Genomic DNA, 72,089 nt, shown 5'->3' on the forward strand with positions numbered 1-72,089 from the left:
GGCTCTTGCAGGCTGCAAAGAAACATTGATAGGATGCAGAGCTGGGCAGAAAAGTGGCAGATGGCGTTTAACCCTGATAAGTGTGAGGTGATTCATATTGGTAAGACAAACTTGAATGTGGAGTACACGGTCAACTGCAGGGTTCTAAGGAATGTGGAGGAACAGAGAGATCTTGGGGTTCATATCCACAGATCTCTGAGTGTTGCCACTCAAGTGGATAGAGCAGTGAAGAAGGCTTGTGTATTAGTGTTTATTGACAGGGGGTTTGAGTTTAAGAGCCATGCAGTTATGCTGCAACTATATTGGATGTTGGTGAGACCACATTTGGAATATTCTGTTCAGTTCTGGTCACCTCACTGTAAGAATAATGTGGAAGCATTGGAGAGAGCGCAGAGGAGATTTACCAGGATGCTGCCTAGTTTGGAGGGTAGGTCTTATGAGGAAAGGTTGAGGGAACTTGGGGCTTTTCTCTTTGGAGCGGAGGAGGATGAGAGGCGACTTAATAGAGATTTATAAGATGATGAGAGGGATTGATAGAGTGGATGTGCAGAGACTATTTCCTCAGGTGGATGTAGCTGTTACTAGGGGGCATAACTATAAGGTTCATGCTGGGAGATATAGGAGGGATGTCCATGGTAGATTCTTCACTCAGAGAGTGGTTGGGGTGTGAAATGCACTGATTGCTGTGATAGTGGAGTCGGACACTTTAGGAACTTTCAAGCGGTTATTGGATAGGCACATGGAGCATACCAGAATGATAGGGAGTGGGATAGCTTGATCTTGAGATTGGACGTAGCTCGGCACAACATTGAGGGCTGAAGGGCCTGTACTGTGCAATAATGTTCTGTGTTTCTAATTTTCTATCTAACAACTTGTTTTTTCATTGAAACCTTGTAAGTTTGCATAGCATATTCCTCTAACACATTTGAGGCTGGGTGATGATGAGGTGCTGACAGTTCAAAGGGTGACCCATATTTGTTCAATAAAGTCGGAATAGAAGAGATGAAGCTATGAAACAGAAAGTGGGCTTCCTTAGCTAAAGTGGAGATGCAATGCTTTGGTGCTTGCAAGAACAATGGCATTTCAGAGGGATATTATTGTTTCGGGAGTTAAAGTAAAATATTTTAAAGCCATCTGGTAAACACTGAAAGATTGTAAAACCCATTTACAACAAATCAAAGAAGCATTTCTAAATAAGCTATGATTAATCAGAAGGTCAGTTTGTAGAGCAGGCTACACCATCGTGGAGAAGGCTGGAGATTAGGGAAGTTCTTTCAGTCTATCAAGATGTTTGCTAAAAGGGTTGGTTCCAGCTTGAAACTGGAGAGTGCAGTTTTCAACTCACTGAGAGAAGATAGTCAAAATAAATGACAGATAGACTTGCACTGTAAGCAGAGTGAAACACTAACATCACCAATCAGTGTGTGGAATGTGTGTGACGCTATGGGTGGGATTTTCCAGCCACACTCACCTCAAAACCGGAAAATCTCACCTGAGGTCAATGGACCTTTCCATGGTCCACCCCTTGCCTGCTTCAATTCCCATGGTAATAGAATTGGAAAACTCATCCCTAAGTCTCAGTTTGAATCTCATGCGGGAAACAGAAGTTAAACTATTTCTCATTTGAAGCTACTGGGGGAATCTACAGGGGGCTACACAGAGTCTTATTACAAAAAAAGTATTCAGTTGAATTAACTTGAAAGTATTGAAAAAATAGCCAGAACAAGGATCTAGGCAAATCTTTAGGAAACAGAGGGTAAATTAAAATTTTACATCTGAGAATAGCTGGAGCTGAGGAGAATTCTCCAACAGTTACATAGGGTGGTCCCTATGTAATTAAATACCTTTTAAGATTGATGCATTTTATAACAGAATTCTTGGGGCCAGAAAGAAATAAACCTGAGTGTATAAATACATAGTTATAAGTGATAGTGTTAACCTCACTGTTGTTTAATTTGTTCTATGTACAATAAAGATTGTGTTTTGTCAATCAAAAGTGAAATCTTGCAGTGTAGTTCTATTGGTTATGACAAAGGACTCAGATTTCTATATAAATGTTAATGTTCTCTAAACAGATCTTAACAGTGGGATTAAGAATTATTTCGGCATTACATGAGTAACTTGAAAACCAGTAAAAATGACTAATCCCACAAAGATTGCAAATTTCCTAGACTGGTGAGTAGTCTAAGGATTAAGAAATTACTGTGCGTGGAACAGATGTATTTATTCATTCAGCTGTATGCAGAGTGAAGCCTCCTGAAACTGCTCTAATTTTGTCTATTGTCAAGCTTGATTGGAGCATGAGATCTGGCCTGCCATACAGATTAATAACATGTTGTCAATGTCTCAGTGAAGAGCATTAGCACTTTGTCTGAACCTAATGAAGAAAAGGTCAGGATCTTTTCTACGGGAGCTGAATTGTGAAGCTGAGATACTGCAATTAAAATAATAATGAAGGATTTCAATGTTCAGATCAGAATCAATGACAAGAAATAACTAAAAGTACAAGCAACTTCATGAAGTGAGTAATGCCTTGAATGCAGCAGAGAAACAGGATTGAAGAGTGAGTACTTCACTGGAAATATTCCTGGAATGTCCATGCAGTTTCTCAAGGGGATATCAGTTGAATTCTCAGGAAAGTGGCATTAGCAGCCATTTCAAATGTTGAAGTCCTTCAGTCAGGGATCCTGCCAATCTCCGGCAGGAGATTCAGAGATTTCAAAAGAAATTCAAGTCTCTAGTTTCCAAAAATCTAGTATGTTTGATGACTAAAGTTTTTGGTAATTTACACAAAATGGGCATTAGATGCCCAGCAAGTTCTCTGTTGCCACAATCGGCTGAGGGAAAATGAACTGACCCCCCCTTTAGCCCATTCGATTGGTCACAACAAAGATTTTTTAAAATGTTCTTTGTAGCCGTCTTTTCCAATCTAAATGTATTTACTTTTTAATAAGGAACTAATTTAGTTAGGTTTTCTTGAGTCAAAGAAAGACTAAACCTGCGAATATTTTTTTTAAATATAATGCTACACGCACAGGCATACAGACCTGCAATCCAGATAAAAGTTAAGAGAATATGCAATTAGGTCCTTTGCTTGTACTTGAAGTATAAATTGTTGAATATCAATTTGAAATTTTCTTTGTATTCATTCATGGGACATGGACATTGTTGGATGGACCAGCATTTATTGCCCATCCCTCATTACCCGATGACAGTTGAGAGTCAACCACATTGCTCTGGAGTGACACGTAGGCCAGACCAGGTAAGGACGGCAGATTTCCTTACTTAAAGGACATTAGTGAACCATTAGGATTTTTCCGATAATCGATAATGGTTCCATGGTCATCGGTAGATTCTTAATTTCAGATTTTTTTTATTGAATTCAAATTCCACAACCTGCTGTGGGGGAATTCAAACCGGAGTCTCCAGAACATTAGCTGAGTTTCTGGATTAATACTCAAGTGATAATATCACTAGGTCATCGCCTCCCCTATGGTTTCCTTTAAAACCCTGAAGTTGAATTGATGTTCAGATAGCTGTTCTTTGCTGGAGACAGTCTTAGCTTTGGATGGAGTGTGAGACAGAGAATCCTTACTGCTTCCTTCCGCAGATTTTACAGATTATTTTGGTGACTTCACCCTGCTTCTAGCTTGGCAAACCTAGTTCTTAAACTTCCTGTCCGTGTCTTCCATGAAATCAATTTGATTAACATATCTTGCAGTTATTGGTGTAGAACATATCATCACATTTTTGATCTTTCATCTCAGAAAAGTTTGGCACATTTCAAGAAAATAGAAGCCACCAGGAGTTGGGATTATTTTGTCCTCCACAGTGACTTTTGAGTGTCTGTTAAATGTATCTGACTGGTTCACAGTTCTCAATGGCTTTACTATTGATTGAAATTCAACACTTTGCATTTTTAATGCCTCTCTTTCAAGAGTCTCATTTTGAAGTAGACTTCACAGTCATTTAAAAATGGTGGGAGTGACCCAGATTTGGAACATATTCACTTTTTCCCAGAAGGGAGATGATATCTGAACTCAGCAGGGTCATTTGACATAGTGTTGAGTTCAAACAGTTTCAATGCCCTCACTGGCAGTGTGGGGGTCACAAAGTGATGAAATAGATGCTCTTGAAGGAAGATCTGTTAAAGTATCATTTAATTAAGTTCTTTAAATTTCTTTCTCTTTAAATATGTAAAAGAACAAGCTGACGCTGTCAAAGAGGGTTAAAAACAAAAGGTCTGATGGACTGCTTTGGTTGACAGGCCATCTGATGCAGGTTAGGACAAAAACTATCTATTTATGCAGTTTTAGTAGAGTTCTTTGTTAATGTCTGCCAACAGCTATTCCATTTCATTATGAATGTTCGATTGAGTTTCAAAACCTCACATTATCTCAGCAAGAGATTCTAAGTTCACAGTTTGACTGACAGTTTATAGAGGCTATTGAAGAATTAGCTGCCTCTGATGTGATGTCTAAATAGAAGTTTGTTTTTATATGAAATTAAACACGTGAATTCATTTAAGATCTTTGAATGGATTTCATGAATGTGAATTTTTTTATAGTATCAAGTGTAAATGAATAAGAGCTATGTTAGATTGTTAGAAGTTTTTTTTCATCTCTACATAGCTCCTGAGGTCTGCCCATGATGGGATACTTGGTAAGTGACTATGGAGATAGCATGGGGTATGAGGGGTCATGAGAACTGATAGAGGATGAGTTGCCATGGAGAGACCATGCAGGTATGGGGATGGGTGGGTAGAGGAATGAGCTGGTTGTGGGGACCATGAGGGTGGTTGTTTCTTTTTGCTGACGCTGATATTCCTATACCATGAGCTACAAATTTTGATAACCAGCTTTTTGTGATACTTTATAGTGTTTTGTCAACCATTTTCTTAAAATTCATTGCATTTCCTTCAGCAGCTTTCTCAGTTCCTCCATCAAAAATGTCAATTAGATTAGTGAGGCATGATTTGCCTTCTACAAGTTGATACTGGCTCTCCTTAATTCATGCAAAAACCTCTCCAACTATCTGTTCTATCTGTTATTGAATAAGGGTGCCATGCTCCAATCTTTTGGCATTTCTCCCACACCTAGGGAAGATTGGAAGTTTATGGAAGCACTTTCATTTTCTCCACTTGCAGTTCCTTCAGCAACCTGGGACCTGAATCAGGTGACTGCTCCACTCTAGCATAGCCTTTCTTTCCAGTTCCCGTTGTCTCTCAATTTGCGAACTGTCCACTAACTCTACCATTTCTACTTCTACTGATATATATTCAGCTTAATTTTCCTTAGTTAACACTGACACAAAGTACTCAAGTGTTTGAGACAGAAACACAGTTAACATTTCAAGTCATGGAACCTTCATGAAACTCCTTTCAGTTCCAATGAAGAGTCCATGACTTGAAACCCAGGGCCCAATTCTTCCATTGCAACCTGCAACATTATTGGCGGGTCAGGTCAGCTCGGGAGGCGCGTGTGTTGGCCATTTTGCAGGTTCCCCGCGAGCATTCACGACCCGTGCACATCTCCCAACCGGAAGAAAATGGAGCGCTGGGAACGCACAGAAGTCCAGCGGAAAGTGAGGTAAGTTATTTGAATATGTTTTAAATATATTTTAAATGTATTTTAAATGTGATTACCAGGCCCAGCATGGAATTTGCCGGGCCCAATAGCATCACCCACCTGGCCAGGATTACTTCATTCCGGCAGGGTTTAGAATAGCCACATTCGAGGATTTAGCAGGATATGTTTCATCGTAGTCTCTATTTCCCTCACCATCCAAGAAGTCATGGCTTTGGTTCCACAATTTTATATTCGTATTGGAATGTATTTGGCTTTTATATGAAATGACTTTTTAAAGATCATCCATTGTTCTATTAGAGTTTCTCATTAGCCTTTGGTTCCATTTACACTGGTTAGATCCCTCCTCATCCCATTTGAATTCTAATTTAAATGTCCTACATTAGATTGTTCCTTGTTCTTCTCCATTACTAATCGAAAGCTCAGGATACAATGGTGGCTCTTACCCAAGTGTTGCCTCAAAGACCACTTGGCCCACCTTATTTCCCAGTACATGTTGCAGCAGAACATCCTATTCTATAGGATTAATAATACACTGGTCAAGGGAATCCTCCTAAACACATTTCATAAATTTGTACCCTTTCTTACTTTTAACACTAGCTCTATACCAGTTGATGTTTGGGGAATTAAAATTATCCAACACCACCATTCTACAGTTTTTTGGCATTAAATCACTGGGAATGACCATTAAATCATATGACAGAGAAGAACAAAGAATAAAGAAAAGTACAGCACAGGAAGAGGTCCTTCAGCCCTCCATGAGACCATTAACTAAACAAAATAAAAATCTTTCTGCCCTTACTCGGACCATATCCCTCTATTACCTCCCTACTCATGTACCCATCCAGGTTCCTCTCAAATGTTGCTAATGTGCCTGCATCCACCACCTCCTCCGGCAGAACATTCCCAGCACCCAGCACTCTCTTTGTGAAAAACCTCCCCTGCATATCTCCCTTAAACTTTCCCCGTCTCACCTTGAACTTTTGTTCTCTTGCAATTGACATTTCCACCCTGGGAAAAAGCCTCTGGCTATCCACCCAATCTATGCCTCTCATAATCATATAGACCTCTATCAGGTCTCCCCTCAGCCTCAGTCTTCCCAGTGAAAACAATCCTAATTGATTCAACCTCTCCTCATAGTCAATGCCCTCGAGACCAGGCACATCTTGGTGAACCTTCTTTGCATTCTCTCCAAAGCTGCTACATCCTTCTGGTAGTGTGGCAACCAGAATGCACATGGTACTCCAAATGTGGCCTAACCAAGTTTTATGTAGCTGCAACATGATTTCCGAACTCTTGTACTCAATGCCCACTTTAGTCAGCATCCTATCTGATTGTGTGTCTTATCTCAAAGATCTATTTTAATATATGTCAAGAATATAGATTGATTAACAGAGTCTGTGCAAATGCAGTTTCATTTAGCAAAATATCAGGTAGTACACAAATGAGCAAAAGAATACACTTAATAATAGTCAAAATGGGGAAAAGAGTAGGAGAGGTGGTTAAGCGAAAGGATAGGGGCCACAGGGACATAAGCCACAAAAAAGCTGGCTCATAAATTAATGGAATGTTGGGATTTTTTTCTGACTTGCGACTTGTTCCTTGGTGTGTTCCTGACCTATTCAGCATAACTTTGCATATGTTACAAAGTGTGGTGCCTTCAAGTGTGACATTTTAATGTGATAGATATATGTTAGCTGCAAACAGTTCCTCGAGATACATAATGTATGACTATTAAAGCAGATTTGTACTTTAAAAGATAATGCTTGATAGAAATAATAAGGATGATTAGGAAATGGCAGATGTGTCAAATTAATTCTTCACATCACTCTTGACTAATAAAGACAGTGTGACAAGTACTAAATCCAGTCAAATTAGTACAGCTATGTGTAACAGAAATGTATGTGTTGACAAGTGACTCAAGTATTTACCTGCACATTGCAATATACTCTTGAATCTTCAAGAAAATAAGTGACAAATAGATGCCTAGTTTATACTGTTGGGAGTCATAAGGTCTGTATCATAGCATGAAGATAGGCAATATTATTCCAGTACCCAAGAAAGGGAATATGTTATGAAACTGTCAATTACAAAACAGTTAGCTGAACGCTGAAAAATAGTTCAAGAGCATTTGCCAGGAAATGGGTAATGCCCATTATAAGAGTACAGAGGCCATACGGCATCATCATGATCAATTTAAAAGCAATAGGTCATGCCTCTAAAATAAAATTAATTGCTGTGGTAACTAAATTAGTGGATGGGATTGTAATGTACTTGCATTTTCAGAAGACATTTGACAAAGCTGGCACAAGAGAATTTTAAAGGCAGTTAGGGTTTAATGGCAATAGGAAATAGACTAACTAAATTGAAAAGCAGCTTGGAAGAAGATTATGAAAAATGTGTTAAGTTTCCACCCCCTCCCAGAGGACAGTAGGCTCTGAAGTCCTACTCGCTTTTTCTTATGGGCTCTGTAATGTTGTTATTGATCGGACAAAGTGCCAGGGAGGATTCTTCCAGTGATAACATTTCTTAACAACTCCAAGCTTTGGCACTGAAGCCAAATTACTAGTGGAAAGAATTCAGATCCAATTATTTGTCCTTTCGTCATCAGAATCGAGTTAACGTACAACTGTTGCCAACAAGGCAACTGCTTGAATAGATCTCAACCTTATTTAACTTTAGGGTAAGTAAGTTATTTCAACTTATTGATAAGACCCCATTTGGAATACCAGGTCTTGTTTTCAGTGCCTGATCATCAAAGGACAGCAAAATAATAGACTGTTCAGAAAATACTGAAAAAGATAATGAAACTGGGCTCTCTATTTTGTATGAAGGAAGATTCAGCAAACTAAATTTGTTTCCATAGCATGGATAAAGATTAAAAGAAAAAGGATATGAATCACGTTTTAAATGTCAATGGGCAAAGATAGGGTAAGTGCAAACAAGATATTTAATTTGGATGATAACCACAGAACTAGAGTACATGACTGCGCAATTAATGAATCTCAAGCAAAAACCAAAGTGGGAAGATTTTTTTCAACGATGCAGTGGTTTCTGGCAAAGTACTTAATGCCAAGTCAATTAACACCAGCAAAAAAGGAACTTAATAAATGGCTGTTTAAGGATGGGATTAAATGGTGTAAGGATAAATATAGAGACAGATGGTCAAATAGCCTGAGTACAATGGTTCCTGCACTACTGGGATCACAAAGGCACCATCTGTGGAATGCAAGGTTGGATTGTGGCTATGGGCTGCTGTGATTGCTCTCAGGCATGGTTTGAAGGAAAATATCAGAGTTTAACTTCTTGGGTGTTTGATTGTGATTGATCACTTCCCTCAGGGCATGAGAATGATATAAATGTTGTAGCGCATAAGGAATTCATTCGGCTCATTGTGCCTGTGCCAGTTCTCTGAAAGAAAAATCCATTTAGTCTCACTTCCCTGCGTCTTCCCCAAACCTTTTAAATATTTCTTTTCAAATATTTATCCACTTAACTTTTTAAAAGCTATCATAAATTCTGCTTCTACCATTGTTTCTGTAAGGCATTGCACGCTCTTTCAACTCATTGTGTGAAAAAGTTCTCCTTTCATTAATTATAGAAAGAGATTGCCAGATACAATACATTATCGCATTTTAAGTACCTGCCATACCTCTTACTCCTTTAGGAGATGCTGCAATGAATATTTCAATATTAAACATGTCACAGAGTGCAGTATACACCAAGTACTATTTTATAAAGTATTACCCTGTGATTACACAATCTTGTCACCAGATTTGCAGAAATTGCCAAAAATGCATCCTGAAATTGCTTTCATGCCATTTTACTGAGAAAAGGCTAGATCATTAGCCTTTCTAATGATCTAAAACAGGTTTTAAATAAAAGGAAGAGAATCTGCCATTCTTACCCAGTTTGGTCTACATGTGATTCCAGACTCACAGCAGAACAGCTGACACTTAACTGCCCTGAAACAGCCCAGCAAGTCACTCAGCTTCAAGGGTACTTAGGGATGGGCAACAAATGATGGTCTTGCCAGTGATGCTCACATCCCTATGAATAAAGAAAGAAATTGAACACAAAAGGATTCCACAATCAGCGATGTGATACGACTAGGAGATCTGTTTTTGTGATGATTCTTGAGAGTGAAACATTGATCAGAATACTAGGAGAACTCACTTGATCTTCTTCAAAATACAGTTTGAGTTGAAAAAGTTTATTTATTAGTCATAAGTAAGGCTTACTGCAATGAAGTTATTGTGAAAGTCCCCTAGTTGCCACACTCCAGTACCTTTTCGGATCAATGCACCTAATCAACATGTCCTTCAGACTGTGGGAGGAAACTAGAACGAACGGAGGAAACCCATGCAGACAGGGGGCAAAAGTGCAGACTCCACACAGGCAGTGACCCAAGGCTGGAATTGAACCCAAGTCCCTGGTGCTGTGAGGCAGCGGTGCTAACCATTGTGCCACCATGCCGCCCATTACCGCTGATCCCCTCTATCCTTCCAGAGGCTTTTGAAATCAGTTGAGGTGTTACACATGTGAACCATGTTATCAGATAGGAAGAATCGTATTTTTACGTGAACATTGGACTAGTAGAAAGATTATACATTGAAATGGTAAGACATTGATTAATTCTGCCATTAGGATTAATCAGGCCACTGAACAGATTTCCTAAAGATTTGCCAAACAGGTAATAACCAGTTTCTTCTTTACTGATCACCATAACATAAGAACATAAGAAATAGGAGCAGGAGTAGGCCATCTAGCCCTTCGAGCCTGCCCCACCATTCAATAAGATCATGGCTGATCTGAAGTGGATCAGTTCCACTTTCCCGCTTTCTCCCCATAACCCTTAATTCCCTTGCCTACCAAAAACCTATCTACCCGTGTCTTAAATATATTTAGCAAGGTAGCCTCTACCACTTCAACGGGCAGAGAATTCCAGAGATTCACCACCCTTTGAATGAAGAAGTTCCTCCTCAACTCCGTTCTAAACTGCACCCCCCCTTATCTTGAGGCTGTGCCCTCTAGTCATGCTGTCCTTTCTGAGCGGGAAGAATCTCTCTACCTCTACCCTATCCATCCCCTTCATTATCTTATACGTCCCTATAAGATCCCCCCTCATCCTTCTAAACTCCAACGAGTACAAACCCAGTCTATTCAGCCTCTCTTCATAGTCCAACCCGCTCATCTCCGGTATCAGCCTAGTGAACCTCCTCTGCACTCCTTCCAAGGCCAAAATATCCTTGCCAAGTGCGGCGACCAAAACTGCACACAGTACTCCAGCTGCGGCCTCACTAGTCCCCTGTACAGTTGCAGCAAGACCTCTCTGCTTTTATATTCTATCCCCCTCGCTATAAAGGCCAGCATCCCATTCACCTCCTTGATCACTGCTGCACCTGCAGACTGGGTTTTTGCGGCTCATGCACAAGGACCCCCAGGTCCCTCTGCACCAGCTATTCATGATCCAAACATTTTAGCCTCAAGGTAATTATAAATACATTTTCCATTTGATCTTTTCTCTTTTTCCACACTTGAAGCATAATCAGACTGTTGATGATCTTTGTTTTTCAAAAATACAGTTTTCCAATACAAAGAACATAAACATTTACATTTTGGAATTTGTTTCTTGTTAATTGGGAAAATAGATGACAATGTTGAAAGACAAAGTAAGCCTTTGTGATTCCTGTTAATAAGAAATTCCTCTCAGCAGCCATAAACAGTCCATCGGCGTGAGTATTACTTTTTGCAGACAATGGTTGCAACTACAAAAGATAACGCCAAAAAATGCATGGATCGGGTACAGTCAACAACTATCCTTCGCACCTGGTTCTGTCCAGCCAAAGCTCACAAACGGTGAACTTGCGCACTCTCAGAGATGGTACTTGTGCAGTGCACGCTTTCTACATGTGAAGGAATTAGGAAAGGGTCGAACAGTTTAACACGAGAATCTGAATCATGAATGAATGAAACTTTGAGGTCACAAACTGTGATATGGTGTACATACATGTTTATGTAGGCAAACAAATTTTTGATAGATGGGTTTGCGAATGACTAAAGTTGACTGTACAAAATGATAGATCCCTTCTGATGTAGACTATTTTCACTATTCTGGATCAAAACCATTTAAGTCTTTAAGCTAGAAATTAAATAGTCCCGTTTTTTGGGTGTGCGGGTCATGATTTGCAACCTACTCACATCAGCATGTAAAATTTATGTAACCTCCTCATCACCATGCTTACCCACTCTCCATGCTACCGACATCCTCTATACAGCACAAGGGTATGAATAACATTTTGAGCCGATGCAGTTTTTCCTTTTTAAAAGCACTCATTCAGTGGGATTTTTGACCCCATTGATGGGATATTCTGCTCCAGCCAAAGCCGACCCTTGCTGTGGGTTCCTTGATGGAGTTACAGAAGGTCCATGCAAATTGCCGTTGACTTCAACGAGACCAGGAGATCCCACCAGCGAGCTGCCTCCATTGCAGGAAAAGCTGCAGTGGGGGCGCTTGAAAATTCCAGCTGACTGATTCTGCGAAAGGGGAACTGCAACATTGCAGTGCAGGATGCTTGATAATCACATAGTAATACCTAGGGGCACACCCCACAAAGTAAAGGTCCTCTCACTTCAGTGAAACCAGCCTACAGGGGACTAATCACACAGGTAGAACCCAGGAAAGAGACTATGTTCCTGCTGGGGGATGGGGAAGGGAAGCAGAGGGCCTTATTTAACCATTTTGATTCTAAGTGCTGGGCGGACTTGAAATTAGCAGTGTTTCAGATCCGACTTTTAGACCTGTTTGCCCGCGCCCTTGTGCACACTCTGACTGAGAAAATATCAGCGATTCTGAATCACGCTGCACAAGCCTGTGGGCAGGGTTTATCACACCCAAAACACTGCAGCTCCAATCAGTGCCTCCAACTGCGCATGTGCAGAAAAAAATGGAAAACCACTCCCTGCCACATTGCTCCAGGGCTAGATAATGCCTCCCCCCTGGTCCTGACAGACATTGCCCCACCTCCACAACATTACTGACCCCCTTATCCATCCACCACCCCCCCCTACCCAGACTGATCGTGACTCTCTGTCCCCATTTCCACCCCCATGGTTGCATGCAGAGTGGCAGCAGACCCTCCTTCCCCCCATCGATCACACACAAAGTGACAGTGGACCCCCCCACCCCCACCAATCACACGCAAAGTGGCAGCGGACGCCCCACACCCCTGCCATTGCCAGACAGTCATCGGACCCGCCTCCCCCCCCACCAGAGAGCCATCTGGCCCACCTCCCTCACCTCCCTACCACCGATCTGAGTCAGAGAGCTGCCGGAAGCTCTGAACTTACCTCTCAGAAGCTGGAGCGCCCAAATCTGACCTTTGTAGACCATGTCTGTTTCGTGCCGATTCTGGATGGGTGAATGCAGTGGTAAAGGGGGAAATGCTGTAAGTTTGGGCGTGAAGCCCATTAAGTCAATTTAAATGCATGTGGATTGCGCTACTCGCTTCATGCCTGACTTTATTGAGTTCTTGCACCCAAAAACAGGCACAACTTGATGATAAAATCGGGCACAGAGTTTCACATTGGAATAGGAGTAAGTGGTAAGGGCAGTTAGTGCCCAGAATGTCACAGCCAGTAGTGCCAGAAGATGTCTAAGGGCCTCACTCAAATGGTCAAGATGAGTGAATGCACAGCACAATTCAGACCCACTAAAACACCCACCTCTCACACTGCTCAGTGCACCACACCCACGTCACCCAACTAACAGTACTTCCAGGCATTCAGGACTTATGTTACATCTCAACCACACGCATCTTCCAATTGGCAGCACAAACCTCTGCAAATGACAACTATTTAGCTGTGGCAAGCACATCAACACTCATTTACTGGTATTCTATCCTCTCTCTTGCAGCAGGTGGGAAAGACTGAACACTGACTTCCCCTCAGTTCCCTCAAGGAGGTGGTCGAACAAATTGTTCGGATCAATGCCACTTTGTCAGTGGCACCTGGCACTGCAAAGCCATCGAGGGTAATGGTAGGATACTGAGTAGAAGAGCCTTTGCCACTCACCTCTCCCCACGTCTTGTAAGGTGAAATAAAACGGAAACTGCGATGACGTATGTGGAACTCCTGTTTTCACTGACATCCCAACTTTCCTCACCTACCTCACCCCCCCACCATTCTTTTATGCCTTTTTGTTTTCAAATAGTTAAGAGCTGCTTACTGCCACCTTGCAAAGAGCTAGGAAGTGAAAGCAGCAACCTCATGAGAGTGAAGAAGGATTACTGCTGTTGGAATTCCTTTTGTAGCTAAGGCATCGAAAGAGAAATTCTCTCACCTCCTTTCTTGTGGCGTTTCCCCTCTCTGCTACCTCCTTTTCATGTCCTGCTCACTTGCAAGAACAGGTGGCAATGTAACTATTGCCCCCATACAAATGCAAGACACTGGTCTATTCTCCCTTCCTATGGTCAGCAATAACCCGCTCCATGGTGTTGCCTCAACAGAAGTGAGAGAATTACACTTCAGCTGTCATTTAAATAACCCCAGGAGCAGGCCTAACTCCGTTCATAACACTTATTGTTTCAAGAATGATTAATGACAGCACAGCCTGTACGTACATATACCACAATTGGTATCCTGGTGATACATCAGCCCGTTCAGATCACTGATGCCATGATAAGGTCCATTCAAGGTCTTTGGGTACACACAGGGAATGCATCTGCCTGCCTCACTCCACTTTATTAATCTCTTATGGATAAGGGAAGTGACCAATGGGCTCTCTCACACATGGTAATCTCCGGCGCTACGCAATTGAATTTTGTGCCTTTGAATACTTTTAATTAAACAAAAACTTTACTGGACTGCAGACCAGAATAAGGAGAACGCTTTTTCTAAACAAACAGAATATTGGAAGTGTATTCAGTGTTTTACTGCGTAATAAATGGAAATAACCCATATGGCAGGCTCTTTAAATTCTACATGGCCCATCCTGTACAACTAAATGTTGTATAGAAAACATTCAGAGTGCATCCATAAGCAAAGTTATTTTTCCCCAGACAAACCAGTTTAATTAACTTTTCTTAATGAAATTGCTGGAGTAATAGATAAATTAGAAACACTAGGTTGGATTTGCAACTTATCATCCAGGCGTAAAACTGGCCTTAACAATTGGCTGCACAAGATATTCAATTATTTATAAGGAATGGCTAATCCACAATGCTAGTTTATTCACACTATAAACCAGGCAATGATCCATTATCATCAGCTATATGGACTTCAATTATTTATAATCTATATTAATGACTTGGATGAAGAGACCAACCGCGTGGTAGCCAATTTTGCTGGAGATACAAAAATAGGTAGGAAAGCAAGTTGTGAGGAGGATACTGTAAGGCATGTAGAGAGGTTAAATGAGTGAGCAAAAATTTGGCAGATGGAATATAATGTGGGAAAATATGAAGTTGTCCATTTCAGCAGAAATAATGGAAAAGCAGAATATTATTTAAATGTTACAATACAGAGGGCTCTGGGTTGTCCGTGTACTAGAATCACAAAATGTCAGCATGTCAGGAGAGCAAGTGATTGGGAAAACAAATGAAATGTTGGCCTTTGTTGCAAGGGGACTAAAGAATAAAAGTCAGCTGTACAGAACATTGGCCAGACCATACCTGATATACAGTTTGTCTTCTTACTTACTTGCATTGAACTCAGTTCAGAGAAGGTTCACTAGGTTGATTCCTGGGTTGAAAGAATTGTCTTACATGGAAAGGTTAAGCAGAATGGCTATTGGAATTTAGAAGAAGAATCTTATTGAAGCAAATTAGATACTGAAGGGTCTTGGTAGAATAGTGGACAGAGAATGGGGAAATGGGGGAATCTCATGGGGTAGTCTAGAACTATGGGGCACAGTTTAAAACTAAAGGACATCCCATTTAAGACAGAGGTGAGGAGGAATTTCTTCTTTTAGTTGTTAGTATTTAGAATTTTCTTCTCCAGAGAGCAGTAGAGTCATTGAATATTTTCAAAGCTGAGTTAGACAAATTTTGATTGACACTGGGTTAAAGAATTATAGATAACATGGAAAATGAAGTTAAGGCCATAACTAAATTAGCTTGATTGAATGGTGAACAGTTTGAGGGCCAAATGGCCTCAAGGCCTTACAGTCCTTATGATCTTTTGATCTCATGATTTTGGTTTCTGTAGCTGCAGGAACACTAGGTTAGCCCTTGCACCATGCTGGTGACGTACACTAAGCCACTAGTTGCTTCAGGCATGGCCCATGTAGAATAGTTTCTGAACATGCAGCAGTAAGTGGGCCCTATGCTACAATTATAGTTATGAGGTGACAGCACCAAATTTACATATTACCCACCTCCAATGGAACTGGACTGAATAGGTCAGAAGTCATGAGCACTGTGCCTTAGAAATAGGATAAACTACAGTTTAACCCTAATTGTCTTTCATTCACATTTCTAAATTGGTATATGCAGAGAGTCAAACAAAGAATCTTTAATATTTGTTACATTCTAGTGATTTTCTTTGTTAACTTTTGGTTCTAAATATTGTAAAATAAAGGAACTTAGTGGGAAGAGAGGTCTTTTATCTCAGTAATAACTAAAATCCTGCAGCAATCAAAGTTGGTTTTCTCGGCAGCATTGTGAGTATTATAAATAGATGGGAGCACAAATTACAATGAGATACTAATAGATTGTGTGAATGAGCAAAACTGTGGCAAATGGATATCAGTCTAGGGAAAAGTGAGGTAATTCACTTCAAACCTAAAAAGTATAGAACAGTGTATTTTCTAAATGATGAAAATGTAGAAAAGCTAAGGGTCCACACAGAACATAAGGCCCAGGTACAGAGATGACTGAAATGTCATGAACATGTACAGAACATAATCAAGAAGTCTCATGAAGTGCTGGTCTTTATATCTAGAGGACAAGGAAGTAGAAGTTTTGCTACAGCATTACAGAGCCTTGGTCAGATAACACCTGGAGATTACCATTTTTGAATACCAGATTTTTCACAGTGATCCTCCACCATCACAATCGTTGACTTCATTAAGAGTAGACAATACTAATTAATTGCATTATGATGGGAATATAATGTGGCAAAAGAAAGAACGTGCATTTATGTAAAGGTTTCCACAATAGTGGAGTATAGCAGTGATTCCCCAATCCAGCACTGCCAGAAGGGAGACCTGCGGGGTCATGGAATCTCCCTAATAAATGATATGGGTCACTTACTGAGTGTGCGTACCCAGTGGGGAGCTTCTTTCACCAGAGGGGCTGATTGGAAAGTTGGACACAGATGGCACAAGATTCTCAAACCCAGTTCATGCAGTGAGCACTTGAATTTTCAATGCACTCTCCAACTGAGCAAGACTTACTGCAGCTTGAAAAGTCAGAAAAATTATCTCTTCTTGTCACTTCACACACCAAGACAATACTTGAATTATAAAAAAGTCTGTTGTCTCAGACGGCTGGCAGTTTCTGTCTGTAAATTTATTTTGATCTGGTTGCTGTCTGCAAAATTCATTCCGATTCCTGTACAGTTAGTGACTGGTGAAATTCTCCAGCACTTTCAACCATTTTTTATAACAAGGAAAGTTTTGGGATCTAAGAATGGTTGAACAGATGGTTGGCTTGTTGTGTGGGTGGCAACAAAATCTGAGGTGACAGATGGCTGTTATTGGATGAGAGATATGACAAACATATCCAGTATCTCAAATAGTTTACATTTTTAGTTCAGAATATGGAATCAGTTAAACTCGTGCTAGCGTGAAAGTAGAACAGGGTGAAATTTTCTTTTCTGTTAAAGACAAAATACAGGGCAAAAATACATCAATGCATAATTGGGTTTTACCATTATTCATCAGATACTGATTTGGAAAGAGGGAATATCCCAATAAAAAGTAGGAATAATACATTGGGATTCTAATTGAGAGAATCTGACTAGAAGTGTCCCACAATGCTTTGTGTTGGGGCCTCAACTATTTATCATATTTATTAAAGGCATAGATGGGTTAGAAAAGCACATGTCCAAATTTGCAGCAAAGATAGGCTGCACTGTGAGCATTATACATAAATGTGAGCCTCAATTAAAAAGAGATACTAATAGATTGTGTGAATGGGCAAAATTGTGGCAAATGGTTATCAATCCAGGATAATGTGATGGCATTCACTTCAAACCTAAAAAGGATAGAACCTATATTTTCTACCTAGTGAAAATGTAGAAAAGCTAGGGGTCTACACAGACCACAAGGCCCAGATACAGAGATGATTGAAATGTCATGAACAGGTACAAAACATAATCAAAAAGTCTCATGAAGTGCTGGTCTTTATATTTAGAGGACAAGGAATAGAAGTTCTGCTACAGCATTACAAAATCTTGGTCAAGTCATAGTTAGAGATCACCATTTTTGAGAATCCCAAACTTCCATCATCCTTTGAATACTTTTTCAACTATGTCTCCTAGCCCTAAACTCCCCCAAGCAAAGAAAATGTTTGCTCCCTATCGATCCTATCTGTTCCCCTTAATAGCGCCATGCGTCCTAACCAAGACTTTATAATGCTGTCGTAACTTCTACATACTTGTGGGTGGCACTGTAGCATAATGGTTAGCACGGCTGCTTCACAGCGCCAGGGACCTGAGTTCGTTTCCTGGCTTGGGTCACTATCTATGTGGAGTTTACACATTCTCCCTGAATCTGTGTGGGTTTCCTCCAGCTGCTCTGGTTTACTCCCACATTCTGAAAGATGTCCTGGTTAGGTACGTTGGCCTAAACAAGTGCCAGATTGTGGCAACTAGGGGAATTTCACAGTAACTTCATTGCAGTGTTAATGTAAACCTTACTTGTGGCTGATAACGAACGTTTTTTTCCCCCCACTGGCTACAAAGACCAGCATTTCATTAGCCTTTTTGAATACTGATTAAGAGGAAGAGATAGGGTATGTAGATCATGGCCAGAATTCTCCAGCTATTCATGCTAGTGGGATTTTCTGGTCCTGCCAGCAACGTTTCCCTGCTCATGGGTTTCCCAGTGGCATGGAGTGGCTTCATTGGGAAATCCCATTGACAACAGCAGGACCAAAGAATCTCGCTGCCAGCAAATAGCACTCCGCTTCCCACCACTGAGAAACATGTGGTTCGGAGGCCGGAGAAACTTGCTCGTTGTATTTTCGAAGACAAAGTGGATTCAAGAATGAGCAGTTTATTTGAGGTATATAACTATTGATAGACAGTGATAGAAAAGCTGCCTTACTCCATTATACTTAACTCCAGGGAAAACCCATGCTCAGCCTCAGGATTCACGCGCTCTGCTTCAATTAGCTGTATGGATCACATGATCCTCTGAAACCCACCCCTTAAAGGGGCACTTTACCACAATTGAAAAGTATTTTCTTTTATCAGGGAGTTTAGGACTAGGAGGCATAGTCTAAAAAATAGAAGTAGACTTTTCAGGAGTGAATTTAGGAGGCACCTATACACACAAGGGATGATAGAAATTTGAGATACTCAAAAATGGTAATTGATTGCTAAATGGCTAGCTCCTATTCCATATTCTAACATTTAATCATGTCATATCAAACACTTCACTAATGTCCCTATATACTTTAGATTGGTTGCATTACCTTCAAGAGCAGTCCCAGTCATTCTGTAAGGAAACATGTTCTAATTTTCTTAAATCATTGTAATGTACTGGACTTGTCTCTTTGGCCTGGTCCCTGCCTTTAGTAATGGTGATTTTGTACACTACTGCAGTTCATTGCTTAACAGGCTGGTTTGCTTCACTTCTGGCATATATATAACAAGAGAAAAGACATATAATAATTTTCAGTGCTGGCTGACACAGAGAACAAGAGACACATTTTATAGCATTCAACATTCATTGCTAACTTCTCCTGAAGTTAATTACAGTTGTGGAATTTCCAACAGTGTAATACAGAAGCATATACTCTCTATCCTATGTATCACCCACAATGTAGAGTCTCCTCTATTTGTGTTCAAAGGCTTTTGCTGTATAGTAATTGGTTTTCTGTAAAGAGGAAACAAATACATATTAAATAGTGAATATCTTGTGCTATATATATATATCAGAATGCAGCATATTTTTAAGGCTATGTGTATAGATCATAGTGAAGGATGGTTAAGAATAATGAACATATTGCAGGAAGCATTATGAGTGAATAATTATAATCAGCCTTTAATGTTTCTCAATTCCATCTTGCTAAATTACCTTTTTTTGACCTTTGGCACCAGTTCTCAAACATCCTTTATTATTTGGCTTTGTGTTTCTATTTTGGCAGATTACTAAATCAATCAAGTTAACTATAATAAAGTACTCAAATAAACTCACCTAGTAACTGTAATCTCCTTTTGATTGGCATCAATTCTGTAAAGATATATGGCAGTTGCTAATTATTAGCAGTTGCTAGATTCTTCCCGCTAAGAAAGGATAGTAGGACTAGAGGGCACAGCCTCAAGACAAGGGGGGGCAGTTTAGATCGGAGTTGAGGAGGAACTTCTTCACTCAAAGGGTGGTGAATCTCTGGAATTCTCTGCCCGTTGAAGTGGTGGAGGCTACCTCGCTAAATATGTTTAAGTCATGGCTAGATAGGTTTTTGACAGACAAGGGAATTAAGGATTATGGAGAGAAAGCGGGAAAGTGGAACTGATCCACTTCAGATCAGCCATGATCTTATTGAATGGCGGGGCAGGCTCGAAGGGCTAGATGGCCTACTCCTGCTCCTATTTCTTATGTTTACGTTCTTATGTTCTTATTTTCTCATGATTATCCTCTTATCTCAAATGTCTAGAAATTATTTTGGGTTGTATTTGTTTATAGGCTTTCCAATTTAGCAGTGCAAAGTCCTGCACCAGGTGAATCATAGAACCGTAGAATCTCAGGAGTGCAGAAGGAGGCCATTCAGCCCATCCAGCCTGCACCAACTCTCTGACAGAACATCTTATCCAGGCCTTTTCCCTTAGACCTTTGTATTTCATAATTCAGCATTTGGAAGGCAGTGGTATAATCAGAAAAAGTCAGCATGGATTTACAAAAGGGAAATCATGCTTGAATATATTAGAATTTTTTGAGGATATAACTATTAGAGTTGATTGAGGAGAACCAGTGGATGTGGTTTACTTAGGCTTTCAGAAGACTTTTGACAAGGTCTCACATAACAGACTACTGTGTTAAGTTAAAGTGCAAGGTAATGTCTTGAGATAAATAGAAAGCTCGTTAGGGGAAAGGAAGCAAAGAGTTGGCATAAATGGGTCTTTTGCTGTTGGGCAGTCAGTGATTCTGCAAGGATCTGTGCCAAGACCCAACTGTCCACATTATATATTAATGATTTGGAACAGGGAACTGAATATTATATCCATTTTTGCAGATGATACGCAGTTGGGTGGGAGGGTGATCTGTGAGGAGGATGCAGAGATGCTTTAGCATGATTAGGATAGGCTGAGTATGTGGGCTGATGCAGTATAATAGGGATAATTGAAAGTTTACCCACTTTGGTAGCAATAATAGAAAGACAGATTACAATGTTAATTGGTGTAAATTGAGAGAAGTGGATATTCAGCAAGAGGTTGGTGTCCTTGTGCATCATTCACTGAAAGTAAGCATGCAGGTATAGCAGGCAGTAAAGATGGCAAATGGTATGTTGATCTTCATAGTGAGAGGATTTGAATATAGGGATAGGGATGTTTTTCTGCTATTGTGTAGAGCATTGGTGAGGCTGCACCTAGAGCATTGTGTGCAGTTCTGATGCTCTTATCTGAGAAAGCATGTCCTTGTTATAGAGGGAGTACAGCAAAGTTTACCAGGCTGATTCCTGGGATGGCAGGTCTGTAGTATAAGGAGAGACAAAATGGGTTAGGATTATATTTACTGGAGTTTAGAAATCTGAGAGAGGGTCTCATTGAAAATTATAAAATTCTGATGGTTGATTCAGAAAGAATGTTCTCAATGGTGGAGGAGTCCAGAACTAGAGGTCTTAGTTTGAGGATAAAGGGTAAACATTTTAGAACTGATGTGAGGAGAAATTCCTTCACTCAGTGAGAGAGTGAATGTATGGAATTCACTACCACAGAGTGTAGTTGAGGCCAAAACACTATTTGATTTCAGGAAGAAATTAGATATACAAGCTAAAGGGATCAAGGATATTGAATTCGATGATCAGCCATAACCAAATGGCCTACTCCCTTGTCTATGTTTCTATTTACCCTGCTAATCCCCCTAACCTATGCATTTTGGGTCACTAAGGGGCAATTTAGCATGGCCAATACGCCTAACCTGCACATCTTTGGACTGTGGGAAGAAACCGGAGCACCCGGAGGAAACCCATGCAAACTCCACACAGATAGACATCCAAAGCCTTATTCAAACCCAGGTCTGTGGCATTGTGAGGTGTAGTGCTAACCAGTGTGTCACGATGCCACCCATGAATGCCTGATTGCTAAATTTATAAGCAAAACAGGCATTAATCCTCTTGAATATGGAAATGAAGTACCTCAAATCTGTGAAGGATCTTCTATGGATTTGTCAGTGAGGCAGATATTGGAGCTCTGACTCATTCAAGAATCTTTAGTGGCTGCCAGATAAACTTTTTAAAATTTGAAATTAAAAATCAGTTGAAAAATATATTCCTGTGGAGTTTCCTTATTACCCTTGCCTCCCCCCCGCCACCACTCACCGACCCACCCCAACACACACACACACACACACACACACACACACACACACACACACACACACACACACACACCACCCCCTCCCCTGACCTGCTTTAACAACACCAGCCAGCCTACTTCAATCATCACCCTCCTCTTCCACTCCCACCCTCCACTGTGGCCAGCTCATCCGTTATCCCACCCTGCACCTGCTCCAACAAGCATCACCTCTCCACCCCCATGCCATGACTGGCACCCCAAGTCTGATCTAACCATTATCCCTCCACTAGGCTGCATATAATCCTCTGCCTCCAGTCCCAGAAATTGCATGGCCCATTCTAACACTCCCTCTTCACCATGGCTTGTTACCTCTTATTGTTCTCTCCAAACACCCTCTATCCCATGGTCTATTCCAATCTGTTCTCCCACCCACTTGACTTCCCAATTTACTCCTACCATCTCCCCATCGACAGTTCCAAACCACACTCCCCCATCTCCCCCCCTCCCCCACAGAACCAGCATGTGGACTACTGTTTGTAAGGGAGTTGGCCTTAAATTGGGGTCTACGCTCAAGTGAGCTGTCTCTGCAGATTGAGTCTAATCATAAAACCAGAGCATGAATTTTCATTGATCCTCATGTCCCTTGACTCAGGCACACTCTAATTCACAAAAATGAGTGCAGATTAATTTGTATCCTAGGTCTTTTCAAGTCAGACATCATCTCCCAGATACTCCTTCAAACTCTGTATGAACATTGGCTCCATTTTCACCCACACTAAACAATCAGCTCCCACACCCACCCATTTGGCCTTCATGATTATTTTTGGGGAGCAGTTCTCTTTGTCTGTGTAATAGCAACTGTGAGCTGCAGATTTCAAACTAGAAAGTTTGATTGATTTGGCCCATGTTACATTATCTAATTGGTCGATCTTTTTGTAAGAATGTAACTTCTTCCAGATTGGTTATTCCATTATGTATTTGTTTTTACAGAAATAATTGAGAATAAATAAATTAACAAAACTGGTAGAAAACAGGTGATGACTTTCAATCCATTATTTCTGCTACTTTTTTAACATGTGAACATCAATTATTGATTTAAGGATAACATTGGTACATAAGTGCTTACTTCCTTGAACTGCAAATTACTTTCCATTGTACAATTGACAAAGGCCCAGATTTTCACTCACAGTCCCAGTGCTCAGAGACAGGACAATGCCGAGTCCTTTGAATCTAACACCTAAAAATGCCATCCACAGTTCTGATTTTCACACTGGAGAAGCAGCTGGATTACAGATCAGGCTCCCACCCCTAAAGGGGTATGGAGTTGTTTGATGCAGAGGTGGACTGGATAGAAGGTCTGCCTCTGTGTTCTGATACTTGGTTGAATTAAAAAAAAGATTGAAGCAAAAAAAACTCAACCCTCACCTCCCGGCACACTCCTTATGTTCCTTTCATGCCAACCTATCCCACCTCATGCTCTTTATTCAAACCCATGCCAACCCATGCCCCTTTACCTACGCCTATGGCCTCATATATCCCCTATATCCTCCGCGTCCCCACCAGCCTTTATAGCCTCTTTGCCAACATAGTGGCAAATCATTTACCACTCCTTTTCCCTCAATACCAATTCCCCCGGTATCCTTTGACAGTTCTTTGACAGTTGAACAGCTCTTTGACAGCTTTCACAGTCTTTCACGGTCTTTACAGTTCTTTGACAGCTTGACAGTTCCAACAGTTTATGTATTTTTACCCACCTTCATGTTTACTTTTAACAATCCCACAATCCCAAAGGATGTCCTATATATCTAAAAGCGTGCCTTACTTGTCCAAAACAAGCAAAGAGTAACTGTACCTCTGCAAAAGGGTATTCTGGTTATCCAAATGAATCCACGAAGTTCAAACCACCTCTTACCTAGTTTAATTGCACACGCAAAGTGCCACACTTCTGGCCCTAACAAAATCCCACCATATTGCAGGCAACTAGTGATTAAAAAGGCGAGCTGGCTCTGTAAATTATACACGTGCAAAGCGCACCCCAACTCCATTCCTGCCCCCATGAAAATAGGAAGTGCTATATTTGAGAGCAAGATTTAGGGTTTCTGGGTTCATCTGTCTTTTTTGCTGCCACAGACAAATTCACCATCATTGAAAAGATCTGGCCTAAAATGTTGAAACATTTCATTATTACATTATATATTCTTAACACGTTAAAAAAAATTATGTAGCTTAATATAGAAGCAAAATAGGGCAGAATTGTACCGGTTTGCCACACCCATCATTGGGCAGAGTGAGCCAGTAAAATCACTTGAGAGCCAAGAAACGAGGTTTGTTCCAAAGGGCGTCACAATGGCACAGTGGGGTTAGCACTGCTGCCTCACAGTGCCAGGGACCCGGGTTTGATTCCCAGCTTGGATTACTGTCTGTGTGGAGTTTGCATGTTCTCCCCATGTCTGCGTGGGTTTCCTCCAGGTGCTCCAGTTTCCTCCCACTGCCCAAAGATGTGCAGGTTAGTTAGGTTGGCTGTGACAAATTGACCTTAGTTTTGGGGAAATTAGCAGGGTAAATAAGTGAGGTTACAGAAGTAGGGTGGGATTGTTGTCAGTGCAGGCTTGATGAGCTGAATGCCACCCCCAGCCCTGGCCCCGCCCCACCCCCCCCGCCCCCCACACCCTCCCCCCATGCCCTGCCCCCACACCCCGTGCCCCGCCCCCTCGCCCCCACACCCCGCTCCCTGCGCCCCACCCACCCGCACTCCCCCACCACCCCTGCCCCCTGCGCACCCCCACGCCCCCGCCCTGCCCCCCACCCCTGCCACCCCACCCGTAGGGTTTCTAAGATTCTATGATGATTCTTGATTCTCGAGTTCTTACCGGAACTAGATTTCCAGCGAGAGGCTGAATCATTTATTCAAATGTATGGAAATTCTAATTTACATCCGTCTAGCAAGCCTGGCGCTTAATTGTCTGAGCTCTCTTGCCTTTATGGCCTTGCTTGGAAAGAATTTCTCCAGAAAGGAAAACACCTGTTAACCCATGAACAGGTTGCCATTGCCAGGAGAACCAGCAACCAGTGAGTGGCCTCCAACGAGGCCAAGAGCAAGGGGTGGTGTCCCTTGGGCAGTGTTAGCCTGGCACTATCAGCCTGGCACCTTGGCACTGTCAGCTTGGCATCTTGGCAATGCACACTGGGAACCTTGGCATTGCCCACTGAGCAATTCCAGGGACCGGGCCCATGGGCTAGGGAATATGGGAGCATGACCTGGAGGGAGAAGGCCAAGGGCCAGGGAGCCCAACTGGGGAGGGAGGGGGGCTGATGCGCACTCTACATCATAATCAGCATGGGGGCAGTGGGGACCCACTATGCACTTTGCTTGCAGTTGGTATGGGGAAGGGGGTAGTGGGCATGCTGAGCACTCTGCAGCTGCAATTGGCATGGAGCGGAGGGAGGCAGCGGGACTACATTTTTGGGTGGCGTGAGGCTTGTGATCGGCCACAGGCTCCCACAATTGTGGGTGGGGGTTGGTTCAAGCTGGCTGCAGCAGCAGAGGCCTGACAGCTCTCTCTCAAATTGTCAGGCCTCTGCTGTTGGAATTGTCCATGTGGTCTGCACATGTATAATAGTTTCCTCTGCTGCTGCCTTCCTCACTGTCTGTAGCAGCTAGAGACAATCTAATCCATTTGTTCATGCACAAAGTAAACAAGATGGGTGTAAAAACTCATCTCAAAAATGGATCTGCAACTCTACCGCTTTCAGCCTAGCTGGACACTTAGAATTGTTCTTGTAAAGTTCTGCCCATAGTGTCTTTTAGAAATGTAATTAATAAATTAATTGTTATGAAATTTAGTTGGATTGATTGTAAGATATCTACCATATTTCGTGTTAAATTTTCAGACTTAAGATTTAACACTCATTAAGGATTCAAAGGAGATGTCTTATATTGGGTGAATTCTTAAGCTAATCAGATTTTTGAGCCTGTTGCAGCCAGTGCTTAACAAAATGTTCATGCAGTTGTATAAGTGGTGCCCACTGTCAGTTCTATTTCTAAAACTTGTACTTTTCAGTGTTTCTCAATTATAAATGAAGACAGGCAATACTGATCTTATAATACATGGTGTAGAATTAGAAGTTGCTATTCTCACAACTTTAAAATGCTCCAACTGTGATTCAGGTTGGTTTAATTGGAAATATAAAAATACATTTCTGATCACTGTGCAATATGAATTCTTACTGTTTCAATGTATCTCCTGGGATCATTCCGTCGAGTGGTTCTCAGATCCTTCCCCATTAAATGTAAGCTCATGGCATCTGCTGCGGTAGATTTCAATTATTATAGAACTATAAAATCTGCATCACTGCATCCATTGCATTTTCTCTGTTCAACAGCCGAAATGTATCTTGTTACCTATGTATTTACTTCAACTGGGAGAACATATTAATTTGCATTTGCCATGGTAAGTCAATTCTAAATAATTAAGAACTGGTTCAACTCTTGCCAGTATTGCACTAATACCAATTAAAGTTTATGGGTCAGTTCACTTGCATAATGATTAACAGATTCATTTAAAGAATTTGTTCAGGGAGCACGCTTGAAAATCGTACGTGGACGGAATCTTACTGGATGTGGACAAGGCAAAGGAAGCAGAGTCAAGCGAAGTGCTTCAGTATTAGAAAGGTTTCAGAAACCAACACAACCATGTGGCAACATTTGCTAAGTTCTCAGAGGGCTAATAGGTTACAAAGGAAATGACATACAGCTCAGCAGATAAAGAATAGAAGTAGTCTAATACATACCCATTTCTGAAGTAGAGGTGCTGCTGCAGGAGGTGACTACAAGGTATGTAACCCTGTTTGCCAATTCAGGGCACTAACCCCATAGGTCAGCAGAGCTGCATGCCTGGCAAGAAGTGAAGGCAGGTTGCAGGTCCCAGCTGGCCCTTGACTGTGTTAGCCTTGTTTTTTTTTTCATGTTAACAGCGTGTGTCCTTGCAGCAATGGCACAGCTCAGCTTCCAGCTCTCTGCTGACTCCGACTTCTGGGATAACAGCTTCTCAGTATTTTTGCAGAAAAGTGCAACATCTTTAAATTGTTGTCATTGGCCAATTTTTTTTGTCATTCACGTCTTCCAAACTCGACAATGGAAAAAATTGTACACGAACAGGATTTTGATTGGAAACTATTAAAAATGCTTTTAAGCATTGATTTGGTAACTCTTTTCTGTAAAAGAAAAGTGGGGCCCAATTCTCCCATTGTGACCTGCAACTTTTCTGGTGGGTCAGGTAGGAAGATGCACGTGTTGGCCATGTTGCAGATTCTCGGTGAGTGGATCTCCCGACTGGAAGAATATGGCGCTGCTGGGAACAGGCAGAAAACCAGCGGGAAGTGAGGCAAGACATTTGAATATGTTTTACATATATTTTAAATGTATAAAAGTTTATACATTTAAAAGTTTAAATGTTTATATATTTAAATGATCTGTGCTGGGCTCAATAGCATCTCCCACCCTGCCAGGAGCACTTCATTCTGGTGAGGTTTAGAGTAGCTCTCCACGTTCGGTGAACTAGTGGGAGATCCTGCCAGAGTGAAAGTGGGGGGGGCAATCAGGTGTCCCCAGGGGTTTGGGTGGCAGGGGTGGTGCCCTCAGGCATTGGCACCCTGGCAGTGCCAGCCTGTGCCCACTATCGCAGCCAAACCAAGCATTGGGCAATGCCAAGGGGGTGAGGCCTATTGTGGGTGTGGCCTAGGGGGCGATTGGTGGGGTTGTGGGGCCCTACTGCCATTCTGCATTGGGATTGGTCTGGGCTGAAGGGAGGCCAGCGATTGGGGCGGGCTGCAGTGGGGTTGTGGTGGTCTGCCAGGGAGGGCCTGCCTTCCAGGGGGAAGCCGACCCCGGGGGTATCAGTGTGGGGGGGGGGGGGGGGGGTTCTGCAGGGATGATGGAAATGGGGGTATCACTACTCTCTATGGGAGCGGGCTGGACATCGGGGCGCTCCAAGGCAGGGGGATCAGGGCTGGCCCGGGAATTGTTGTGGAGGCTGTGATCGGGCTGTGGGGGGTGCTGGAAGGGCAGCACTGTGGGTGTCCCAGGCTGGCCAGCGATTGGGTTGGCCGGCAAGTGGAGAGACTGACAGATCAGAGCCACTGCGCATGTGCAGAGTTCCAGAACTGTCAGACTCTGGTGCGAATAGGCCCCGCCCCCCCAGGTTTTTAATGAGATTCACGACTGGGATGTCTGCAGTGCACAGAGTGGGGATATTCAGGTCTGAAACTGCACTGAAGAAACAGACATGACCTAGAACAGCTTTCCCAACAATTTTTGGGAGAATTGCCTCTGTGATGTTCCCAGGAATCTGAGCGATACCTCATTGTGCAATAGGGCTCTTTTTTCTCCCATTCACAAATTGAGATTTTCTTTAGCAAATGCTTCCTCTATCCGTTATACTCACCTTGCAGTGATCAGTGGTGTGAGCTATTTTAAGATCAGATAATCCAAAAACCTTGGAGGCAAGAAATATTAGAGATAAAGAGGATACTTGCAACTGTAGGTAATATGAAAGAGAAAGATTGCTTAACATTCTAATGGAGCTTTTGATATTGGCTCCGAAGGGAAACATTAGCTTCTTTCTGATGTTGTGCATTTACACCATTTTCATTTTTATTTCAGATTATTTGCAGTTGGAAACAGCCTTTTTGTTTTTACTTCAGGCAGGAAAAGTAGTGAACAAGTGGTGCAGTAATTCATAGTTTGGGAAACATTAAGCAGTGGAGTTCTTTTACAGAGCTTTACTGTAGTATGTTCAAAAATTCCCCAGAGTTATGGTTTATGAGCATGCACTTTGGAAGAGTTACAGAATGGAAAAAAAGTCTGTTTTTTTAAAAATGATCATGGAACAGCAGGCTGTCTGAGCATCATACACCAAGAGACATTGAACAATAGCCTGAGTTCAAGCATGGCCTCTCCTGATGCCCCCCAACCAACTTCAGATATGGCACAAGGATAGTCCACAAACCCTATTAATGCCTCCATCCCACCAAAAGCCCAGTAACAAACAGTCCCATCAAACCATCTACAGGCCATTCAGTCCATCGAGTCTGCACCAACTACAATACCACCTAGGCCATATTCCTGTAATTCCACATATTTACCCTGCTAATCTCTCTGATACCAGGGTCAATCAACCTAACCTACACATCTTCGAGTGCAGGAGAAAACTGCTGCATCTGCAGGAAACTCACACAGACACGGGGAGAATGTGCAAACTCCACACAGACAGTGACCCAAGGTTGGAATTGAACACAGGTCCTTGGCACCGTGAGGCAGCAGTGTTAACTACTGTGCCACAGTGTCACTCTATAGCTTACATAGCTTATCCACAGCATCAGGACAGTGGGCCAAACAATCAACACCTAATCATCCCAAAAGCAGTTACCACATGGGTAAGATGGAGTTACATGGATATGGTGACTATAGAGGGATATGAGCCAAACACTGGCAATTGGACTAGCTTAGGCGTTTAAAAAGAATAGAGGGTATGGACATGTTGGGCCGAAAGGCCTGTTTTGATGCCATAAACCTTATGAATCTATTACTCTGAACTAATTCAAAATTGGGCACACAGATAAGCCATCCTAGCAGCTATAATGTATGTGGAAGAATACAAGAATTTAGTTTTGTTATTACGAAATGAAAGAGGTGCAGTCCAGTTCCAACAGTCTAGCAAGGCTCAAGCTTAGCTATCCAAGTGCATCAAGATCAAGCCTGAGAAACAAGGAGCTGACATCAGCAATGGAAACCTTACTAGAAAAACACAAACATCCCAACTGACCCGGAACACAGCCGAGAGCTTCAACAATGTCCAGGATATGGTACATCCAATCAGCAAAGCCAAGGGAGAACCAAAACGTATTTTGAAAGCATCTGTCCAAATCACGTTGGTGAACATAGATCCTGTCACCTCAATCCCCAATGTAGTCAGTCAGGAGAGGGAAGTGAGAGATTGGTGTTGGTTTTTGTTTGCTTATGGTATATTGTATTTGCATGTTTCCTTCTTTGTCTCTCAGCCAGTTTGTATTACTGTACTGTAACTTTGGTGACTTCATCTTGTTTGAAATAAACCTATTTTTGATCTCACATCAGAAGCCTTGCCTTCCTTTTTATTCATACTCTGCTAATAAGTCCCGAGTACAGAACCAGGGGTAAGAGTGCCTCAAAATGCTTGGGTATCCCACGGGCTAGGAATAAGCCATGGGAATGCAGACTGTCATGACAGAACCCTGACAAAACCAGAATTATATGCAAATTTCAGCTATGTACCTCTATTAAAAAGTTGGATCCCAATAATATTTCTTTATCCGAGACATGATCAGAAGTGTATGGTAAATCAAGTTATTTACAGCCTTTCTAATATGTAGTTTCACATTTTGAGAGGATGTATTTTTATTTGTCCTATTACATGTCATTATTATTCATTTGTTCTCTCAACTACCCAAGTGATCCTTAACAATACATTTTGTCTTTCCAATAACTCACAGATGAATACCATATCAGTGACATAAAGAAATATTTACAGGAATGTTCCTTTAATAATACTTATTGATCTGAATGGGTTGTCAAGTAGTAAATAATTTAGATTAATCAGGCTGTTAAGGCAAGTGAGCCTGGACGAATGCATGCCAAGCTCGCTAATAACATTTAAATCATTATTTAAATAGATTTAAGTATTATAATCTGTCCCATGCCCTTCCCAAGCATGAGACTGATCTCGCCAGAAATTCAGACTGGTAAGATGGCACGAACCTGATTTTTTTGCCTCTCACACAAACTTACTGGCTCACCCCATTCATTGACCAGCAGGATGAGCCAGTAAGATCACCGCTAATGACTTTGAAAGGGGAACTGATTTAAATTTGTAGGTGAAATGTGTGCAAGCGTTTAATAAAGAGCACCATGGTACCCATGTTGTTGATTCATAGTAACTTCATTGCAGCCTACTTGTGACACTAATACATAAACTTTAAAGTAGGTATTTGACAGAGCTGACATGGACAGGATGGACCAGATAGACCTCTATGCTCTATAATTCTTCATCCTAATGGTTTATTGCACAGCACTGAAAAATGTATCTGGTTCAATGTATTGTGGTCACAGCACACTATTTGGGTACATCTTATAACAGAGACAAAAAAATAATGATAGGTTTACACAGCTTCTACTAGAAGATCTGAAATCAGGCTATTGGTATCTGACTGACAAAAAAACTTCTGAAGGATATGCCTCAACCTTCACCTCTGTGTTAGAAGCCCCACAACACCGGTTAAAGCTTACATTCTTTTTATAATCCATCTGAGGGACATGGACATCACTGGTTGGCCAACATTTATTGCCCATCCCTAGTTGCCCAAGGACGGTTAAGAGTCAATCACATTGGTGTGGCTCTAGAGTAACATGTAAGTCAGACCAGGTAAGGACAGCAGATTTTCTTCCCTAACCAGATGGCTTTTTCCTGATAATTGACAACAGTCTCATGGTCTTTAACAGATTTTTAATTCCAGATTTTTTTTATTGAATACAAATTCCACCGTCTGCGCTGTCAGGATTTGAACCCTGGGCCCCAGATCATTAACAGAGTTTCTGGATTAATAGTCTAGCAATAATACCACCAGGCCATTGCATCCCTAGAGACATAATCTAGGGTGATGTATCAACATTATCACTGAGCGAGTGTTTAAGTTCATTTGGTTAAAATGCTAAAACCAGGTCATCTGTTTATTGGGTTGATTGCTGTTCCAAATATTATGCCACTATTCAAAGAATAATTCAATGCTCCAGTGCTGAGATAACAATTATCCTTCAATTAATATTGTCATTCATATCATTTGTCTCATTGCTATTTGTGAAATTGTGATGTACGCAATATGCCTGACATGTTGTGACATAACAACACCCACACAATCTAAAATAAGTCACCATTAGTGAGGCATTTTGAAACTTTTCGAAATCTTAGTGATATTAAAGTACAAGCCTTTCCAGACATACTAAGGGAAATAAAGGATTCACAGCTCTTGATCCTTTTAAAAAAGGCTTTTCTACATAAAACAAAATGGATATGGCATCAGGATTGTTTTGTCACCTGTGACCAAAAAAGCAAAATCAATGTTGGAAAGTTTGAAATATATACTTTGAAAGATTCTGCTTTAATATTACAATGGCAGGTGAAATGGGGTTTTCTAGTTGTGATGAATTTCTTTGGCCATCATGGAATCCCTACATTGCAGAAGTAGGCCATTTGGCCCATCGAGTCTGCACCAAACACAATCCCACCCAGGCCCTATACAGTGACCTGAGGCTGGAATTAAACCTGGGTCCCTGGCACTGTGAAGCAGTAGTGCTAACCACTGTGTCAGTGTGCTGCCCAGTGTTACAGCAATTCATCAAGAAAAATAATGGAACCAGTTTTCTTGAAGTGTGCCACCACTGCCAGAAAAATCACTCACTCACATTCTCTCTTTCTTCAGAACAAAATAGTACATGATGCAAAGTGGAGAGGAAAGACACCCGACATTATTGCCCTCATTCCAATAGATTGGGCCTAGGCAGAAACATGACCATCGCCATAGATAAGGATGACCACTTACCTGAATAGGATACTTCACATTACTAACACCCTTTGGTCAGATCAGTAAATATTCAACAAGCTTCACAACCTTAAAACTATGTTTTCAAGGCAATCAGCTGCAAGCTGAAATTGCTGGGCCTCTGGCGCAAATCTTTGTCTCTTCTTTGGACACAGGTGAGGTCCCAGAGGACTGGAGGGTAGCAAATGTGGTACCGCTGTTCAAAAAAGGTAGTAGGGATAACCCTGGAAATTATAGACCGGTGAGTTTGACATCGGCGGTAGGTAAATTAATGGAAAAAATATTTAGGGGTAGGATGTATGAGCATTTGGAGCGTTGCGATCTGATTAGGGATACGCAACATGGCTTTGTTAGAGGGAGGTCTTGCCTTACGAATCTGGTGGAATTCTTTGAGGAAGTGACAAAAACGGTTGACGATGGGAGAGCCGTTGATGTCATCTATATGGATTTCAGTAAGGCGTTTGACAAAGTCCCTCATGGTAGGCTGGTAGAAAAGGTTAAGGCGCATGGGATACGAGGCCAGGTAGCTAGGTGGATTGAGAACTGGCTGGGTAATAGGAGACAGAGGGTAGTTGTGGAGGGGACCTTGTCGGGCTGGAGGCCAGTGACCAGTGGTGTGCCACAGGGCTCAGTACTGGGACCTCTCCTCTTTGTAGTATACATAAATGACTTGGAAGAGAGAGTAGGTGGTGTGATCAGCAAGTTTGCTGATGACACCAAGATGGCAGGGTTGGCGGGTACTGAACTGGATTGTCAGGTGATACAACAGGATATAGATAGGTTGGTGCATTGGGCAGATAGGTGGCAGATGGAATTTAATCCTGACAAATGCGAGGTGATGCATTTTGGAAGGAATAATGCAGAGAGGAGCTATGTGATAAAAGGTAGACAGATTAGGAGTATAGACATACAGAGGGACCTGGGAGTGCAGGTTCACAAATCCATGAAGGTTGCGTCACAAGTTGAGAAGGTTGTTAGGAAGGCGTATGGAATGCTAGCCTTTATAGGAAGGGGTATAGAGTATAAAAGCTGCCGTCTAATGCTTCAGTTGTACAGAACGTTGGTTAGACTGCATTTGGAGTACTGCGTCCAGTTCTGGTCACCTTACTACCGGAAGGACGTGGAGTCTCTGGAAAGGGTGCAGAGGAGGTTTACCAGGATGTTGCCTGGCATGGAGGGGCTGGGTTACGAGGAAAGGTTGGAGAAACTGGGACTTTTCTCCTTGGAAAGATGGAGATTGAGGGGGGACATGATAGAGGTATATAAGATACTGAAGGGAATAGATAGAGTTAATAGTGAGGGACTACTCCCTAGACTGGGTACAAACACGAGAGGTCATGATTTAAGGGTGAGGGGGGAGAGGTATAATTTGGAAGTGAGAGGAAGGTTCTTTACACAGAGAGTTGTGGGGGTATGGAACACGCTACCGAGTAGGGTGGTGGAGGCAGGAACGTTGGACTCGTTTAAGGTTCAGTTAGATAGACACATGAGTAAAACAAGGATGGAGGGTTATGGTAGGGGCTATTAAATAAGGTTAGAACCTCGGGAGACACCGGAAAAGCAGGCTTGTAAGATTAACGTTTTTGTCTTTTTATTCCGCAGGTGGAGGTCCACCTCGTGTCAAACGAGGGGCATGCACACGGTGGGTCGTGCGTGGGCTGCTCTTGGAAGTTCCGGGAGTGGCCTAGTACTTCGTGTCGGTGTGTGTGCTTGATCCTGGACCGGTAGATGGGCACCGCAACAGCTCGGTGACTAGCACTGCTAGCTGTGCAGATACATGGATTTGGGCCTGTGTCTGTGGGAGTTTGTGCATTCTCCCTGTGGTTGCGTGGGTTTCCTCCGGGCGCTCCGGTTTCCTCCCACACCCCAAAGATGTGCTCTTAGGCTGATTGGTTTCACCAAATTGACACTATTCTCCCCTGTATCTGGCTAAGTTAGGGGTTCCATTCATAGACACACAGGGTAGAATAGGTGTAGGGTGATGCGCCAGCGGGGGCTCATTGGGCCAAAGGGCCTGTTTCCCGTGCTGGGTTGTTCTTTGTTCTTTGTTCTTTGTAAACGTCCAGCTACTCATTGCCATCTTAAATCTTAAATGGTTGGGGCACATGCTGTCAATGAAGAGGTAATTTTAGGGCCAACATCAGATTCAGCTGAATTTGTATCCATTATTTTCTTTGTATCACTAAGGATAAATCACTATTATTTTTCCCAGTGTCAACATTCCACTGTACATCTACAGGGACAATCACTGAGATTTAATTACCACTTTTGTAAAGCTTAGCACCTTTTCATTTATCACAGGCATATGCTTAAACCATTTAACAATTTCTTATATTCCTTTATTATACCTGGACTCGGGCAATTACCACCAAATTTATTTTTAAGGAGAAAGAAAATCTTGCATTTATAAAGAACAAAGAACAAAGAAAAACACAGCACGGGAAACAGGCCCTTCGGCCCAACGAACCCACGCCGCCATCTTAACAACGTGTTTTTCCACCTCCACCCTTGACCTATGCCTATGCTTATGGTCATGATGTGGATATGCTCGTGTTGGACTGGGGTAAACACAGTAAAAACTCTGACAACACCAGGTCTAAGTCCAACCGATTTATTTGATAGTAAACTCACTAGCTTTAGGGTTAGTCCCTTCGTCAGGCGAATGGAGAGTTCTGGCCTCAGACAGAGCATATAAAGCACAGACAGTTTACAGATTACTGATTAGAATGCGAATCTTTACACCTAACCTGCTGTTCAAGTCTTAAAGTGGCTAACAATGTGAGCGGAAGGAGCACTGATCACAGGTTAAAGAGATGTGTATTGTCTCCAGACAGTACAGTAAGTGAGGCTTTGCAAACCCAGGCAAGTCACGAGGGTTACAGATAGTGCGACATGAACCCAAGATCCCTGTTGAGACCATCCTCATGTGTGCGGAACTTGCCTATCAATCTCTGCTCAGCGACTCTGCGCTGTCGTGTGTCGTGAAGGCCGCCTTGGAGAATGCTTACCCGAAGGTCAGAGGCTGAATGCCCGTGACCACTGAAGTGTTCGCCAACAGGAAGGGAACAGTCTTGCCTGGTGATTATTGAGCGATGTTCATTCATCCGTTGTCGTAGCGTCCGCATGGTCTCCCCAATGTACCGTGCTTCGGGACATCCTTTCTTGCAACGTATCAGGTAGACAATGTTGGCCGAGTTGCAAGAGTATTTACTGTGTATCTGGTGGACAGTATTCTCACGTGTGATGATGTCATCCGTGTCGATGATCCGGCATGTCTTGCAGAGGTTGCTGTGGCAGGGTTGTGTGGTATTGTGGTCACTGTTCTCCTGAAGACTGGGTAGTTTGCTGCGAACAATGGTCTGTTTGAGGTTGTGTGGTTGTCTGAAGGCAAGAAGTGGGGGTATGGGGATGGCCCTGACGAGATGTTCGTCTTCATCAATGATATGTTGAAGACTCCGGAGAAGATGTCGCAGCTTCTCCGCTCCGGGGAAGTACTGGACGATGAAGGGTACTCTGTCCACTGTGTCCCGTGTTTGTCTTCTGAGGAGATCAGTGTGGTTTTTCGCTGTGGCGCATCGGAACTGTCGATCTATGAGTCGAGCGCCATATCCTGTTCTTATGAGGGCATCTTTCAGCATCTGGAGGTGTCTGCTTATGGTACGTTCATTGGAAACCAGATTAAGGGGAGAATAATTTAGGGACAATTTGTTACACCAATAAGCCTAAGAGCACATCTTTGGGGTGTGGGAGGAAACTGGAGCATCCGGAGGAAACCCACGCAACCACAGGGAGAATGTGCAAACTCCCACAGACACTGGCCCAATTCCATGTATCTGCAAAGCAAACAGTGATAGTCACTGAGCTGTTGTGGTGCCCATCTGCTGGTCCAGTTTTAAGCATACACAAACGATGCGAAGTACTAGGCCACTCTCAAAACATCCAAGAGCAGCCCACGTACGACCCACCGTGTGCATGCCCCTCGTTAAACAACAAGGTGGACCGACTCACCTGCGGAGTAAAAGATAAAACATCAACACATGTAACAGTTGATTTCCAGGAACGTCCCAAGGCTCTGATCCTTATTTAAAACAGTCTCCTATAACCCTCCATCCCTATTTCGCTCATGTGTCTATCTAAGTAAATCTTAAAGAAATCCAGCGTGCCTGCCTCCACCACCTTACTTGGCAGTGCATTCCATACCCCCACAACCCTCTGTGTGAAAAACCTCCCTCTAGCATCCAAATTATACCTCTCCCCCCTCACCTTAAGCCTGTTGCCCCTCGTGATATTTGCCTCCAATCTAGGAAAAAGCCTGCCACTGTTTACTCTATCTATACCCTTCATTATTTTATACACCTCTATTAGATCCCCCCTCAATCTCCGTCCTTCTAAGGAAAACAGCCCCTATTTACCCAATCTTTCCTTATAACCCATTCCTTCCATACCAGGCAGCGTCCTGGTAAACCTCCTCTGCACTGTCTCCAGGGTCTCCACGTCCTTCCGGTAGTAAGGTCACCAGAACTGGACGCAATACTCCAAATGAGGTCTAATCAACGTTCTGTACAACTGTAGCATTAGACGCCAGCTCTTGTACTCTATACCCCTTTCTATAAAGGCTAGCATACCATAAGCTTTCTTCGCAACCTTCTCTACCTGTGTTGCCACCTTCAAAAACTTGTGCTCTTGCACTCCCAGGTCCCTCTGCATTTCTATCCCCTTAATAGTTCTACCTTTTATCATGTAACTCCCCTCTACATTATTCCTTCCAAAATGCTTCACCTCGCATTTAACAGGATTAAATTCCATCTGCCATTTATCTGCCCAATATACCAGCCTATCTATATCTTATTGTGTCACCTGACACTCCTCCTCACTGTCCGCCAATCCTGCCATCTTTGTGTCATCTGCAAACTTGCTGATCACACCATGTACGCCCCCTTCCAAGTCATTTATATATATTACGAATAGAAGAGATCCCAGTACTGAGCCTGTGGCACACCACTGGTGACAGACCTCCAGCTAGAAAAGGAATTTAGATGTAGTGGCAATGACGGAGACGTGGTTAAAGGAAGGGCAGGGCTGGCAGCTAAATATTCCTGGGTATAAGTGTTTTAGGTGTGACAGAGGAGTGTTGAAGAGAGGTGGTGGGGTGACGTTGTTAGTTAAGGAGCACATCACAGCGGTGCAGAGGGAGGATAACATGGAGGAGTTAGGGATTGAGTCGCTGTGGGTGGAGTTGAGGAATAGGAAGGGAGCGATTACTATGCTAGGGGTGTACTATAGGCCACCCAACAGCCCACGGGCGGTGGAAGAAGGCATATGTAAAGACATTTTGGATAGGTGCAGAAAGAATAAGGTTGTTGTAGTGGGAGATTTTAATCTTCCTGGAGTGGATTGGAAGGTGCCTAGAGCTGGGGGTTCGGATGGGGAGGAATTTGTAAAATGTGTGCTGGAAGAGTCCTTGGAGCAGTATGTAACTAGCCTGACTAGGGAGGGGGCTATACTGGATTTAGTTTTGGGTAATGAGCTGGGTCAGGTGGTTGAGGTTGCAGTGGGTGAACATGTGGCTAACAGAGATCACAAGTCTGTCTACTTTAGGATAATAATGGAAAAAGATGAGTGCTGTCCAAAGGGGAGGGTGCTAAACTGGGGGAAGGCAAGCTATAGCCGGATTAGGCATGAGCTGATGGATACTGACTGGGAGAGGTTGTTTGCGGGTAAGTCCACAGTCGGCACATGGGAGGCTTTCAAGGGAAAACTGAGAAGGTTGTAGGAAAGACATGTGCCGGTTAAGAGGAAGGATGGGAAAGGTGGGATTAGAGAGCCGTGGATTACAGGGGATATTGAGGACTTGGTCAGGAAGAAGAGAGTGGCATATGTTAGGTCTAAGCAACTGGGAACGGAGGGAGCACTGGAGGAATATACAGAGAGTAGGAGGGAGCTCAAAAGAGGAGTTAGAAGAGTGAAAAGGGGGCATGAAGCGGCTTTGGCGGATTGGATTAAGGAAAATCCAAAGACTTTTTACTCTTATATTAGGAACAAAAGAGTGCTTAGAGGGAAAATCGGTCCTGTTAGGGACAGAGGAGGGGAACTGTGCTTAGAGTCTGAGGGAATCAGGGAGATCCTGAATGAATACTTTGCATCGGTATTCACGAAGGAGAGGGGCTTGATGTTTTGTACTGTCTTGGAGGGAGCTGTAGACAAGTTGAAAGAAATATCCATTACGAGGGAGGAAGTGTTAGGGAAGTGTTAGGCAGCATAAAAACTGATAAAGCTCCAGGGCCTGATGGCATTTATCCCAGGCTGCTTAGGGAGATGAGAGATGAAATTGCTGGGCTTCTGGCGCAAATCTTTGTCTCTTCTTTGGACACAGGTGAGGTCCCAGAGGACTGGAGGATAGCTAATGTGGTACCGCTGTTTAAAAAGGGCAGTAGGGATAACCCTGGTAATTATAGGCTGGTGAGTTTGTCATCAGTGGCAGGAAAGTTGTTGGAAAAAATTCTTAGGGATAGGATGTATACACATTTGGATTGTTGCGATGTGATTAGGGATACACAGCATGGCTTTGTTAAGGGGAGGTCTTGCCTTACGAATCTGGTCGAATTTTTTGAGGAGGTGACAAAAACGGTTGACGAAGGGTGAGCCATTGATGTCACCTATATGGATTTCAGTAAGGCGTTTGACAAAGTCCCTCATGGTAGGTTGGTTGAAAAGGTTAAGGCGCATGGGATACAGGGACAGGTATCTAGATGGATTGAAAACTGGCTAGGTAACAGGATACCCACATCATAGGTAACAGGAGACAGAGAGTAGTAGTGGAAGGGTCCTTTTCTAGCTGCAACATGTTTGACGTCATCCCAAAGTGTTTTGCAGCTAAAGAATTACTGTCATTATTGTAATATAGGAAACATGGCAGCCAATCTCTGCACAACAGACTCCCACAAACAGCAATGTGACAATGAGAAGATAATCTGCTTTTAGCAATTGTTGATTGAGGGATTTTTTTTTCATTCATGGGACGAGGGCTTCATTGGCTAGGCAACAAATTGCTCACCCTTAATTGCCCATAAGAAGGTGCTGGTGAGCTGCCTCCTTGAATTACTGCAGTTCCTGAGGTGTAGGTATACTCACAGTGCTGTTAGGGAGAGAGTTCCAGGATTTTGACCCAATGACAGTGAAAGAATGGTGAAAATATTTCCATGTCAGGATGGTGAGTGAGTTGGAGGGGAACCTCCAGCTGGCCATGTTCCCAGATACCTGCTGCACTTACCCTTCTCGATGGTGGTGCTCATGGATTTGGAAGGTGTTGCCTAAGGAACCTTGGTGACTTCCTGCAGTGCATCTTGCAGATGGTACACACTTCTGCCACTGTTTGTCAGTGACAGAGGGAGTGAATGTTTGTGGAAGGGTATCAATCAAATGCGTTGCTTTATCTTGGATGATGTCAAGCTTCTTGAGTGTTGCTGGAGCTGCATCCATCCAGGCAAGTGGAGAGTATTCCATCACATTCTTGACTTGTGACTTGGAGATGGTGGACAGGGTTTTGGAGTCAGGAACTGAGATATTCACTACAGAATTCCTTTCCTTTGACCTTCCCTTGTACCCACAGTATTTACATGACTAGTCCAGTTCAGTTTCTGGCCAATGATAAATAGCGGGATGTTGATAGTGGGGCATTCAGCAATGGTAATGCCATTGAATATAAAGAACAGAGAGAACGAAGAAAATTACAGCGCAGAAACCGGACACTAGTAAGGCCATATTTGGAATATTGTGTGCAGTTCTGGTCACCTCATTATAAGAAGGATGTGGAAGCATTGGAGAGAGTGTAGAGGAGATTTACCAGGATACTGCCTGATTTGGAGGCTAGGACTTATGAGGAAAGGTTGAGGGAGCCGGGGCTTTTCTCTTTGGAGTGGAGGAGGATGAGAGGCGATTTAACAGAGGTTTATAAAATGATAAGGGGGATAGATAGAGTGGATGTGCAGAGATTATTTCCTCGGGTGGATGTAGCTGTTACTAGGGGGCATAACTATAAGGTTCATGGTGGGAGATATAGGAGTGATGTTCGGGGTAGATTCTTTACTCAGAGAGTGGTTGGGGTGTGGAATAAACTGCCTGCTGTGATAGTGGAGTCTGACACTTTAGGAACTTTCAAGCGGTTATTGGATAGGCACATGGAAGGGATAGCTTGATCTTGGGATTGAACATAGCACAACATTGAGGGCCAAAGGGCATGTACTGTGCTGTACTGTTCTATGTTCTAAACAGCCCTTCAACCCTCCAAGTCCGCACTGACCATGCTGCCCGACTGAACTCACACTCCCTACCCTTCCAGGAACCAAATGCCTCCATTCCCATCCTATTCATATATTTATCCAAATGCCCCTTAAATATCACGATCATATCTGCTTTCACTTCCTCCCCTGGCAGCGAGTTCCAGGCACCCACCATCCTCTGTGTAAAAAAGTTGCCTCACACATCTCCTTTAAACCTTGCCCCTCACACCTTAAACCTATGCTCCTTAGGAATTAACTCTTCCACCCTGAGAAAAAGCTTCTGACTGTCCACGCCCCTCATAATCTTGTAGTCTTCTATCATGTCAAGAGGCAATGGTTTGATCCTCTCTTGTTGGAGATGGTCATAGCCTGGCACTTGTATGGCATGAACGTTACTTACCACTTGTCAACCCAAGCCTCGATATTTCCCAGGTCTTTCTGCATTTGGACATGGACTACTTCAGTAACTGAGGAGTGACAAATGCTGCTGAACATTTTGCAATTGTCCTTACTTCTGACCTTATGGAGGGAAGGTCACTGATGAAGCAGCTGAAGATAGTTGGTCCTAGGAAGTACCCTAAGGAATTCCTGCAGTGGTGTCCAGGTGCTGAGATGATTAACTTCCAACAACCACAATCATCTTTCTTTATGCTAGATTTGACTTCAACCAGTGGAGGGTTTTGCCCCTGATTCCCATTGACTCCATTTTTACTAGGGCTCCTTAACACCACATTTGGTCAAGTGCTGCCCTGAAGTCAATTGAAGTCACTCTCACCTCACTTTTTGGTTCAGCATGTCTGAACCACAATTTCAATGAGGTCAGGGGCCCAGGCAGAACCAAAACTGAGCATCAGTGAGCACGTTATTGTTGAGTAAGTGCCACTTGATCTCACTGTTGATGACCACTTCCATCACTTTACTGATGGTCAAGAGTAGGCTGATGAGGCAAATGCTGACCGGGTTGGATTTGTCCTGCTTCTTGTGTACAGAAGATACCTGAGCAATTTTCCCCATTGCTGGGTACATGTCCTTGTTGTAGCTGTACTGGAACAGCTGAGCTCGGGGCGTGACAAGATCTGGAGCCCAAGCCTTTAGTACTCTTATTAGAATATTATCAGGCCCCTTTGCCTCTGCAGTGTCCAAAGCCTTCAGCATTCCTTGATATTATGTGCAGTTCTGGTCACCTCATTATAAGAAGGATGTGGGAGCATTGGAGAGAGTGTAGAGGAGATTTACCAGGATACTGCCTGGTTTGGAGGGTAGGTCTTATGGGGAAAGGTTGAGGGAGCTGGGGCTTTTCTCTTTGGAGTGGAGGAGGATGAGAGGCGATTTAATAGAGGTTTATAAGATGATAAGGGGGATAGATAGAGTGGATGTGCAGAGATTATTTCCTCGGGTGGATGTAGCTGTTACTAGGGGGCATAGCTATAAGGTTCATGGTGGGAGTCATGTGAATCTAGTTGGCTGAAACTTGACATTTGTGATGCTGGGGTCCTCCAGAGGAGATCAAGATGGATCATCCACTCGGCACAGTTGCAAATGCTTAAGCTTTACCTTTTGCAGTGATGTGCTGGTCTCCTCCATCATTGAGGACGGGGATATTTGTGAAGCCCCCCTCTCGTGAATGGTGGTGAACAATTAAACAACTAACAGGAGGAAACATGACAGGACTGCAGAGCTTAGATCAAGCCATACCCTGAATAGAGCACATGCTGTTGAGTTCGGACTCCTCAAGTCGTGGGCCCAGTGCTGAAAACTGGTGTTATCTTCTTTGCAAGATGACTTCTCTTTAGCTATTAGGTTGTGGACATGTTGGAGTCGGGTCTCGTGAAGACAAGCCAGCTGGGATGAGCAATATGAGTGTGCTGGACTTGTGTTTAAATATGGTGGCGGGCCCTTTGAAGCCACCAGCTGATGGCAGGTGGACAAATCAGCTGCTGATCTGCCAGATAGTTTGGAGGGGAATAATCTGTGCATAACCAATGAGGTTCCAAGTGCAGAATCTGGCAGAGGTGCTGCCATTCTGTCCAGCGGAAAAGGCACCACTGGAGTTGCCCACCACCACTCTCACTCAAAATAGGAGAATTCCACCCTGTGTCTTTCTACTGTAGGTAGAGAGAGTTGTTGAGAGTTACATGTTATTTACAGGCTTGTCCTCCACTGTGGTCATTTCAATCTTCAGATAAAAGCCAATTTCAACCCCATATTTTCAATAAATCCAAGAGGGAGATGGATAAAGCTTTTTTTAAAGTTAAGATAATATGGTTTCATATCAAATTGATACAACAACTGCAGATTAGCTGTTGTTTCAAGTCACGCTTTTGAGGGCATGTAGACTAGGCGCTCTCACACAGGTTGAGTTTCACATCAGTTGCAATATAACTGAAAACAGTGCAAAACAAATTTTAAAATACATTTTAGGCCTTGGCTTTTTGGGCAGAACATTATGTAATCATTCAAAAAGATAAGGTAGGTCAAGAAGTCATGCTCAGTTGATGCCAAGTTTTAATTGCACAAGTTTGCATGCTGTAGAGAAGAAAGTTATTCCACAGTCTTGAGCTGCCAGGAGTGGAAAAGATATCTTAAACCCATACAAAACTCAGATTGATAAGGAATGCTGAGGCAACTTTCAATTGGAACACATTGAGGAGGTAGTGGACAAGATATAGACTCTGCTTGCCCACTAGCTCCAATAAGAGATCAAAACCATTTTCATCATCAAACCTTCATCTAATATTTTTTGAGTTTGCTGCCAGTGCTCAGTAATTATACCAAGGCAGCTTGATGCTGGGTGAGGAGAAGGTTAAAACTAACCCATTCTCTCTAGACTTAGAAGCTATAAGGAGTGGAAGCAATCAGCTGAGGGAGTGGGAGAATCCACTCTACAACTAGTAGCAGGTCTGAAGATTTTTATGCTTTCTAGCCCCACAAAAATCACTGTAAAAATCTTTTTCGACGATTTTCAAAGCTGCCACCAGCAGCTGACAGTCACCTCCATTATGTAGGGCAACCGTATAATTTCTTTCTAAAGCAGATTTATGTGAGGCATACTACAATTCGATGCATGCATTAGCGGTGTCCACACTAAGGGTTGAGAACTCATTAAAAAGTTTACATAAGCACGATATTCCTTCTTGTGTGTGATGCACGATAAGAAAGAAAATCCATTTAAACTTTACCCTACCGTTTTCCTCCCCCACTGATTCATTAGCTTTTCCATAACAAGATTTTCATTTTATTTATTTATTTTTGTGCATCTTGTGACAGATGTTCACATTGGGAGTATGCCAGGGAGAAGGAGAAATGTAAAAATGGTAATTATTTGAAGCATTATTGTCATCAATAAACATGCCACACATCTGTGCAAATCTTTAAAAAAATGTATGCTGAAAGCTGCTCAGGATTGATGTAGGATTTTAACATTCCACTTATTTTTGAATACGCTTTCTATTGGCCTTTGGACTAATCATCTACGAAATAAATCCTATTAAATAATCATGAGGTCTGCTCAAAGTCTACAACCAGTGGGCATGGGCTTAGGCTCATAGGAGAGAAGGTTAATCGCTCTGCACGCAGACTGACGAGTATGTGGAACAGATTGTCCGGGGCAGTAAGGTTAGTGATAGAGGATGAAACTACATTTCAACAGGTGTGTGCTATGGGCTTGTGATGTATTGGCAGCTTATCCTCTACTGTGCTCATTTCAAGCTTCAGATAAAAGCCAATTTCAACCCTATATTTTCAATAAATCCAAGAGGGAGATGGATGAAGTATTTTTTTCTGGAGAAAGGAATGACCATTCGTGCAGTAGAAGAGATACGTTGAAGGGATTATTATTAGGAGAGTGCAAATTTAACATGATTGGCAAAGGAACCAATGTTGGCATGAAGAGTATTTCTTCTGAATGATTTGGAATGTGCTAGCTGATAGACTGATGGACACAGGCTCGATCACAGCTTTCAGAAGGAGGAACGAACAGGTGACTGGAATTGAATGGATTGATCTTTGAGTAAGCCAATACAGACCCAATGGGCGAAATAACTGCTTTTTGTGTTGCATTATTCCCTGATACAATGATATGTGGATTGCAATTTCATTGGGATCTCCTGTTTGTCTGCTGTAACTCTGGTGGTAGAACAACAAACCCCAGGGAAACAATATTTATTCTTACATTCCTGTAATTCCGGGAGGTCTAATTTTGCCAGCATCAGTTTCCCACAGGAAGGTGATTCCCTATAGATATTCTCTCTATTACAAAAATGGTCTATGATCTAATGAAGACCCACAATCCCTGGTGATGCAATATTTGTGCCTGTGATTCTATGGTGGTCTAGAGCGACTCTTCACACCAGACGTCACAACATTTTAACCCAACAATTGAATCAACTTTCAGTTGCCCTCACAATCAAAGAGAATTCTGTCTCATTCAAATATCTGCATTTTATTAGTACTCAATTATTCAATAATAAGCTACATTTCACATATCAGCTACAAGGTACCATGCGACAATAGGAAGGAAAACAGAGAAATGCAGTAATTGCATTCCCTGATGTCACTTTGATAAATGTAGTATCTAGTAACTGCATGTGGGTGATAAATACAATTTTGCAATCTGGCCCAACACTTGATGCAAGGCAACTTCCATTAAAAATATGTGGAGCAAATTGTTGTTTCAGCTTATGCAAGGGGCAGTCTCAATATTACTATTCACTCTTGAAATCATCATGCCTTCTGTGTCAAAAGTTTTACATGTATGTAAAGTTAATTGTTTTTACATGAAGATGTTCAGCATCATATGAGCGGCACAGTGGCACAGCAGTTAGCACTGCTGCCTCACAGCATCAGGGACTCAGGTTCAATTCCAGCCATAGATGATGAACATCTTCATATAAAAACAAGTAACTTTACATACATGTGAAACTTTTGACACAGAAGACATGATGATTTCAAGAGTGAATAGTAATATTGAGACTGCCCCTTGCATAAGCTGAAACAACAATTTGCCCCACGTATTTTTAATGGAAGATACCTTGCATCAAGTCTTGGACCAGATTGCAAAATTGTATTTATCACCCACATGCAGTTCCACCGTGTGGAGTTTGCATATTCTGTGTGGGTTTCCTCTGGGTGCTCCTGTTTCCTCCCATACTCCAAAAATGTACAGGATTAGTCATGCTAAATTTCCTAGGATGACCCAGGATGCCTAGGTTAGGAGATTGGTGGGGTGAATGCATGAGTTGGAGGATGTTGGGGGGTGGGATGCTCTGTCAGGGGTTAGTGTGATCTCAATGGGCCAAGTGGTCACCTTCTGCACTGTAGGGATTCTATGATTAACTCACCAAGAACAACCTTGGACATTTCAAATGCAGAAGCAGCCTCTTCTTTGGACTATCAGGATACATGGCAGCCAAATTTTCTCACTCATGTATCATCATTTTTATTGAGAATCTGGGTTTTAATGCCTCTTCTGCTAAAGTCCATCCCATTCCCTCATGCTCAAACAATGGCATTCCTAAGATTCCCAGAGTAATATTTCTTACAGTGTCACAGTGACATTCCTCCCAACCCCACAGTGACATTCCTCCCATTCCCACAGTGATATTCCTCCCATTCCCACAGTGACATTCCTCCCAAGCCCACAGTGACATTCCTCCCATTCCTGCAGTGATATTCCTCCCATTCCCACAGTGACATTCCTCCCATTCCCACAGTGACATTCCTCCTAAGCCCACAGTGACATTCCTCCCATTCCTGCAGTGATATTCCTCCCATTCCCACAGTGACATTCCTCCCATTCCTGCAGTGATATTCCTCCCATTCCCACAGTGATATTCCTCCCATTCCCACAGTGACATTCCTCCCAAGCCCACAGTGACATTCCTCCCATTCCTGCAGTGATATTCCTCCCATTCCCACAGTGACATTCCTCCCATTCCCACAGTGACATTCCTCCCAAGCCCACAGTGACATTCCTCCCATTCCTGCAGTGATATTCCTCCCATTCCCACAGTGACATTCCTCCCATTCCTGCAGTGATATTCCTCCCATTCCCACAGTGACATTCCTCCCATTCCCACAGTGACATTCCTCCCATTCCCACAGTGACATTCCTCCCATTCCTGCAGTGATATTCCTCCCATTCCCACAGTGACATTCCTCCCATTCCCACAGTGACATTCCCACAGTGACATTCCTCCCATTCCTGCAGTGATATTCCTTCCATTCCCGCAGTGACATTCCTCCATTTTCACAGTGACATTCCTCCCATTCCTACAGTGATATTCCTCCGAATCCCACACTGACATTCCTCCCATTCCTGGAGTGATTTCCTTCCCATTCCCACAGCGACATTCCTCCCATTCCCACAGTGATATTCCTCCCATTCCCACAGTGACATTCCTCCATTTCCGCAGAGACATTCCTTAAGCTCAGTGATTTTCCTCCCCTTCCCACAGTGACATTCCTCCCATTCCTATGGTGATATTCCTCCCATTCCCACAGTGACATTCCTCCCATTCCTATGGTGATATTCCTCCCATTCCCACAGTGACATTCCTCCATTCCCACAGAGACATTCCTTAAATTCAGTGACATTCCTCCATTCCCACAGAGACATTCCTTAAATTCAGTTATATTCCTCCTATTCCCACAATGACATTCCTTAAACTCAGCGATATTCCTCCATTCCCGCAGTGACACTCCCCCCATTCCCGCAGTGACACTCCTCACACCGCACTGTCCCTTCCCCCAACTCTGTGACATTCCTTACACACTCCTGTGACGTAAAGGAAGTGTATTTTTCATTCTGTGTTTTCATTTAATTGTGTTTTTTTTGCAGAAAAATTAAGCTCTACCTGGAGACAAGATGAGCACCCTAAGAAGACTCATTAATGGTCTCTCACAGGCAATGTCCTGGAATTGACACTTATTAACATCTACGCAATTGGCTTGGCCACCACATTTTCACAAAAATGGATTTGCACTGATAATATTGCTTTAATAAGGAATATTGCTTTAATAATCAGGTAGAGCTAGGGGACCGTGGTGCACTAAAAAAGTTGATTCATTGGTTAAAAAGAAAAAGGAGGCTTATGTTCGGATGAGACTTGAGGGCTCAGGTAGTGCACTAGAAAGCTTTAGATTGGCTAGGAGGGAGTTGAAGAGTGAATTAAGAAGGGCTAAAAGAGGACATGAGAAGACTTTGACTGATAGGATTAAGGAGAATCCTAAGGCGTTCTATAGGTATGTTAAGAACAGAAGGTTGGTTAGGGCAAGATTAGGGCCAGTTACAGACAGCAGAGGGAAGTTGTGTGTGGAACCGGAAGAGATTGGTGAGGCATTGAACCAATATTTCTCTTCGGTGTTCACGCAGGGGGACATGAATGTAGCTGAGGAGAACACTGGGTTGCAGGGGTGTAAACTAGACAGTATTGCAGTTGATAAGGGGGATGTGCTGGATATTCTTGATGGTTTGAAAATAGATAAGTCCCCTGGTCTGGACGGGATTTACCCTAGGATTCTCTGGGAGGCAAGAGAGGTGATTGCAGAGCCTCTGGCTCTGATCTTCAGGTCGTCGTTGGTCTTGGGTATAGTACCGGAAGATTGGAGGATAGGGAATGTTGTCCCGTTGTTTAAGAAGGGGAACAGAGTCTTCCCCGGGAATTATAGACCGGTGAGTCTTACTTCTGTTGTGGGCAAGGTTTTAGAAAAAATTATTAGGGATAGGATTTATAGTTATTTGGAGAGTAATGAATTGATTGGAGATAGTCAGCATGGTTTTGTAGCGGGTAGGTCATGCCTTACTAACCTTATTGATTTTTTTGAGAAAGTGACCAAAGAGGTGGATGGTGGAAAGGCAGTTGACATGGTATATATGGATTCTAGTAAGGCGTTTGATAAGGTTCACCATGGTAGGCTTCTGCAGAAAATGCGGATGTATGGGATTGAGGGTAATCTAGGAAATTGGATCAGGAATTGGCTAGCGGATAGGAGACAGAGGGTGGTGGTTGATGGTAAATATTTGTCATGGAGTTCAGTTACGAGTGGTGTGCCTCAGGGATCTGTTTTGGGGCCACTGCTGTTTGTAATTTTTATTAATGATCTGGATGAGGGTATAGTTGGGTGGATTAGTAAATTTGCTGATGACACCAAAGTCGGAGGTGTGGTAGATTGTGAGGAAGGGTGTCGTAGTTTGCAGGGTGACTTAGACAGGTTGCAGAGCTGGGCCGAGAGGTGGCGGATGGAGTTTAATGTGGAGAAGTGTGAGGTAATTCCCTTTGGTAGGAATAACAGATGTGTCAAGTATAGGGCTAACGGGAGGACTCTGAATAGTGTGGATGAACAGAGGGATCTAGGTGTACGTGTACATAGATCCCGGAAAGTAGGGAATCAAGTAGATAAGGTTGTTAAGAAGGCATACGGTGTCTTGGCGTTTATTGGTAGGGGGATTGAATTTAGGAGTCGCAGCGTCATGATGCAACTGTACACAACTCCGGTGCGGCCGCACTTGGAGTATTGTGTGCAGTTCTGGTCCCCACATTACAGGAAGGATGTGGAGAGGGTGCAGAGGAGGTTTACCAGGATGTTGCCTGGTATGGAGGGGAGGTCCTATGAGGAGAGACTGAGGGATTTGGGGTTGTTTTCGCTAGAAAGAAGGCGGCTAAGAGGGGGTCTTATTGAAACATATAAGATGATTAGAGGTTTAGATAGGGTGGATAGTGATAGCCTTTTTCCTCGGATGGAGAAAGCTAGCACGAGGGGGCATGGCTTTAAATTAAGGGGGAGTAGTTATAGGACGGATGTCAGGGGTAGGTTCTTTACCCAGAGGGTGGTGAGGGATTGGAATGCCCTGCCTGCTGCAGTTGTAAATGCGCCTAGTTTGGGGGCGTTTAAGAGATCCGTGGATAGGTTTATGGATGATAAGGGATTGGTTTAGGTTAGAGGGTCATTGTTTTTTAACTGGTCGGCGCAACATCGTGGGCCGAAGGGCCTGTTCTGCGCTGTAATGTTCTATGTTCTATGTTCTATAACTCCAATAAAATATTTCCAGGATATGGAAGCCACGCTAAATCTGACCTGTCAAAAATGGCTGAATATTTCTATAAGTGGAGATTGTAATGAAACCCGGCCAAATTCATTGTCTCTTCATTCTATCCTGAAAGTCACAAGGGACACAACACATTTAATAACATCCGTGGAGGAAAAGTACAACATGGCCTGACTTTCACCTATCTAGGAGTGACCTTTGCCCACTCTCTAACTTATCATCATCATCGCTGACTGCCAAGAAGACCAGGACTTGAGTGAACATCATGTAAAAGTTCACCAGCACAAACTGTGTTACAAAACCACCGTCCCTCATTCTTCTGCCGTAGCTCTGGTCTTTCAACAGTGAGGACTATGCATCCGTATAAACGTCAAGTCATCACACCAAATTTATTGACATACAACTTCAGTCAGTAATGGAGATAATCTCAGGATCTCTGGAGATCAACTCCAGTTTCATTGCTACCAGTCCTCTCAAAAAGTGCCCCTCCCTCCATTCAACAGAAATACAACAACACACAGCAAAATAACTCATTTCAGCAGTAACTTGCACTTCCCTATTCACAGAGACCTTCAAAGACACCCTCAACTCGCCACATGAATCTACAAAATCCCTTCTGGACTCGAAGCAAATATCCCCAATTCCATAACACTGGTGAAACATGGACCTCCGAAACAAACACATTTGCCTCTGACCCAACATTACAACAAGTTTAATCTTCACAGGAGCATGTGGACTCAATAGAACATGGGCTGCTCATGGCCAATATACAAGAGGCACCTCAAGTCCTCTCTGTGCTGTGATCTCAGAAATGACACTTGCTCTCCAGCAGGGCATTAGGCTGGTTAGGAAACTTCATGTTAAAAATCTGATCTCAACTTTCGTTTCTAAAGGCATCTGAAAGAAGAAGATTGTGTATTTAATATACTATCCAAAACATACACCCAGTCCCACACATTTATGTTTTCTTAGGGGGTTAGTACATTGCCCTTTCATTGTTATAACATGATATAGACATCAAGGAAAGTTGCTGGAATGAAAGTCTTTCCTTTCCCTTGTCTATAAGGGTCCTGTGGGAAGTGAGTTTGGACATTCAATGACATGCAGAAAATCCACACCTAACTGGTACAAAGTTAGTAGCTCTCTCCAGCAGTGCCGTGAAGATGGTTGTTTGGTGAAATAGAAATGCGACGGATCTGCAGAGTGCTCTTCTGAATAATGGACTGAGATGCAGTGGGGTAAAGTAAATACAGTTGATTTTCCATCCAGACAATGCTATAACTTACTCTGAGAGAGCTTAATCTTGTCTAAAATCAAAAGTACAAAATAACAGCCCTCATCATGATAAGCATCAAAAAAATCCAGCAAAGCATAAATAAAACTTCCCAATGCAATATGATGAAGGTTTATCTTTTTTTTGCAGTATTTGATAGTGAAAGTGATTTATAGCATTCTGGCGGAAATTGATAATTTTACAAAGAAAATCAAAAGCGGCAAAAGTAATAACTTTATGGATAATATGGACCTAAAACAAATATGCATTCTCTCAATTTGTTTTTGGTTGATGAAATATTGCTTAAAAGTTAGATTAAATTTGCACATTTCATCAATGCATCTGGCGAAACATTAAAAAGTCACTCACAGGTACAGAACAGATTGTACTTCAACAAAATTAATGAAGCTTAAAAAGTCAGCAGATAATGGCACACCTCCCACCATTGCAGCAATTTAATCTTTTCAGCACATACAATACAGAACAGAATATTTCATTGCCAGCAGAATCTAACTTATTATTCATTTTAAGAAAATGTTATTTGCTTTTCCTAAGCACAGTGTGAGCTGGGTATTCAATATTAATTACATAAAGTGAATTAATATATAACCAGCCAAAAAAACTTGCTCCAATTCTTCAATCTCATTTCCCTGCACAGTAGTTAAACATGAATTCCACAAGTTAAAGTTGTGCTTTAGAGCAATATCCTATTCAAAGCATTGTGCACACTCACTTTCTCTTTTGTTACCACTACAATGCCATTTTTTAATTATTAGTAATTCTTATTTCAGATACTAAATTCAAACACTGGGGTTATTAAATTCTATCATTATTGAGTAGGTAGTACGTTTGCTCACAAGTCAGAAACATGTGAGTTTACGCGTATTCTGGACTTGCGACTGAATGTTCAAGCTTGTGGCCGAGACTGAAACTCCGTCCTCAGGTGATCAACATTTGCAATTTTCCAATCATCAGCATTCCAGGAAACAGCAGCCCTTTGCCCAAACTCAATCACCTTACATGGGGAACTATTTTTGGAATGGACTGGGGTTCCTTACCCAACAAAACCATCTGGAGGCTGAATAAAAATGTTAGGAACCAAGCCTGTTTGGTGGCCTTTCGATTCCACTATCCACTCTGTTGTGGACAGGGGAGGAGGGATCAGCTGAAACATCTGATTTCCTTCCTTTCTGTCCCTAATCCACGTAGTTTTTTTGTTGAAAAAGCTAGATGTGTGTTTCTAAAGCCCCCCGATTAGTATGTTGTCAACTTCAAATACTAGCTTTTGCGCTCATTTTCATGGGCTTAAACAAAGAGGATTATTTATTTTTACTTCAACCCAAAAGGTCTGTGCTATGTCAGTCATATATCACATACTCAAGAAAGATACAGTTAACGAAGGTAGTGCACTTCTACAAATATTAAAATAAATATTTAACAATTCATGTGTCTTTGTGAATCCAGTGAAGGAGGAAACCTTCCACACTCTTGAATTATCAGTCAGGTGAGGTCAGATTGCTAGAGATTGGAAATAATGATTAATTTAAAACGAAAAATAGTTTGCAAGTCATGAAGTCAGACATTTATGTCTCTGGATCCAATTTCTTTGCAGGAGAATGTAGCGCTTTGGAATCAGGTTGAAAGACATTTAAAATGTTTTTTAAGTCTCTTGGTTCATACAAGGATAGGTGGCACATCCTCTTTCTGTACCAATAATTAAAACAAAATACTGTGGATGATGGAGATCTGAAATAAAAGCAGAGAGTGCTGGAAAAACTCAGCAGGTCTGGCAACAGTTGTGGAGAGAGAAACAGCTTTAATGCTTCAAGTCCAATATGACTCGTCTTCAGATCTGCAGCTCACTGCACCCTTCGTCTTGTTGGTCTCATTCTGCTAACAAGCTTGAGCCTCTTTTGAGTTTCATGGTAAAAGGATATCAGTATCAGGGAATCAGGGGACAATTCTCCAGTCTCACTGCTAGCTTTGTAGCTTGGCGGGCTGGGAGTATAGTGTGTCGGCCGATTCGCAGGATTCATGCATGTGTTCCCACCGCGTGCACATTTCCCAGTATCAGATATCTGGGGTGGGTTGCGGGGGGGATGGTCAGTGGTGTCATTACCAACATCTGACAGCAGTGAAGCAGAGTACGAATAGAAAAACCGAGCAAAAGCAGATTGAGGAGGCAGGGAAGGGAACCATCCAAAGCAGAACACAGGCAAACTGCGCAGCACTGGCATTCAACGCACAAGGATGTGCATCAAAATGGTGTGGCAGATGATAAAGGAGTTTTTCTGCTTCCAGGGTTTCTGAACTATCTATTGTCGCCAGACATGGGTGCACTTGTAAGCCTTCCCTTGGAATACAGCATGATTTGGAGAATAAACAGATCAAACCCAAAGTAGGGCAAGTGCATGGAAAAGATCTCTCAGCACAGAAGGTATATCTGTCCAGGATGTTCAGAGAATCTCAGGAAGGAAGAATGGGTCAGATATTGGCTCCTCACTGAGGAGGAACTCGTTGAAATCTGCTAGCTGCAGCAGCCACAACAGTAGTCTCAGAGGCAGAACCCTATTGCCAGTGACTGCAAAGGTGATGGCGACTATTGTGGTATTGCTTTAATGGAATATGTAAATTGTAAGCATGGATCATCTCTGCAGGGAATCATGTCATTCAGTATGTGACACAGCAGTAGAGGTGGTGTTTCTTCCCTAGTAGAATGTGCATGTAGAGGTCTCCTGGAACTTGCATCTTGTCTCATGAGACCTCAATAAATGTCTCTATTATTATTCACCAATGTGTGATTGATAAATAACACTAGGAGCGTAGTGCTGCCAGGGTCAGGGAAGTCGGATGGTTCTGGGGACTAGGCTGTAACAGACTCCCTGAAAAAAAACCCTATCCTCATAGGAGCAAAACAGGCCAAAGGAATGGGGATCCCTTGGACAAGAGCAATCCTGCCTCTCCAAAAAAATGCAGGAATGAAAATAATGGAGGGTCATGTCAATCATTCACTTTTTTTTTAATTGCTAACTTATTTTTTCTGTCTGGGACTGATTATCCTGTTTATTCTAAACAAATGAATTATCTTTTTAAGACCATAAGTTGTTGGAGCAGATAGAGGTTATTTGGCCTGTCAAGTCTGCTCTGCCATTCAATGAAATCAGGATTGATTTAAGGCAATAATCCTCAACACTACTTGCCTACTTTATCACTATGATCCTTGATACCCTTACCGATTAAAAACCTGTGTATCTCAGCCTTGAACACATTTAACAACCCAACCTTTACAGCCACCTATGGTAAAGAATTTCACAGATTCACTATGCTCTGAGAGAAAAATATACTCTTTGGGTTGAATTAATCAGGCTCGCTCATCCCAGAACTGTAAAATCCTGCCCAAGGTCACTGGACATTTCCATGGTCTGTCCCTCACTCGGTCAGATTCCCGTGGTAGGTGGGGCTATAAAATTCCGGCCTTCATCTCTGTTTTAAGTGGGAGAGCCCTTGCTCTGAGATTATGCCCTCTGGTCATAGACTCTCCCACAAGGGGAAACAACCTCTTAACAGCTTTCCTGTCAAGCCTCCAGTGAATCCTTTACATCTCAATCAGATCGCCTTTCATTCTTCTAAACTCCACAGAGTACAACCAACCGACTCAACACCACCTCATAAGAAAACCCCTCCACACCTGGGATCAACTTAGTGAAACTTCTCTGAACTGCTCCCAATGCCAATATAACTATTGTTAGATAAGGGAACCAAAACTGTTCACAGTATTCCATGTGTAGTCTAACTAGTGCCTTGTATAGTTTTATCAGGACTTCCCTATTTTTATACTCCATTCCCTTTGAGATAAAAGGCAACATTCCATTTGCCTTCCCTATGACCTGTTGAGCTTGCATGCTAGTTTTTTCGTGATTTATACACACAAAACCCCAAATCCTTCTGTGAAGCAGCTCTCTGCAGTCAGTGGCTAATTCAAGACTTCTCAGTTTCAAGAGAATGGTCACCAATTCTTTAATTTAGGTGCAGTTTCTCCACTTAATTTGCTATAAAAGTCACCAAGTGGCTGCCTCTCTGTAAAGAAGGCCATGATATCGATTCCTTATTGAAAGACAGTAGGATGTATGAAACCATTGTGATAGGAAGGCAATTCTTGCCACATTGGCTGTGGCTACAATGATTGACAAAATGGCCAAGGTGCCCAAACAAAATAAATCCTGTGGATGGTGCAGTCTCCTGTTACAGTCTGATGCTCCAGGACCATTGCAGGGTGAGCAATTGAAAGGTCAGTGGGCATAACGGCGCAGGAAGTCTGGCTACATCAGTGTAGTCAAAGGCAATAATCATCTTCGGTCAAATAAAAAGTGTGAGCAGTTTACTGGCAGCAGCAACAAGAAGTATGCCAGAAGTCAATGCAAGCACAGACACATTCATGAGGTTGGCAACAGAACAGACCAGGTGAAAGATGCCAAGAAGAAAGCTCTCCAACTTGAAAGTGAGCAGGCTTTTAGCACTGTAAATGTGGCACAATGTGTGGGTGTGATCACACAGCTTTTGCTACAATCTACATTATAGACCCAAACAAGAATGGCAAACACATGCTTGAAAACAAGATAAGACACTGGAGCTGGTGCCAACATTCTGTCATTCAATATCTTAAAAGACATGTATCTTGATTGATGGGAGTCAATGGTACAGCCTATGACAACTAGTTTCACAATTTTCATTGTACCTGTACATTGAGATTAAAATGTAGTTATGGCAAGAGACTTTGTGATTAACGTACATTTTCTACCTGGTAAAAACAAATGCTCTGGCAGTATCAGGATTACCAGCCTGTAGGGAATGCAAAATCCTGACTACACATAGAACCACCAATGCAGCACTGGCAGAAGTAAATGGTAAAAAATACCCGATTAAGTTAGTCTATGAACAACAGTATATAGTTTTAATACTGACAAAAGTTTTCATTAATTTGCATTTAGGAGAAGATGCAATTCCATCAATTTACCCAATGAGGAATTGCAATGTACACACCCAGGACAAACTGAGGATGAGTTAGAGGATGTGGAGTGAAATGGCATTATCTATTGTGTACATCAACACAATGACTGGTGTAGTTCTATCCTGAAGAAAGATGGTGCAATTTAGACATGCCTGATGTTTGATTCTTATACATATGCCAACATAAAATTCTTACATTAGAAGAATTTATCTCAAGACTTGCTGGAGCAAAGACTTTCTCCAAATCAAATATCATCAATAGTTATTGGTCTGCCCATTTATCAGAAGGATTGCAAGAATCAATCATGTTTAGAATGCCATTTTGTTTCCAGAAATTATCATTTAGCTTATCTATAAAGCAAGATTTATTCCAGCAACAGATGGCTAGAATCATCAAAAATATTCCAGATTATATATGTATAGCATGTGTTTATGGCAATGGTTAGAAGAGAAGGTCTTATTTTAATAGCAACAAGTGCAAAATCAATGTAGCCAACAATTGTTTTTGGTTTTGCCTATTCCAATACTGGGACATGCCTTATCTAGGCAAATTAAAGTAGAAGATGTACAGCCCAAGACCAAGAAGATTTGCAACAAGCCTTGGGTTATTCAATTTCTTAGCATCCAATGTACCCAGATTTACCAAGAAAGCATCATCATTGAAAGAATTGCTGGGAAAATTGTAATAACTCCATAGAGGTGAAAGTCCCATCACCAAATTACTTTATTTACATCATATATCTGTACACAGCCAGCTCTTCAGTTGCTTTCTGCTGAATTCAGACTGGGAGCCTGACACAGGGAGCATGATGTTCCTTGATTTAATCATCAATGAGGCAGGCAGTTCATACTCTAGCAAGCCAACTTCATTAGCCTGGCTGAAGTCATCACAAAAATTGCTGAAAAAAATCAGCAGGTTCAACAGTGACTGTGAAGAAGAAATAGAGTTACTATTTCAAGTCCAATATGACTCTACTTCAGAACTGTCACCAAGAGTTAGCTTTCGTTAATATGTGATTGGTGAGTTTGAACAATCCAACACACAACAGTGGCAATGAATATTTAATGCTTGGCTCCCTCCAGCCTGACCTGAAAGTTATTCACAATCAGAGCTCACTGATGTTCTCTATAGAATTAGTGCTTTCATTCTTTCTTGGGCAGATATTAACACGCAGAGCAGAATACACAGCTTTGCTAGGGTTGCAGGTTTCCCTATGGTTCTGTTTGCCATTGCTTACGCACAACCCTGCTGTATATCAGAACTGAAAGAGATGACATTCCCTCAGTGTCCAGTAGCTTTGTGACCATAGACATGTGAACCATGCAGGTCAGTGTCTGGTATTTTAGCAGAAGTTATGATGCTATTGCAACTGCATTTGAGCCACCATGGCAAATTAAATGGTGACTTCTGATTGACGTGGCTCATCTTTCCAGTGTGTAGCATCCCTGCACACTGATGCACAGCGTGTATACACAAAAAGACATGTTGCCACGTGAAATGAGGTGGGACAGACCATTGAAATGCTGGAACAACAATTGGCACTTCCTGGACCACACTGAAGGAAACCTACCATACTCAGCATAATACATGCAAGGCATGTGATGGTATGCTACATGTTGCACAAGCTTTACATTATGGCTGGGTTCCTTACCATTGTCTATCGTGTGTGCAATGGAGGAGTAGGAGCTTGAAGAGGAGATAGAGAAAGGGAGATAGCAACGTATGCAGCAACTTTCCAGTCAAACTGTAAAGAATACATCTAGTGTCATATTGATCCCATAGGCCCAATTTCCCATTCATCAGCAATCCCACATCTTACCATCTCTCTGATACTGACCATCACTGTGTCCATTTGGATCGTAGAATCATAGCATCGCGGCAGTGTAGAAGGAGGCCAGTGAATGCATCTTCAGAAGTCATGGCCAGAATTCTCTGGCCATTCACATCAGCAGGATCCAATGGTCCCGCTGGCAGCATGTCCCCGCCTGTGGGTTTCCCAGTGGTGTGGGGTGGCTATGTCGGGAAATCCTATTGACAGCGGCGGGATCTTTGAATCCCACCACCAGCAAACAGCACACCAGCTCCCACCATCAAGAAACACACAGCTGGGAGGCTGGAGAAACCGTCCCATATTTCACCAACTACATCAAAAACCTCAATCATAGCTGAAATCATCACACCTCCACACTCATACACCAACAATCTCTGTCAACCAGACTTTATACCAAATATGCATTTGCATCTCGAGCCCATCGAGTCTACATTGACCGTAATTCCACCCAGGTCCTATCCCCATAATTCCACTTATTTACCTTGCTATTCCTCTGACACTAAAAAGCAATTTACCATGGCCAACTAATCTAACCAGCACATCTTTGGACTGTGGGAGGAAACCAGAGGAAACCCACACAGACAGGGGGAGAACGTGCAAACACTACACAGACAGTCACCTGAGGCCAGAATTGAACCCAGGTCTCTGGTGCTGTGAGGCAGCAGTGCTAACCACAGTGCCACCATGCCACCCTATGCAAAGTACCAATGCAAATTAAAAGCCACAAAAAATAACCAGTCCAAACCAAATTCATACAAGCAATCATCCTATATTGCATACAAAAGTCAACTAATCACTCTTGTGTGTTCCCTTAGTGACTGCTTTATTGTGGCACTCGCTCTCCAAGTGTTCCTATGCCATGTTACCCACGAAAGCTGCACGATGGCTGGTGGAAAGTTGTTGAGTTTCTGTGGCTGTCACAATTGAATAGCTGCGTGCAAGCTGTGAAATGTGGGTGTGAGCCTTGCAAAGAAGTGTGTGAGGGTGAGGAGATGCAAATGCATATTTGGTATAAAGTCTGGTTGACAGAGATTGTTGGTGTATGAGTGTGGAGGTGTGATGATTTCAGCTATGATTGAGGTTTTTGATGTAGTTGGTGAAATATGGGACGGTTTCTCCAGCCTCCCAGCTGTGTGTTTCTTGATGGTGGGAGCTGGTGTGCTGTTTGCTGGTGGTGGGATTCAAAGATCCCGCCGCTGTCAATAGGATTTCCCGACATAGCCACCCCACACCACTGGGAAACCCACAGGCGGGGACATGCTGCCAGCGGGACCATTGGATCCTGCTGATGTGAATGGCCAGAGAATTCTGGCCATGACTTCTGAAGATGCATTCACTGACCTTGACCACTCATCTGAATTCATTGAGCTTTGTGCGATTGCTACCAGGTTTCTCAGGACTTTACTCATGGCATTGAACTTCATAGCTATCTGTCCCCACTGCTTTTTGACTGGAGGGCATTTCCCCTGAAGATACAGAACTTTGAATTGTACAGCACAGCAAGAGGCCATTGACACAACATGTCTGTCTTGGCTTTCTGAAGGAGAAATTCACCTCGTAACATTCCCCTGCCTTTTCCCCATACCCCTGTCAATCTTTCCTTTTCAGATAATGACCCAATTCCCTTTTTCCTCAATTGACCTCCCTCCATCATAATCTCAAGCAATGCATTCTACCCTCTGCACCAAGGCCTCCAGTTCAGCATCTGAAAACCGTCACATTCTCTCTCTCCTGTATGCCATTACTTATTCTTTCTCAGATAGATTCTTTTCACTCGCAGCACCTGCTCCAGCCACACTGCACCTCACTTTTAAAAGACACAGGCTACCTTTAAGTGATGCACGCAGCCAATCAACAGTTGAGTTACTGGTGTCTGAACACAGAGCTTTCAAATGATTAGGCAGTGCAGTGTTGCTGTGCTGCCTGTGGTGCCATCAACGGTGTGAGTTAATTGTGCATTGCAAGCCCTATGCTAATTTCAAGGCCCACCATGGAGTCTAAACCAGGAAGTACAAAGTGGATGGTATAAATTCAATTCATGTATAAAAAGTGAAATAAAAATTGGGAAAGCCAGATGGGATTGGAAAAAGATAAAAGAAATAGGGAGAAGAACTTTAAATAAAAAATCCCAAAAGCTATTAACTTCTGATGGAACAATCTCCACACTTGTAAAATTAATTTTTCAGGAAGTTGGTTGGCAGTAATTATCACTTCTCACACCATTAGTATTTGTCTTCTGACTGAATGCAACTTTTTCTGGTGTTTTTATTGAGGAATCTGAAGGCAAGTGCCCCAGGTTTACTTAATTGCATTGATTTTGGTGCCATGTCTATTGGCAAGAACTGCAACAGAACACCTTGTGCACCAGCAGGGTGATTCCATATTTCCACATTTAACTGCAAATGAGTGACAGGTGATGTCCAATGTATTCCTTTGCAACAGTGAGTGCAGTTAGTCTCACTTATTATTAAGGCAAAATCTGGGCCATTATTTCACAGTATCACAACTTAGAAACGGACCATTCAGCTGAACAGGTGCATGCTTCTCTCGAACCTCTTGCTACCCTGTATCAAATAACTTCATCTATGTAAACTTCTGCTGCTTTCTTCCTCATGTTTTATCTATCTTCCCCTTAAGCACCCTGTCTATAAAGTCACATCAAATATTCACTGTGGTAGTGAGTTCCACATTCTAACTAATCTCAGGTAAAGAAATTTCTTCGGACTCCCTATTGTATTTATTAGTGATTATTTTATATTTATGATACCTGGAGGCAGGAATTTCCTGGCCCTCGCACTGGTGGGATCTTCTCTGCCGATGAGAGATAACTGAGATGAGAAGGAACTTCTTCATTCAGAGAGTTGTGAACCTGTGGAATTCTTTACTACTGAAAGTTATTGGGGCCAGTTTATTGGATACATTCAAGAGGAAGCTGGACATAGCTCTTGCGGCTAAAGGGATCAAGAGGTACGGAGGGAAATTGGGAGTGAGATATTGAATGGTCATGATGAGCCATGATCATACTGATTTGTGGTGCAGGCTTGAAAGGCTGAATGACCTATTCCACTATTATCTATCTTTTCATGTTTCTATAGCCCAGTACGGCATGAGTGGGGTTTCTGAACAGAATAAGAGAGAGAGAACCTGGTCTGAAAAAATCTAAATTTAACTCTGTTAATCTCTCCACATCTCTCCAGGGCAACACGGTGGCACAGTGGTTAGCACTGCTGCCTCACATTACCAGGCACTTGGGTTCAATTCTCGGCATGGGTTACTGTCTGTGTGGAGTCTGCACATTCTCCCCGTGCCTGCGTGGGTTTCCCCTGGATGCTCTGGTTTCCTCCCCCAGTCCAAAGATGTTTGAATTAGCTCAATTGGCCATGCTAAAATGACCCTTAGTGTCAGGAGGACGAGCTAGGGTAAATGATTGGGAATAGGGCTTGGGTGGGCTTGTGATTGCTGCAAATTTGATGTGCTGAATGGCCTCCTTCTGCACTGAAGGAACTCTATGATTTATATGCTGCCAGACATGCTGAGTTTTTCTAGCACTTTCTATATCTATTTCATCATTACCTCTTCGCTATCACTTTCAATGCTTCTATTTATACAACCCAGGATCCTACATTCTTGTTTAACCAATTTCTGAACCTGCTGTGCCACCTTCAATGATTTATACACATATGCTCCCAGGTTTTGCTGTTCCTGTGCACCCTTTGGATTGCCCTACGCCCAACTATCTCCAGTTGTTACAACAAAGACCTTCCTTACATCATAATGTCAGAAGTGGGGATGTTCGCTGAAGATTACATAATGATCAGTATCATTCACATCTCCTCAGATACTGAAGCAGTCCATGTCCAAATACAGCAACACTTGGGCACTATCTAGGCCTGGGCTGACAAATAGCAAGTGTCAGGAAATGACCATCTCTAAATAGCGGGAATCTGACCATGTTTCCTTGACATTCAAAGGCATTGCCATCACGGAATACCCCACTATCAACATCTTGGTGTTACTATTGACCAAAAACAGAATTGAGCGTATAAATACTGTGGCAAAGGGGCAAGTCAGATACTAGGAATTTTTGCAGTAAAAGATCCACCTCTTGACTCCACTATTGCCTATCCACCATCCCCAAAGCTAAAGTCAGGAGTGTGATGGAACACTCTCTACTTGCCTGGATGAGTGCAGCTCCAACAATTCCTAAGAAGATCCAACATTATCTGGGTCAAAGCATTCCATCTGATTGGTACCCCATGCACTACCTTCAACAGACATTCCTTCCATCACCAATGCATGATGGCAGCAGTGTGGACCATCTACAAGGCTCCTTCGAGAGCATCATCCAAAAGCACAATCTCTATCATCTAGGATAAGGACACCAGATGCATGGGAAAATCACCACTTGTATGTTCCCCTCCAAGCCACAGACCATCAGCGTGGTGGCATAGTGATTTGCACTGCTGCTTCACAGTGCCAGGAACCTAGGTTCAATACTGGTCTTGGGTGACTGTCTGTGTGAGCTTGCACATTCTCCTTGTATCTGCGTGGTTTTCGTCCCGTTGCTCCACTTTCCTCCCACAGTGCAAAGATATGCAGGTTAGGTAGAATGACCATGCTAAATTGCCCATAGTGTCTCAGATATGTAGCTGAGTTGGATGGTAAATATTTAAGGTTACAAGTGTGACAGGAGACAGGGCCTGGGTAAGAAAATCTGTCAGAGAGTTGGTGCAGACTAGATATGCTGAATGGCCTCCTAGCACTACAGGGATTCTATGATCCTATTCTATGATCCTTACTCGGAAATACATCGCCATTCCTTCATTATCACTGGATCAGAATCTTGAAATGCCCTCCCTAACAGCGCTGTGGGTGTATCAACATTGCATGGACTACAGGAATTCAAGAAAGTTTAAAGTTCAAAGTTTATTTATTAGTGTCACAAGTAAGGCTTACATTAACACAGCAATGAAGTCACTGTGAAATTCTCCTAGTTGCCACATTCCGGCACCTGTTCTGTTCAATGCACCTAATCAGGAATTGACATTAAATGCTGGCCTAGCCAGCAATACCCACATCCTGTGAAGTCACTAATATTAATCAAGAAAAGGGGTGATCATAATACTGACCCTGAGGAAACCCACATATACCTTCCTATGGTCCCAGAAACAATCTTTCACCATTACTCTCTGTTTCCTGTCACTTTGCCAATTCCACATCCAGGCTGCCACATACATTGTATTCAAATTTGCTAACAAGCCTATTATATGGCACTTTATTAAATGCCTTTGGGAAGCACATATTCACCACATCAACCACATTATCCTTGTCAACCCATTCCTTTACATGATTAAATTCAAGTTGCTTAAACATGATTTGCTTTTAACAAATCTATGCCTGCTTTCTTTATTTAATCCACATTTGTCCAAGTGATTGTAATTTCATCCTGATTATCGTTTCTATAAGCTTTCCCAGTGCTGAGATTTAAATCAATCTGGATATGCTGTATTTTATTGAACAGGGGCACAGGATTTTGAATTCCCTGGTTCTCTGGCACCATTACAATATATGAGGATGACAGGGAGAAGGTGGCCACCACCTCCAAAATTTTCATCCTTATTTTTCTCTGTATTCTTAGATATAACCGGTGACTTATCAACTTTAATACAGCCAACCTTTCTAATTCCTCCTCTTTATCAACACTTAGCCATCTCAACAACTTACATGTTCACTTTGATTCTGTCAGCATCATCTTTGGTAACAAGCTGCTAGGTGTTAATTTAGCACTTCAGCCATGCATCCTGCGTCCATATATAAATCCCCATTTTGTTCCCTAACTGGCTCCGCTCTTCCTATAACAATTCTTTCACTATTTTATATGCCTATAGTAGGCTTTTTGGATTCCTTTTATGTTAGCAGCCACCACTACCTATATTCTCTCTTTGCTGCACCTATTTCCTTTTGAACTTTCTCCTGAACATTTTATATGTTCTGGTTCTCACTTGTATCATCCATCTGACATCTGTCATAAACAATGTTCTGCTGTTTCATCTTACTTTCTGATTCTTTTGTCATGCAGGGAGATCTGCCTTTGTTTGTTCCACAAACCCCCTTCATGGAAAAGTACCTTAACTGTAATCAAACAATCTTTTCTTTAAAGACAGCCCTTTCTGTGATTGTGCCTTTTCCTGCCAATCTCTCATTCCCATTTACAGATTTGTTCTCAACCCAGTGAATCCACAGATAAAGGCAAATTACGGCGGATGTTGAAATCTGAAACAAAAACAGAAAATGTAGGAAAGCCTCAGCAAGTCTGACAGCACCTGTGGAAAGAGAATAGAGCCAACATTGTGTCTGGATGACTCTTCATCAGAGCTGTGAATCCACCATTTTGTTGAGTTCTATTTCCAAGTGTTGTAAACTTGTCAGAAACAAGACTTAAGAACATAAGAACATAAGAAATAGGAGCAGGAGTAGGCCATCTAGCCCTTCGAGCCTGCCCCGCCATTCAATAAGATCATGGCTGATCTGTCGTGGCTCAGTTCCACTTTCCCGCCCTCTCCCCATAACCCTTAATCCCCTCTCTTATCAAAAACCCATCAACTCGAATCTTAAAAATATTTAGCGAGGCAGCCTCCACCACTTCAATGGGCAGAGAATTCCAGAGATTCACCACCCTTTGAGTGAAGAAGTTCCTCCTCAACTCCGTTCTAAACCGCCCCCCCTTTATCTTGAGGCTGTGCCCCCTAGTCCTACTGTCTTTTTTGAGCGGGAAGAGTCTCTCCACCTCTATCCTATCCATCCCATTCATCATCTTATACGTCTCAATGAGATCTCCCCTCATTCTTCTAAACTCTAACGAGTACAAGCCTAGTTTATTCAGCCTCTCCTCATAGCTCAACCCCCTCAACTCCGGCATCAGCCTAGTAAACCTCCTCTGCACTCCCTCCAAGGCCAAAATATCTTTGCGCAGGTGCGGCGCCCAAAACTGCACACAGTACTCCAGCTGCGGCCTCACCAATGCCCTATACAGCTGCAGCAAGACCTCCCTACTTTTATATTCAATCCCCCTCGCTATGAAGGCCAGCATCCCATTTGCCTTCCTGACCACATGCTGCACCTGCAAGCTGGGTTTTTGCGACTCATGCACAAGGACCCCGAGGTCCCTCTGCACCGTCGCCTGCTGCAGTTTTTCTCCACGTAAGTAATAGTCCTTCCTACCATTATTCCTACCAAAGTGGACCACCTCACACTTGCCAACATTAAATTCCATTTGCCATTTCCTGGCCCATTCGCCCAGCCTATCTAGATCTTTCTGCAGACTCTCCACACCCTCCGCACAATTTGCCGTTCCCCCAATCTTGGTGTCATCAGCAAATTTCGACACCCTACACTCGGTTCCCTCCTCCAGATCATCTATATAAATGGTAAAAAGCTGAGGCCCCAGCACCGACCCCTGGGGCACTCCACTAGTCACCATCTGCCAATCCGAATAGCACCCGTTGACCCCCACTCTCTGCCTCCTATTTGACAACCAATCCTCTATCCACGCTAACACCCTACCCCCAACTCCATGTCCCTCGACCTTCTGCAATAACCTCTTGTGAGGTACTTTGTCAAACGCCTTCTGAAAATCCAGAAAGACCACATCCACCGGCTCTCCTCTATCCACCGCCCTAGACACATCCTCATAGAACTCCAGTAAATTTGTCAGACACGACTTCCCTTTAATGAAACCGTGCTGTGTCTGCTCTATCAAGCAATTCCCTTCAAGATGCCTCGCAATTTCCTCCTTAATGACGGATTCTAACATTTTACCTACCACAGACGTTAAACTAACCGGCCTATAATTCCCGGCCTTTTGCCTGGCACCCTTCTTAAACAACGGCGTAACATTAGCCGTTTTCCAATCTTCCGGCACTTCCCCGGAATCCAGCGACGTCTGGAAAATAACCACCAAGGCATCTACTATCACCTCCGCCATTTCTTTCAGAACCCTCGGATGCATTCCATCCGGTCCTGGGGACTTGTCCACAATCAGCCCCTCCAGTCTGTCGAGCTACTTCCCACATGCATGACAATGCTTCTCTGCTGAAGATCCCAACATTGGTTTCATTAATCAGAAATGGAATTCTAAGGCAGTCAGTAAAATATTGATTATATTTATTAAGTTTTCTAAAGATCAAGTAAAGTTGGCTCATTAGAGATTCCAATCACTATGAAGCCTGTTGAATATGAATCAAGCTCCAGAATGGTATTGACATACACACTCTTTATCAAGCCTAATAAGTGGCCAGTCACATGGAATGATGTCCTCTTCTGCTGAACATCATCCTTTCAGTGGACAATTAATTAAAAGTTTGAATTTTACAACAGTTCTGCATTTCTGCTTTCTTTAGGTCTTGAAATTAGACAATTGAGAGTCAAAACACGCTTTGGGTCAATTATGGAGGTTGTGAGGTAGAGCTGGGTGACACTGCAGACATCTGGAAGTTGACATCATGCTTCCAGATGTTATCACCAAAGGATAATCTGTAGATCATGTAGAAGAAAAAGTAAGGAAAGACCTTTGGGGAATGCCAAAGGCAGAAATGCAAGTAGTGGAAGAGCACCTATTCAAATGCAATGCCTGTATTGATTCAAGGTGAGAGAGACAATATCCCAGAGATGAACTGCAGATGATTGATATTAGAGAAGAATATTAGTCAATACTCTTTGCCTGTCAGCCAAGAAGCTTACAGTTTATATTTGATATAAAGAACAGCTGTCAAAATATAATTCTGCTTGAAAATCAGACCAAAAGCAAGAATGGATATTGCTTAATCATGAAGTCAGGTGGAGGAATAGAGGGTTCTCAGGGTATACGTATAGAAATAGCTAAAATTAGCAACATGGATTAATTAATAAAGCAGAGCAGAAACTAGGGTTTATTCTTAGGGAGGCAGGATGGCTACAATGGACCCTGGGGATCAGTTTGGCAGGCGGTGGGTGCAGTAAAATTGCTACCTTTCTATAGGCATTGTTCCCAAGCCTACCCACCTATCTCCACCCTGAGGCAATTTTACCACTGGCGGGTATGGTGGTGGAGGGCAGGGAGGAATAGAGAGGACCTCCTACCATGGGTCAATTGAGGCCCTTAATTAATGGCTACTTAAAAGCTAATAAGAGTCAGATGAGGAAATACATGAGGAGGCTCGAGTGGAGCAAAAATACCAACATGGACTGGTTGGGACAAATGGACTTTTTCTCTCTTATATATTTGATGTAATTCAATGATAATTACAAGCCATATTTTGAAGTGGCTGGGCATTTAACAGCATCAGAGATTAGTTGGACCTGCCCTTACTTGTGTGGTCAGTTGCTGAAAATGCAAGTTCATAACATCACAGTGAGAAAAACGGGGCCTCTGGGAGCTCAGCGAACAGATCAAACAACTCTGTATCTTATTAACTATTGGATTGATAGATTTTGAAATTAACAACATAAGGTTCAAGAAGAAATTATAAATTAGATTCAGTCAATCTGATTCAGAAAAAATATAAAGACAGGGAAATAATAGAGTGGTACGGTGGCACAGTGATTTGCACTGCTGCCTCACTGTGCCAGGGATCCAGGTTCAATTCCCAGCTTAAGTCACTGTCTGTGGGAAGTCTGCACCTTCTTCCCATGTCTGCATGTATTTCCTCCAGGTGGTCCAGTTTCCTCCCATAGTCCAAAAGATGTGCAGGCTTGGTGCATTGGCCACGCTAAATTCTCCCTCAACTGTACCTGAAAAGGTGCCAGCATGTGATGACTAGGGGATTATCCCAGTAACTTCATTGCAATGTTGATGTAAGCCTACTTGTGACACTAATAAGCAAATAAATAAAATAATAATTAAGAGAGAGAAAATAACTGAAAAGAAAAGTATCATTTTCAAAACAAACTTAAATTTTACAGCTTTAAAATCTCCAACAACAATTAAAACTTGAAGCATGAAGAGTCCGCATTTGTAATAGTTAACTTTCAATGCCAGAGGGTTCTTTGGATATAATTCGGAACTATCTAGCCATTAAGCATATATATTCTAGATAACTAGGTGATGACCAATAGAACCTCATCTTTGCATACATTAAAGGAATTTATTTGCTGAGATACAAATACAAACCTGCATCTCCTAACCCAAGTTTTATTCCATTCTAATCATTGGAGCAAAATGAATTCCCAGTTGATGCCCACCCAATGAATATACAATTAACAAGGAGGTCATTTAAATCTAAAATGACGACTCAACTTTCTGTGGTGAGTTGAATACGCATCCATCATGCAAGCACAGGAACTTCACACTAGTTATTGGCAAGACAGACAGAAAAAAGTTTCTGTAGAGCTAATGCCAGAGTCGCAGGTCTCCAAAAGCACATTTCAGATTTCTGCATTTATCCTTGCATTTGACCTCAACTGATTTTGCTGCCTTGTTCCATTTAAATATTCAGTAAGCTTTATTAGCATCATCATTATTTTGACAGCAAATTATGGACCATCATGTTATTCTGTTATATTCAGGATTATATGGGTATATTAAGCAAATATTTAGGTCCTGTATCCTTTGTGTTGTTGAAAACAAATCATTATTAACTATTATATTCAGTGCATCTACAATAGTGTAAATAATATGCTTGCGCCTAATATTAATGCTTATCTAATCGGATGAATGCTGTGATTTCCCCTTTGATTAATTTGATCACTCGCATGCATGCAGCTTCATTTTGTGCTACGAAGAAATGTGATTTGCAAATGAAAAAGTGCACTATAAAACACAAGGAATTATTATTGCACTGTGCAGAAACGAGAAATTGATCTACAGAACACATTGCATGGAATTTTTACAAAATCCTTTTTTGGCATCAAGAAATTAACTACCCATACGATACAACTTAGGATAATAAATCATCAGGAGATATTTAATTAAACAATATGGCCAAAATCTATTTTGTGTGAATTCATTTGAGTTAGATGACCTTATTGACAGTAATTTAAGCTTCAGTGAACAGCAGTACAGGAGACCAATTTTATATGTCAAATAAAAATAAGTTCAGTACTAGATCCACATCTTCGAACATTCACCCACTGCCTTCTTTCATTTTGCTACATTGAGAGAGGCCAAAGCTTGCCCATGAGCCCTGGGCACAAAGTACTTTTTTTACAAGAAATCATCAAATGTCTTTAGACAAACTATTTTGGTCCATTAAAACAAAAACCTTAATTTTATTTCAATTAATAACTTCATATTTTGAAGAGAGATTGTAAGAGTTGTTTTCCCAAATGAGCATGTGAAAGATTGGATCACAGTATAATTAGTTGGTGATAGTATTTATGTCCTTACCATTCAATTTAAGATATCACTTTAAACATGGTTGTTCTTAATCATATTTATTGTGTGAAGAGGTATGGATAAGAACCCTCTTGAAGCGGCCCTTTGCATTTGGTGCCATAGCTACTACAAAGTGCCTGCTTTGCATTCTGATCTCTAAAAGGCTGATTAATGTGGTCTGGGCAAAGACTGTCAGAAACAGCAGACTGAATCGAGGGATTTTCATTCGATATCCAAATGACACACAGCAGCAAGAGAATTGAATAGATGACTAACCAATGCCCTTTTGCCTGCAGATGAAGACGAGATTGCAAAATTGTAAACCTCGACATGACATTTCACAGGATTAAGTCTCCCCCTGATTCTACTGTAGGTTTTAATCACCTGGCTTCCTTGATCAGAAGTGTTTTAGCCTGAGCTCTCTGTGTTTGTTGAAGTCCTCGCTGGAGAATCTCACAAGCATATATCCACAGAGGAGCAGCGTGCCATCACTGAGTGAGGAGAATTATGGGCTTCCAGGTACTTAATTAAAAAATTAAGGCGAAAAGCTTTAGTGTCAACATTCACAAGCAGTTAGCATAGTGGAGTACCACTATAATTGAGTTTACTTGCAAATGTTTATATGTGGGCTGCAGCAGTCTCAGGTTCATTTTACTTCACGCTGTTAATTTGGGTTCTGAATCTGTGCCGCATGCTGATCTTCCCTATTTTACTGGGCCATCTGGTAGATTCAGTTTTGAACATAAAAGCAGGAGCACAACAGTTGATTTGGCAAAGATCTTAGTAAGGAACATACTGCATCATATTCATGAATTTATGCCATTAGCATTGGCCTTTCTTTCTGAAAGTACTTCTTTTATTTCTTAGAACAAAAATGCCTGAAGAAATATGGCCACACAATTGGCCCAGATTTTCCTGTCAAAGTGACGCAGAGGCTAATGATGCTCACTGTTATTTAAGCACAAATGGCACAGCAACTTAGGCACAAGGGATGTGCATTTAAACTGAGAAATCCAAAAGTTACTGTAGGAGTTGCTTTATTCTGAAATTAGCTTCACAAATGTCGCATCTTGTCATCCAGTTCAGAACTAAAATACATTCAACGGTGTAAAATTGTAGCATTTGTGTGGCAGATATGAGCTAAATTTTCCACAGAAGGTTAATCATTTCATTTCTCAGTTTAACGATCTAGGTATTAATTATTGCCAATTAATTTTTTCTGACACTGTTCAATGAACTATTATAACTGTAGAGTTTCAGTTTTTAATTGCTGCTGAATATTTTAAAAACATTAATCTTAAAAAAAATTTTTTAAATTTCCCCTTTCCCTCTTTTCCTCGCTCTGTGAATTCACTTTACCTTTCCTTCTCTTTAACCTAAATTTTCACAATGAGGGAGAGCCTCTCCATCATTACAAAAATGGCAGAAGAGTTTGGATTGTGGAAATCCTGCCTCTAAGTATGGCACCAACTATTTTTGTGTGTTAGTGCCGCGCTCAATGTTTTTGTCTCCAGATCATTCCACAAAGACATGCAACATTCAAAGTCCTCAGCATATAAATGTATCAAGGAGGTGACAGATACTTTCTAACAGCAGGGGCCACTATTATGCGAAATTCACACTCGATGAAAATAGCCAGGCTGCGAGTTTGCAGCTATCTCTGGATTCCCGAGACTACAAGATGCAATCGATTGTGTGTCTTTGAGAGCTCTATGGCACCTTGTCCCTGAAATCATCAGGAACATTTCATTCACATCTGTGCCAGGTGCCCCAGGAGTTCCCAAGTCTCTGAAAAGGACGGATACAATGTGGTGAATATGACAACACCGTCCATCATCAAGCAGACCAGTGGCCTCCTGAAAGTGCACTTCCACATTAGCCTCCACAGTGAGTGTCCTGCATCATTGTGGCCTGTTGCACCCTTCACAATCTGGTGCTTCAAATGGAGGAACCTGGCCAGAAGGAGATATGGAGGAGACTAAGTGCTCCTTGGCTGGTGAAGAACGGGAAGAGCAGGAATCTGCAGGGAGAGATCAAGATCAGCTTCCATATAGGGATATCATGATGTGGAATATGTATTCATGCCACATCAATAGCCACAAGATTCCAGGAGGTTTACCATGCAGGCAACAGGACACAGCTACATTTCTTCTGTGCTTATTGCCATACCGAGGCTCTGCAAGGCCTTTGCAGCCTGTGACAAACAGAGCAAATTCAACCTTTGGGCTAGCACTCTCATAACAAGACTCTAAACTTTGGAAAGGTCAGCGGCAAATCCTATACCCATGCGTTCTGGGAAGTGGATGTTGACAAATACTGCATCAGACTATTTGATGCAGTATTCCTCAGCAAAATACCTTTAGCAGACACTGAGATGCGCAAATGGTTGGAGAGACCATCAT

The sequence above is a fragment of the Carcharhinus amblyrhynchos genome, chromosome 2 (assembly GCF_965287045.1).
Source record: "Carcharhinus amblyrhynchos chromosome 2, sCarAmb.v2.hapA, whole genome shotgun sequence".
In the NCBI taxonomy this organism is placed as follows: Eukaryota; Metazoa; Chordata; class Chondrichthyes; order Carcharhiniformes; family Carcharhinidae; genus Carcharhinus; species Carcharhinus amblyrhynchos.